The sequence below is a fragment of the Idiotropiscis lumnitzeri genome, chromosome 11, assembly GCF_059441095.1.
Source record: "Idiotropiscis lumnitzeri isolate Australia: NSW breed Sydney's pygmy pipehorse chromosome 11, RoL_Ilum_1.0, whole genome shotgun sequence".
Taxonomy (NCBI): Eukaryota; Metazoa; Chordata; class Actinopteri; order Syngnathiformes; family Syngnathidae; genus Idiotropiscis; species Idiotropiscis lumnitzeri.
The window spans coordinates 2056857-2108571 of record NC_142401.1 but is presented as its reverse complement, the minus strand read 5'-3'; the positions used below and the strand labels follow the sequence as shown (position 1 = coordinate 2108571).

Genomic DNA, 51715 nt, shown 5'->3' with positions numbered 1-51715 from the left:
ACACGATCTCACAAGGCTGGATAAACGTCTGCCACACACACTATTTTGTCCTTAGAGCAACCGGAAGTTTCTGGAAACCACGACACACTGCCGGGATTAAGTTACTCTTCTAGCCAGGGAATGCTTGGGGGGTCCCACAGGACGACTTTTGTATTGCCAACATCTGTGTTGGGTTATTTTCTCTGCTGCAACCACAACCCAATTCCGGAAGTAACGGCTCTGCTCATGTTAATTGCTGGAAAGTGTTTACTTGAGTATTTGCATACGCGGCAGATAAACAACGAGTATTCAAGTATAACAACATTTGTTTGGATAGTGATGAACAAATGAAGCTTCATGAAGGCACTTGTCATCATTTTTAACTCCTCCAGACGTCGCTCTTGTTTTAAAGATGCGGTGGATAAATTCAATACATTTCCGATGCACTTTATCTTTGAAGCAAGAGCGCCAACAAAATTAGTAAAAAAATATCACAAGTGCTTCATGAAGCTTCATTTTCCCATCACGATCTGTAACTCACACGTAACGTGATAAGAGGTAGGAAATGACTTAGATGGTAATATACCAAACAATCACCTCAGTATGAGTTCTATTTTATGCATTCATTATTCAGAAACGGTGTCAATTCCACTTTCATTATTTGAGAATGTTGCTCTTAGATCTTTATCAAACAAACAGCTGGATGCCGTAACGCCTACTTTAAGATTCAGGACTTTCTTTGTTGGGACGTTTTCCTGGCTCGCAGGTAATGTATGAATCACAAACACACACACACTCACACTAATTCCTACTTGTCAATCTGCAAGTCTTCACCTTCAGCTCCAACAGGATGAGACGAAGCTGCCGATAGATGGATGCCTCTGGGTTTTCCAGGTTTACTCACCAAGTCTTCAGCCAAGACCTGAACTATGTTATTACGGTGCTTTTCCACTTCTCAGCTCTGCATTAAAAGCTGAACAAAAACAAGTCATACTCACATATAGAAATGGCATTGTCCAAATTTCATTTCCCAAACAGTGTTAATTGTGTGGTAGTCCCACATTAAAATGTTATCATTGAAAATATATTTGTTACCTGCTTTGTGCAGACTTCAATGTGGTGTGTCATTGAAAAGAAAAGCTCCACCCCAAATGAGGCTTGCATGCACGGAGCCCTTCCCACTTTGACTTGGCCGTTCTGCACACTCGGGATCATTGCACTGTGCCTGGCCGAGCTGCAAGACTCACTCGCGACATTTCTTTCTGGTCAGACCTAAAGTGTCCTGCGCACAGAACAGGACGGATGATGTGTTTTGCGCTACAGCAACTCAATGAAAGCAGAGACGCACAAAAGGAGAGATGGACACCTTTTCTGGACCTCCATTTGCGTGGCCACGGGGAAAACGTGTATTCGCCGTGCTGCTAGTACCTGCTCTGGTTGTGGTTCTGAGCCACTTTTGCGACGCTTTTAATCTGGACACGGAGAAACGAGTCGTTTTCACCGGACCGCCGGGGAGTTATTTTGGATATTCGGTGGAGTTCTTCAGCAGCAACTCATCCAGGTTCGTCTCAACATTTCAGCACTTGGAGTTAAAGCGTTTGAAAAGTTAACAGCATTTATTCATGTTTCTTATGTTCCGATTGTGAATTATTATAATTATTATAATTTGGAGACAACATTGAGCATTCATATTCTTTACTCTTCTACACTTAGCAAGTAGATGGTAAGGTCAGTTGAAAGGAAACGTATATGTCCCCTGTGCGCACACGTGCGCACTTACGGGCACGCGCACTCACGCACACGCGCGCAACTCCAGATTCCAGTCCAAGAATGATTGGAAACAGACATGCACGCCAGTCTGTGAGTCGTGTCGTTCTAAGAGCACTGGTTGAAACTGCAGAGAAGAAAGTCATTATTATCCTCTCCGAACGAACGTTTTTTTACTCTTGAATCCGTTTTCGGGAAAAGGAAGAGCGAACGAGACAAAAAAAAGAAGAAAAAATAAATGCTTTAGTCGTACATCGTCAGGATTCTGAAATAGTTGTTCAGAAGTCACCTTGGATTTGTCTCAGCTTTGTCTGAAGGTGTTTGACACAGATGTGGTGCACATGTGTGTGAACATTTACAGAGATATTTTCATGTAAAGGCAATTTAGTGAATGTTAAATATCAACTCAAGCGTAAATTTTGTCATAATGAAGCTTCTTTTAGTGGAGTGAGCTAACTTGGATTTGTTTTTTAGACAGTGCAACTCATTGTGCTGAAGTGCGTGTGCGTGTGAGTGTGTGTGTGGGGGGGGGCGGGTAGATGCGTGTGTGTACGTGTGTGGACTGGACAGTGTCAACATGAACAGACAAATTATGCTATTGGCCAATGGGAACTGAAAAGAACAACAAATAAATGAAAAATATGGACAAACGGCTCATAATCTCAAAAGAGGAGCGATGAAAACACACATGAATTATAACAAAGTGAAAAGATGACCACAATAATAAAAAATAAAACAGTTACTTCACATTAATTAACAATCGATGATCATCATCAACTCATCACATGTAACCCAGGCAGCAAAGTGTATTATCTGCCTTGTCCCGAACAACTAAAACAACCTCAGCTGTTGCTTGGAATCTTTAGTTCTTGTTTACAATAACCCGAGGACTGGAGGATTTAAAAAAACATGAGCACAGCAATGTTGTAAGAGTTCAATTTCTCCATGATACTCGATAAGTATAACTTCTGTGCTATGACTCGTTCTGTTTTTATTCAGCATTATTTTTTGAAGCATTCATAGCTAGCATTTGAAATTGGTTTATTTGGATTCCCCCCCCCCCCTCTTCTGAACTGACGAGTATGCGGAGATTGGAAGGGCAGAGTGAGGACTCATTATGACAATGCTGAATTCGAAGCATTTGACATGGAATGATTTAGCTCGTGACGGAGCAATGTGAATCCAACCATTCTTGCCGTGTTGTAAGTAAACAAGACAACAGGAAGAGGCCGCTTTCCAGGCGGAGAATGTTTTCTTTCTGCTAAAGAGGTTAAGACATTGCTTCTGCTGCATTCATGCATTCTGACGATCACTAAACTATTTAGCTGGTTTTGTGTTCATCACTTCACCATCTTTGTATACACGTTTAACTCATGTTTACATTCAGTTCTACTTTTTTTTTTTGTAACTGAAATATATGAACATATTGAAGTCGTGACAAGGGAGAGAAAAACAGCTTGAATTTCAGTATAGTCACAAGACTGGAATTAGGTCAGGAAATAATGATTGTGGGAGGTAAGCAATATTCCGATAAAGTAGAATACCGCCATTTTTCTTTAGCTAAAAATGGGATGAATTATGTTTCAGAATATGACCTAATTCCCTGATAGAACAATTTTTGAGTGCACAATATAATGAACAATCATCCAATTCATGTCTCAACAACGCACCCTTTCAAAAATGTCACTTAATAAATTACCCTCAGAGCAGGTCATACAATCAGCATCACACAGCAAAATGAATTGAATTAATCAAAAGTGACCCCAAAAAAAAAATCAATGATGAATGAAAGAATGAATGAAATTTGTGTTTGTTTGTTTATCTTTCCATCAGTTAGCTTCTTGGTTCATGGAGGACTCTGTGTGTCTCCATTGTTGCGATAAAAGCTTGAACTCAATGACGATGTTTATCATTTACTTTCCCTATTTACTAATGTACCATGTTAAAAAGAATGCCATGAAAAAAACAATCGGAGCAAATCTTATTTAAATCAGGATTATAAATAATAATAATAAAAAAAATCCCATTCAAAATGACGGGCGGATGAGTCCAGCTAAAATATTTTTAAAAAAGGCGTTAAAAAATTATCTCGCAATGCAATAAAATTACGATCTACGATGATTAAAAAAAAAAAAAATGAAAAATGAAAATAAAGGTGTTGCATATGGTCTTCTTTTTGTGTCCTTGATAAATGAGAGGTTCTATCTTTGTTTTAGCGACACGTTCAAGCCACGGAGCCTAAAAAGTTATTTAAATTGACCGCATTAATATTCCTTCAACTTTGGAAAGATGGAGGTGGTGGGAGGACACACTCAGTCTGATCTCTGTTAATGTCATCAGCCACCATTATTGAAAGTTGCCTTATTCACTCTCAGTCCGAATTTAGGGAATTTCGTTCAAACATTTGCAACTCGTGCGCGCATTATGGGAATCCATTTGAAATATATTTCCATACGTGACCGAATGAACCGAGGTATTGGCCACGATAGGAGAAATCAGCACTAATATACTTCTTCAAACATCTGCGTCTTATACACTCGGCTATGTTTTTTTCATTATCGTGATGCGGTCCGAGACAATCCAAGAAAATTTCGGATTGATCGCCTGCCACATCGGCCACGCTAATGGCAAAATAATAGAAATGACTCTTCCTTCTGTGAGCGATGTGTCTTTTGTGACTCAGTTCCTCACCACAAGATGATTTTTTTTCTTCCTTTCTGCTGTGCAGCGTGAGCATTTTGATCGGCGCTCCAAAAGCCAACACCAGCCAAGCCGGCATCACCGAAGGAGGCGCCGTCTTCTTGTGCCACTGGAGCCAAACCAACTGCACCATTATCAACTTTGACCAGCAAGGTAAATCAAGTGGACTGTCCCCATGACTTCACCTGACAACGTGGAAAAATACTAACAGCGAGTATTTACAGGATAATATTTACTCAGCAAGCTAATCGCACCGGTAGGTTACGTTTTCAAGTACAGCTAATGCGACGATTAAAACGAACGGACACGTCTATGGAATAAACGCAGCTGTGTGCAACCATCCACGTTATAATTAGTTGCAAAAGTTATGGGGGCAACTTGAGTGAGCTGGCCCGGCGCTCGACCCGAAGGTCAGAAGTGTGGCTCCCTGCCGTTTGAAAGACCCGAATCCAGTCGTTCTGTTTGGATTGCAAGCAGCCTTTCATGTGTGTTTTGATAACGGCGGGATGCCAATGGATTATGCCGCCAGTGTGATTTTCCAATTGGACTCGGGCCGAGTGTGGCGCTCAAATTAGGGTCGAGCCGCCACTGGGCCGAGGGCCCCAGAGGATCTGTGGTGCCCCCAGCCCCGAAAGAGATAATCATCTCCGTCAGAGGGGCAGGAAGTGATAAAGAGGTCGGCATTTGAGGAGCACAGGAGCTCCTTTATTTGACGCACTCATGTAATGTTGTAAGTGTGTCACGTTTCCCCTCAGACATTTTGACAAGTTTTCCCCGAACTGTGATGGATCCTTTGACCCAAAAGAACCCAACAATTGATTTGCCAACATGAATTTATTCACTTTCAGTTTAATATGCAGTACCGATTTTCACCAGTAGTGGGATGAGAAAAAAAACCCTCACGTATACAACAATAAATACATCAAAAACAATAATAAACACGTCATGATTTATATTTTGTTCAATGTTACTCCATAACTATCGCCTGCAACTGGCCTCGAGCCCAAAGTCAGCCGGGAAAGGCTGCAAGTGGCTCGCGAACCTTATAAAGATAAGCGGGACCGGAAATGGACGGACGGACACATATTATTAGCAGAAGTGATGCTGTTGTTGTTGGCTGCTCCTCTCCAAACAGAAGCAACAATTACAAGAGGAAGAACACGTTGGGAACATGCACTCTCGGTCAACGTGACAACTGCTGCTATTACTCCCACTGCAGTTGTGTTTTTATCGACTACGCCGGGAGCAGGCTCACTTACCACACCGGAGAAAGAAAGAGAGAGAGAGTTTTTTACTTTGTGGTTGGGTCACTTTTGTTGCCGTCTGTTTTTGATGGCTGTTTGTTGAGTAAATGTTCTCCAAGCAACACTACTTAACACACGTTTTGTGAATGAATGACTTTGTTTTGTGCCTTTTTTTTATATATAGGTGATCAGTATTTCTATGTAAAAGATGTGAACACTCAAGTGGAGTTCAAGTCCCATCAGTGGTTTGGAGCAACTGTGCGTTCCCATGGCAACAATATTCTGGTAAGCATTGCACACGCACACAGGTGAATAAAATGTTACGCTCTGATGCTCCTGTTATTTGTTTGAATTTCTTTTTTTTTCTCCCGTGTGTGGCTTTCAGGCTTGTGCTCCCAGATATTATTGGAGGACCGAACATGACACGCCCTTTGCTGATATGACCGGAACGTGTTACCTCTCTGCGGACAGCCTCAAATCATTTGTGGAGTATGCCCCCTGTCGGACAGGTGAGGTATTACAATGTTACGAATTAGAATTCAATTGGATTGAAGTCATGAGTGTGTTACTGAGGTTTTTGTTACAATATAAAAAAAAAGTGTTGTTCTAAAAATGGTATTTTTGCATGTCTTCCAAGAATATCAACAAATGCTGAGAGGAGCAATAACGGCTCAGTCACGAGTATCTGTTGCTTATCTGAAGGCGTTATTACATTTACTCAAATGTGCATCGTTGTACTTTCTGCCCACATGATTACTGTTATTCCAATTAACTTCAATTTAGATGATGTGGTCTTTTAGTCAATTAATGCCGAAAAAAACATGTTTTCAAAATCTGTGTGGGGTTTTTCACTGCAGAAAGACATGGAGCTGCAGGACAGGGCTATTGTCAAGGAGGATTTAGTTCTGACTTCACCAAGGTAGGGGCAATATTTGTTATTCATCCCAAAAACCGTTGTTGCGTTTTGACCGAAATAGGCAGTGGAGATTAAAGTGTGCAGAACGGCCTACAAGAGTTTATTGTCGCTTTTGAAGAAGCTGCTTTCTCACAAATTCCTGCGCTTATGTGTATCAGGACGGAAGGGTTGTTCTTGGTGGACCAGGCAGCTTTTACTGGCAAGGTGAGCGCAAATGAACGTGGATAAAAAAAAAAGAACAAAAATGCCCATATTCTATGACCAATTGCCAGATACGCCATTTGACCCTAAAATCTTCTAGGTCAGCTGATATCAGCCACGCCAGACGAGATCGTCAAGGCTTACTACCCTTCATATTTTTTACTGTCGGTTGCTGGGCAGATTCAAACCGGCCAGGTGCAGGGAAGCTACGATGATAGTTACTTGGGTAATCAACTATTATTGTATTCAATGTACAACGGAGCTATTCACGCCACAAATTGCCACACGGTACACTCACAGGACATGTTAGGTACACGTACATCCTGAGTTCCAATGCAAGACCTGTTTTAAAAATTCTCTCTTTACAAAGATAATAATACACATGAAGTTACCAATGTAATGTAGTAGATCGTGATATTGTTATTTTGGTGGTAGTTTTGCATATTATTGAAAGGAGTTTCTATTTTTCTTTTTCACAACACTTGCCGTATTTTCTGGACTATAAGCTGCTACTTTTTTCCTCGATTTTGAACAATGCAGCTAATACAACGGTGCGGCTTTTCTGTGGATTTTTCTTTCACCAGTAGGGGGCGCTCAATAGTTCAGAAAATACACAAAATAAATCTAGATTTTTTTTTTCTCTTGGGTCTGTTCCGTTTTAATTTGCAAAGTTTTTGCCAATATATATATATATATATATATATATATATATATATATATAAATATAATTTCCGTTTTCCTTTCCATCAGGACACAGCATTTCTTCTTAATTGCAGTGAGTGCTGGATGTAAATGTAACAGTGCTGCATGTTTTCCAAACCGTCTCCAATGTGCCTCATCTCCCTACAGGTTATTCCGTGGCTGGCGGCGAGTTCAGTGGGGATGATGAGGAAGGTGAGGGTTATGTTGACAGTGTAGAGTCTGAAAACACACGAGCGTCGGGTTTGTTGACCCTCTCAACTCCAGAACCACTTAGTCTCCGCACACATGACTGAGTGTGTCTCCTGACGTTTTAGAAAAAAAAAAAGTGCGAACATTGTTTCAGTCTTTCGTTCTGACTTCTAACCTTTTGCTACTCGCTGTCTTTGTTGCAGATTTCATCACAGGAGTTCCGAAAGGACTCATGCTGTATGGTGTCGTAAGGAGTTCAACTCAATTGATTCATTTCCCGTATTCACGAATGAAGACGACAAGAACATCACAAAAGCTTCCCGAACAATGATTTGTGATCAAAAACTGTCTCGTAGGTGTCCATCTTCAATGCGAGGGATCTGAAATCACTGCTCAACGTGACAGGAGAGCAAGTATGAACAATTTTGTCTTTCACGTGGTGTGTCAAGGAAGGAATTTTGCCTGCGGAGAGTCGCCGATACCAGATCACAACCTGAGCTTACGTTTACCAACACTGACCCATTGTCTTCTTGGTCGAGCCGGGGTGGATTTTTCCACTTATAATGCGCATTTTGTCCCATATGGATCGGACTGTCCGGATGGACGGCCATTTTGGGAACGGAGGGCGGAGTTTGGGATGGGTGGAAGAGTAAGGACGGAAGCGCTTTAAAAGGACAAGGACGAAGGCCGATTATTTTTATGAATAAGGACTGAGGGACGTTGACGCAAGGTTGCCCAGGTTGCGGACGGAGGACGGCTCGGCAAAGTAGGGTAAAGTCTCATCTCTGCAAATAAGCATGTTTATTCAGTACAAGCCTTGTTATTGGCGTTCACGGTCATCGCGGTTGCTCGCTACCTCTTCACATAAATCAGCTCCCAGAAGTCTTGTGCTGCCGAACAAAATAAGCACTTTGGAAAACGGATGGATGACACTTACAAAGGGAAAGCATGTGAATCATTTTGGGCATTTCGGCATGCTTGTCATAAAAATTGGCTCTGATGTTCTGCGACAAAAAACAAACACAATCTGCTTTCATTTAATTTAATCACACAAACAAACAAAAAAACATTTTAATTTGGCACACGTCTCGGGTGGGAAAAGTACGAGAACCTTCGGCTAATGACTTCTGGAAGAACTAATTAAAGTCACCGAAAATTGGAGGTTGTTTCTGCTAATTTGAAGCTTAACACAAGATGGATGATGCAACAGGTCAACGACCTGAAGCACAGAAATAACGTAGGTACTTTTATTCCAAAATGTCCGTCTTGGGGTGGCGTGTACCGTATAAAATAATTTCCTGTGACGTCCGTTTTTGGTCCACTCCTGCAAGAATCAACAGAACCACGTTGGCTCGGAGGTCAACCAGGTCCACGTTTTGGGTATTTCCCGTGTGTGTGTGTGTTCGATATTACCGTCGCAATTCCTATTCAGCGTAATGCCAGCTAAAAACGTGCATTTGCTGCATGTGTGGGGGGGTCAAGAAGTGTCGGGCTCAGCATGAACGGTGCTGAGTAAACGGTCGTAATGAACGATGTGACGTTGGGGCCGAATTCTCGGCTCTGTTGGCTCTTGGACTGAACTCTTCAAGTCAGCTGCAAAAATACCTCGGGCAGGAGCCCCAGTCGGCGGATGAAACCTCAGATTGTGTCCGTTGTTATGAGTGGCTTTGAACGAAGAGCTGTGGAATTTCAAGTGCTTGGGTATTGCGTCGCGACGAACGGTTTGGTTTTCAGGCACGGTCGATAAGGTGAATATCCCGAGAAGGTGTGTGCTTTTGCGCTATTTTAAGAATGAGGAGTTTTTGGTGATGTGTTTTTTCTCCCCGGACTGGTTGCCAGCCAAGCACACAAAGACAGACAAACACTCACACCTCAGGCCAATTTAGCGAGTGCCGTTATGCATGTTTTGGCGCAATTAAAAAAAAAAAAAAATCATTTCAGAAAGTGTTGTCGTATTTCACAGACTGAGTATGAATCTGTAATATGACGTCAGAGTAGATTTGCCCTTTTTGCCCTTTTCCTTCTTTCATCTTCCTCATACGAGTGGCTAGAGTAAGACAATCTCTGGTGTTCAGGCTTGTCTTTCACGGGGGCCTCTAATCGGATTTGTGCGCGGAAATTCTACAAATCACCTCGCGTTGAATCACACAGAGACGTAATATGACGCCCATTCATCATGTGCCGTATGAAATTGAAACAGACGAGCGGACGAAAATGAGTTTGGCGTCGCAGGACACCGCCACCTTTGCGCCGCGTTACAGAAGCTCGAAGAGTTGAAACCCCCCCCACCCCCCTTGAAGACGGAGAAGTGGGCACCCGGGGGGATTGTAAAAAATGGAGAGATTTAAAGGGAAGCCTCTTGGGGTGAAGTTGGAGGGTACAAAAGAGAGAACATGGAAAGAAAATAAAGAGATCTATCCAGAGTGATGTAATTAGAGACTAACTGCGACTTGTTTTTAATGTCTTCCAGATGGGGTCCTACTTTGGCTACGCGGTGGCGGCCACCGACATCAACGATGACGGGTGAGTACATCAAGTGACTGCACGGATGACGGAAACAATCGAAAAGGAAGGAAGAAAAAAAAAAGAGGCAAAAATTTAAAGTGGGATTAAGTTAAACCGCGCCGTCCACGTACACTCTGGCACTTTGACATTCCCCCAGCAAATTACAAATAAATAAATAAATTCATTCATTAATTCATCACTTTGTTATTGCAAATTGCTTTTACGTTAATCTCATCCCTCACACCCATGACTAGCGTTTCTAAATGTTGGCTCCGACTTCGTGCCCAGACTCGATGACCTCGTGGTGGGCGCTCCGATGTTCATGGCGCGAGGGTCCAATGGGCGGATGGAGGAGTTGGGCAAAGTTTACGTTTACCTCCAGAAGGGACGGTTGCAGCTGGAGCCCAGTTTGCAGCATCTCCTCGGCCAGCAGCCGTTCGGCCGCTTTGGAACCTCACTGGCGCCGTTGGGTGACCTCGACCAGGATGGATTCAATGGTATGACCTTTAAATGATGGGATAGTTCTTCACATAGAAGTTTGACTTTCGCCGGTGAGTGGGATCTCATGTGCGGGTTTAAAAAAATAAAAGTGGGGTGTACTGAGTAAGCTGTTCTTGTTGTGACCTGCCCACTGGGCTCTTGCATGTGCTGCTTGGACGAGGGGCGGCGGCCGACAATTTTTATGAATAAGGCAGGCGGGTTGAGGCCGGAACTGTACAGAGGTGGGCGGGGGACTGACTGGCAAAAAAGGGTCAAGTGCCCAGCTCTGGATATCTCCTTTTTTTTTTTTTTTTTTTAATGGTGTTGCGTTAATAAAAGTGTTAAAACAATCACAAATAACTTTCTAACTTGATGAATGAACTCCATCTTGATAAATCAAGCGATGTTTCCGTCGATTGTCGCGTGTAAATGGCGGATCAGAAAATCGTCACATGTCAATAGGTGACCAGGGACCTACATTTGGGATACTTTTATCAGAATGACCCCAAAAAAATAAAATAAAAAAAGACAATGCAAACCCGGCTGTACAAAATAAATGTTGGCGAGAAATGCCATCTGATGGAGCTCTCTAAAGTTGCCGCTGGATTCTGATTCAGGACTTTGCATGTCATCGGCTCGTTGCGCTTATGACTCATGCAATAATTTGGATGCTGGTTTTAGAAAATCTTTATACGGCTTGTTCCATGACATGAGAGAAAAGCAAATAAAATCAATCACACGCACGCACGAAGCACAGCAAATGATGAAGACACTGTGACTTTTTAAAAAAAAAAATATTTGTAGCAAAACTTCAAACACATTGACAGTCAGACGTCCCGCACGACACGGCTTCTGCTCTTTCCTGGAAGCCGCTCTGCAAATTGCAGCTCTGTAGAGAATGCTCATTGCGTCAAACGAGCAAAAAAAAAACCCTCACAAGCTGCTTCATATTGTTCGCTGTTTGTGTTTGCAATCAGACATGGCCATCGGCTGTCCTTACGGAGGAGAAGACCAACACGGACTGGTTCTTATTTACAGTGGTTCTGCTCGGGGATTGAAGGACACGCCCACTCAGACTCTCTCTGCCCACTGGGCTTCCGGCTCCTTCCCTGCCAACTTTGGTTTTGCGCTACGAGGCAACACGGATCTCGATCGAAATGGCTACCCTGGTACCGCATTCCACTCTGGAGGCAAATATTAAACAAATTCCCTCTTTGAGAACTGAGTGTAATTCTCAAATTTCCTCTCTTGCAGACCTTATTGTTGGTGCTTTTGGGGCTGACAAATCTGTGCTGTACCGGTGAGTGTCAAGCATGGAAGTGTAAACGATTTGTTGAACAGCAGAAAACGCTTTTGTGATTCGTTGCCTTGTGAATCTTCAATCAGGTCTCGACCAATCGTGACCGCAAGTGCGTCGCTCACTGTCCAGCCAACGATGTTCAACCAGGAAGAGAAACTTTGTGAGCTTTCCACAACGAGTGGAACCGCTTCTGTGTCTTGGTAGGACCACCCACCGCTTTCCTCTAAAAACCTTGACTTGTTGCTAATATACTAATGGCATGATTACACGTCATCGTGTTTTTCCCCTGTTGCGGGAATTTTGTGACTTCACCGGTGTTTAAATAGAGGTCTGAAAAGAGCCAAACATGGAAAATGTGACAATTGTTATGTAACACCTGTCACAATTCTATTTCAGTTCTTTAAAGTTTTCCCTCATGAAAACGTCCAGTCTAAAATGAGTTCATGTTTGCCGATTTCCTGTCCAGGCTGTTCTTAACTGCAAATGCAGAAACGCAGCTTTCGGAGGCCGAGCAGGGGAAGAAAGGGAGAACTACGCCAAGCTTTCCATATAGTCACGTTTGGGCCTTACGAAGCTTAACGTCGTATTTTAGACTTTAGCATTCGTGGTTGCACACAGGTCGATTAAAGGGGAAATCAACAACAATAAAATATTTGTAATAATATTCTGTATGCATTCACTAGTCTAAATATGGCATTCTGATCAATATTGTATTTGTGCAATAGAAGTTAAGCAGCAAATTCCATCCATTTTTAGCAGAGGCAGCCATTTTGTCACTTTCTGTCCACTGAAAAAAATAAATGGATAAATAAATAAATAAATAAATAAAATGAAATAAATAAATAAATTAATTAATGATTGGCCACTATCTCAACTCTCAGCAACTGTGATGTGACTTTTTTTCTAGTGTTTGAAAAAAAAAAAAAGTACATAGATCAGATCAAATAAGAATATACACCATCTTGTAGCGACTTTCTGAAAACTGTTGCCGTTTGTAATTGTCGTTTTTCTTCATCTTTCAGCGTCAGCGTCAGCTTCTGCTTGCTGGCTCATGGAAAACACCTCCCATCTCATCTAGGTGAAACACATGCACACGCACGCAAAAGCAAGCGCACACATGGTCCCCATTACAGTACCTTGCTTTCTTTGTGTGCCCTCAAGTATGCGGGACTTAACCGAGGGTCAAATTGGCTGCTAACACCAAGATAAAAAGGCAATTGTGTAAACCAGTCGGGCTCCGACATTTAAGAAACATGTTTGTTGCCGCCGTGTATTATCTGTGTTCTCAGTGCCGTTGTCATCTTCGATGCATGACTTTTGACTTTACTGTAGCCACGCCCCCTCCCCCCAAAAGTTTTTACAATTACTGCAATGCCAATGTGTATGCTTTTATGCAAATTCACACTGTCATGCCTTGTTTGTATATGTGCACACTTTTAGACTTCCTGGTGGAAATTCAACTGGACAGTATGAAACAGAACCAGTTGGACTCCGTCAGGAGGACTTTGTTTCTGGATAGTCAGCTGCCCACTTTGGTTAAGTCTTTCAGTCTGGCCAACGGACATCGCCTGTGCCATGACAGCAAGATCTATCTACGGGTCAGTCAGTCATCGTCATGATTGATTTTTTTCTCACCTCGGGAACGTATTTAAGGTCCAATGTATTCCACCGATTTGCTTAGCTCGACTCCGTGGAAACATGCACTGGAAAAATCGGCCCTGAAGCAATGTTGCAAAGCAATAATCTGAAATTGATGTTCAGCGAACGCATACTCCGATCAACAAACAATCTTGACGGATGTTGTCGTTGGTGACACTCCAAGAAATGTGAACTCGGTCTGGTATAGGTCGGATAAAAGACTGCCAGCGACAGGCTGTCTCATAAAATGCAACTTGGACTCAGTAAAATGCAGACCTCCACCGATGCCAAACAATCTTTTCTTTTTTTTTTTTTGGATCAGCATTAAATTTGACTTGAGAGCCAGCTCTTGTCTGAATTTATTCACTGAGATGTTATAAATATTTAGGTGTATTGTTCCAGCAAAAGCGTTCTCAAGCATTTTTGATGATTTGAAGATACGTTCATTTTCTCTCAACTGGATTTTTTCAAATTATTTTGTGTAGTGGGGACTTTAAAGTTGCATATTTGTTGTGCTAAAATATTTTTTGGGTCAACGTATAGATACTGTAAGTAATGTGCAGCCCCCGCAGGCCTTTTAATCCCACGGCACCTGCAGCACCGGGTGCACGTAATTACCTTCCTGCTCTTGGACAAAGGTTAAAGTCATTTCCAAATGGAGACGTTTTGAACTTTGTTTGAAGTGTTGTTTTTAGAGGCACTTACGAGCGAATGCTGAGCTGAAACGACGACAGTCGCAATCATCTCATCACTCAGTGATGACTGATCAAACGACACCACTGACAAAAACGTCTTTTGCTCTTTGACAGGAAAAGAGCTGGTTTGACCCGGAACCGGCAACATGAATATTTTGGTGCAATTTAAATTTGTATTCCGTCTTTACGGACATTCCCGCCGATGGAAGAACCGAATGGCTCCGAAAAACAATTCACACAAAGCTTTCCTTTCTTGACTCCTCCGTTCCTCATGCAAGTGCATCTCTTCTGATTTCAGGCCGAAGAGGAGTTTCGCGATAAACTCTCCCCCATACTCATCAGTCTGACCTTTCGCCTGGATCCACAAGCCCCACTCGACCAATTTGGCCTCCGACCCATCTTGAATTATCACACCGAACAACTAATAGAGCAGAAGGTTGGTACGATTTACAGCATAATGAGGACAGAGGTCAAAGTTTGCTGGACAACATGGGTGTCAAACTCTGGCCCGCGGGCCAAATTTGGGCTGCGGTGTAATTCTATTTGGCCCGTGAGGCTATATCAAATGACGACGATATCATTTTACATTCAAAATGATAATTGTCATTTTAAAAACTAAACATTGTATTGCATCAATAAAATCACTTATAATGATAATAAAATTTTAGATTTAAAAAAAAAAATTCTGCAGTTATATTTTTAAAAAATTAAACACCGGTCCGCAGCTTTGTTCAAGTTTTAGTTTTCAACCCACCGTGTATTTGAGTTTGACACCCCTGCTGGACAAGATGCAAGGAAAAATCTCTCCAATCTGGTCCCACACACCTCGTGCTCTGTAATGTCAGCATTTAAGATTCTTTCCATTTGAGCGAACCTGTCGCTGATGACGTGATGGCTACCTGACTAAAACTGGCGCTCATCTTCCACCGTTTGCTTTTAGTATGATGTAAATTTCAAATTGCACTCACAGAGGTTACTGGCAACCATTTTGAGAGTCACATTAAACGCACCGTCCCCTTTTATTGTAGCGAAGCTCATCGGGTTGAAGGTTTCGGCGCAACCCCAATAGGCCAAGAGCCAATGGCTGGACTTTGGTCTCCATCTGCTCTCCGTATCGGACTGGTGAGCAAAAAGACACGAGGGCAAGTGACACTGGCGCTCACTTTTGAGACATCTGGACGCGGTTTGCTCGTACATGTTGGTGTCGCCCGTGCGGCATCTGCGAGCACGTGCACATGTCGTGCATGTGATATAAGTTGATCTGTGCTTGTGGGAACGTGTACATCGCATCATGGGCTCGTTACTTTACAGCCGGACACGCGAACGGCTGGCAACCTTCAAGGGAACACGATCATCCTCATCTGTTTTTGTTCTTGCATCGCTTCGCTTGCAACGGAAGGACAGCTTTCGGATTCATTTATCAGTGATCAGAAGCACACAAACCATCGATGGGCTCATGTTCTTAATCGAGAGTTGACACATTACAGTATTTTTTATTTATTTATTTATTTATTTTTAATGCTCTACAAGTTGGCATCGACTCAACATTATTAAGCCATGAAATGTCGCAGTCACAAATGAAGTCATGCTCCCCGGGACACATATGCAGATGTTTTTTTTTTAATGTAGACTATGGCGGTAGGCTTTGCATGGCATGCATCCATCCATCTAGTTCAGTGCTTCTCGATTATTTTCTGATACGCCCCCCCCAATGAGAAGAAAACAATCTGCCCCCCCAGCAAACTGTTTCTAATTGTGTCATTATTGTTGTTTTCTGTCTTATAACGTCCATCTGTTGAGAAGCGGGCGAACGCGGCTGGCAAACGTCAAGAAGAAAAAATAAATAAATAAAATTAAAATTGAGATGATGGAGAACATTTGTGTTTGGTGTTAAATGGCCAATATCCTTGAGTGCAAATAAAATCCGAAACTTGAAAGTGAATCTTCCTGGAGACGATTTTAACTATTGCCAGACTGATTCTTTGGCGTCGGCGGCATTCTTTTCCAATCTAATGTCTCCCATATGTTGCAGAGAAGCGGGTAACAATAACTGTCGAGTCCGGCACGGAGACGGACGGTTGGCAGAAAAAAAAAAGGAAAATAAATAATAAGGCATGAAAGACGCACTATAGAAACGAAACGACATTCCTCTTGGCTTCATCGCTCATGTACGACCTTCAAAAGAAATTCAGCTCGATGAAATGTGAATGTTGTGCTTACGATGAGCTCTCCCTCAAAAATGCAATCATTGCTTCGATTGCAATCATCTTTCATTCTGCTCGTATGGTCTCACTTGCTCCAATTGCGTTTCCCACAGAAGTCCGTTCCTCTTCTCGTGCCGACATAAAACGCGTACCTCCACCAGCTTTGTGGATCGCGGCTGACGGCGTGTCGACGTTATCCTCGCTTATCCTTTCATTAAATCACGATTCGACCGGTTGTGCTGTCTTTAAAATTCCACCTCCTTAAAATCTTTATCCATTTCTTTCAGGCCCAGATTCAACTGGATTGCGGAGACGACAACATCTGCGTCCCTGATCTCAAGTTGGCCGTTTATGGGTGAGAGAAACTCACCTTTCGATTTTTTTTTTTAAACTGATTCCACAAACTTAACGTGAGTCTGCGATCGAGCTCACTCATGAAGCAAATGGATGCAAATGTTCACGTCTCCTTATTTTTCTTGTGGAATCTACTTTTTGAAGGACACGTTGGCCATGTTCATTCCCACATGGACGAGTAAATTAATGGCTCGATGTCGCGACCCTTGCCCAAGGTAGCGACGAGCGAGGGAAGTGAAAGTAAAGTGGTGTGATGCAAAACACGAACTGGGAGAGAGACGACCGCGGAGGAAACGGGAACACACCAAACCAAAATGTGCACTACACGGAAAGACGGTGAAATGTCTGCAAAGTGTAGCATTTTTTAAGTATGGAAAGTGCCGTCCATAAATAAAATTTAGATTCGAACAAAGTCCCGGTTCACTTGGACTGGCCGTGCACCGCAGAGAATAATAATTCAAACATGGCTGAGCGGCCAAGAAAACACATTCAGCAAAGATTGTAAACTTGCACACGGTGCTTTGTGCTTGGATGTCAAAGGAAGATAAATAAGCGTCATGCGACTTGTTGCAAGGCTGGAAATAACATTTGCTCCTCTTCGGGTCTATTATGAGGTCGCATCAAGAAGAAAGCTAATCAGATCGCAAAACGTTGCCACGGTGACCGTTTGTCATCGGTCGTCGCCGTCGTGGGAGCGCCCTGACATGAATCGGCAGTTTGACGGAATAGAACCTCCCGAGATTTGCTCGGCATTTCGTACCCGCGTCACTTCCTCAGCGTGGCCCAATTCAATTCAGCTGCCGGTCCTACCTTGCAAGCGGCCGTCGTGTTCAGACCTTGTGCAAAGCGGGGGAAGGCGGGAGGAAATGGCAAGTCAAAGATCTTCAGACCTAACCAGACTTTTTTTTCTGTTCTGGTGACTTAAAAGAAAAAAAAAATGGTTGGAGCGTGCTATGGTATTCGTCACAATTTATTTTTTTTTGCACACAGCGGCGTCACTGTTCTCAAGCACAAGAAGGTGGAGCCCGTTTGCTGATGCGGGTCATTTCCTCGGTCGGTCGTGGACAGTTAAGCATAAAAGTGGTCTCGGGAGGCTCGTCCTCACAAAGACAGATTGTGAGGACTTTGGAAACGTGCTTCTCGTGACATTTTATAATCATTTTAAAAGACTGCACTGGCTTTTAGCAAGGTAGAAAAAAAATTATTGATCAAAACTTGAAACTATTAGCTTTTTTTTTTTAGAGCGACAACTAAATGATTACAATGCAAATGATTTTAATGATGCTGTTTTTTTCCTCCCGCAGTGACAGAAAAGAAGTTTACCTGGGTGATGAAAACTCCCTGAGCCTCGCCTTCAACGCCAGAAACGAGGGAGAAGGCGGAGCCTACGAGGCTGAGCTCTATGTTCGACTTCCTGAAGAGGCCGACTACAGCGGGATAACGCGAAACAATGCTGTGAGAATGACCAAAAAAAAAAGCATAAAAACACGGAAATAATTATATAGTGGTTCTTTGTTTTTCCCTTTCTCACCTAAAAATTAAATTTAGTTTCAGTGTTGAATTTTACTGCCAATTGAGTTCTGTTCATTCATTCACATTCAGAAATGCTTGACTCCCTGTATTTCTCTTGTCTTGTTTTCTATTTTGTTGTGTTCCAGAGTCTGACCCAGCTAACGTGCAGCTACGAGGCCGAAAACAACACCCGCTTCCTCATCTGCGATCTGGGGAATCCCATGAAACCCGGCACGAACGTAAGAACTCATCGACTTCTCACATGTTCTTGATTTATTTTCTTACACAACGATTAAGTCAAAGCAAGTTTGAGAAAGGAGACAAGATTTATTATTTTTTTTTAATCTTTCAAATTTGGCTAGGATGTTGACAACACTCTTCTCAGTGGTGTGTTGAATTTAGAAGACATATTTGTTTTTGACTTCACAGAGTTTTCAAGAGAGTTTCTGGTGCCTTGTTATGAGCTAATGTTGGATATCAAAATGTCTTTTTTTTTCGTGTCATTCCATCCCAATATTAATCCCACATTTTTCTTTCCTAGTTCTGGGCCGGTCTCCGCTTTACTGTTCCCAGACTCACAGACACTCATAAGACTGTCGAATTTGAGCTGCAATTAAGAAGGTAGGGGGTCGCGGGGGCAGTCATATTAAGCAACAAGAGAAAAGTCTTACATATTCAATTATGGAATTTGCGTCTTCAGAAAACATCTTGCACATCATGAAAGTTCAATTAGGACACAAAATTGAAGCTATTACAATTTGAATAACAGTAATTCAAAATCTCGAATCAGTGCAATGAATTGACTTTTGAAATGAAATTCATTGGGGTGTGTTTTTTAACCATTGACGTAAACGAAAGTGTCCACATCAACATTTCTTAAGATTCATCCAGATGACTTGTTTTTTTTTTTTTTCAGGCAACGAATATCTCTGAATTGTTCCTCTTCTGTGTGTGTCTTATAGTAAAAACGCAAATAACTCCGAGAGCGACTTAGTTGTGTTCCAGTTGGAGGTAGCCGCGGTGGCTGACGTTATTCTGCAGGGGTGAGACGTCTCGGATGATTTTGTGTTCATTCTTCTTTTGCGTTTGAAACATTGAAACGTGTTCAGGGTTTCCCGGCCAGACAAAGTCTTCCTCCCTCCCCCCAATTGGAGTATCCGTCAGAGTCTGACGGACGAGCAGGACATCGGCCCCGAGCTTCAACACGTCTATGAGGTGGCACACCATTTTCTCACGGAATTTATCCTTTCTAAAATACTTTGTTTTGTTTGAATTTTTTAATTATTTTTATTTTTATATGCCCTTCATACTCTATCAGTTCTAGATCTGGAGAAGCCTTCTAAAACCTGCCGCTTCTTGCGCCTGATGAACTTTATTTTTTTACGTTTATTTACGTTATTTTGGCCGTGTGAGTGGCTGCATCTTCTTTTTTTTTTCAAAATGATTTTCTTCTCCTCAGTTGGTCAACAATGGCCCCAGTCTTGTCAGTCAGTCCACATTGGAGGTGAGATGTCCTCTCAGGGCTCACGGCCACGACCTGCTCTACCCGGTGGAGGTGGTCACTGTCGGGCCCGTCAGCTGCACTTCCAAACGCACCCTGAATGCACTGAAACTCAAGGTGAAAAACGCTCGTACCAATGCAAAGCACACGCCACGGTCTCAAAGTGCACCGCAGCCTGTTTCGTCTGACTGCAAATGACTCTTCGTGTGTTTCTGCACAAAGCTTCAGCCTCCAGCTTCAAGGAGTCCCTCATCTCTGCAATCTAGCTCGGAACGTCATATCCAGAAGCGGGAGGTCAAAGGTCCCATGACTGGACAAGGAAACTTGGTGATTCGAAATTTTATTGTTTGCAATGTAATAGAAATTGCATCGTAGTTGTGATAGACCGATATGCTTTTTTCAGGACCGATACCAATAAGCCATGGAGGAAGAAAATAGACAACTTAGTTATAAAAGTTGTACAAAAAGTAAGCGGAGCTCCCAGGCTCAGCTGCAAGTTTTCTAGTTCAATAAAAAACAAACAGGCGGCTTTCTGCTGATTGGCTGCTACAAGGAACCAATCAGATGGTGCTGTGGGCGGGTCGACCTGCTTCTGCAGGCGGGGTCACCAGCACAGCAGAAAGAGAGAGAAGTGTGCTGCAGAGAACCAAAATTTACCAGTTTTTAATCTATCGGTCTTGAAAAAAATCAGCCCGGCCGATAATCGGCAACGTGCCAAATATCGGTGTTTGAGTAGACTTGACTAGCCTGTATTGCGTTTTGAATGTTTAAACTGTTTCATCAGCATGTGGCCTTTTTTCCTCTTGTCCCCCCCCCCATAAATACTGTACATGGCCGTTGATTGAGCGCCACGGAAGACAGAAGACCATTGCAAAGCTTCTGTGCTTGTAAAGCATTTCGATTCACATGCGATAGTTGCAATTAACACAGGAAATGGGAATCTAACGAGCCCTGGTCCGTATCGGCGGCTGTCTGCTGTGCTTAGGAGAGGAAGTTAATTATCTTTGTGGTGTACTGGGCTGCTTGTTGCGCAACTTATACAGTACATGACGTCTGTTTGTAGACTGCCCATCGTTTGTGCCGTTCAACCACATTCAAGATGTCCCCAAAGAGAAATAATAATTCAGTTATGTGGCAAGAAGCCACCAAAATAATTCAATTATGTGACAAAATAAATGCAGTACAGTGTTGTGAAATGCCACATGGATGATGTTCCCTGTGTTCCATCACAGACATGCTCGACTGTGGAGTGCTGGCGGCTTGAGTGTCACATTGGGCTGCTGGAGAGAGGAGCCAGCGTTATCCTGAGTGTTCACTCCAGACTTTGGGCAGAGACGTTCCTCGAGGTGAGTCCACAATTTCCCCAGCTGGCTCATCCAATGATTATTCCTGCATGTGAAGAGTCTACGACAGGCATTGTCCAGCTCCGGTCCTCAAGGGCCACTTTTGTGCCTGTTTTCCATCTCTCCCGATTCAAACGATGAGCTCATCAGCAAGCTCCGAAGAAGCATGATAACAATCCTGATCATTTGAGTCGGGAGAGTTGGAAAACAGGCACGACACTTGCCACAAGGGACTGCGTTGGGACACTCATGTTGCATGAGGAACACCCAAGGAGTAATTATACTGCCCTCTGGTGGCGAGTCGGAGCCCTCACCCCCAGTATGTAATGACTCGCTTACAGCAGGGGTCTTCAATCCTGTTCCTCAAGCGCAGGTGTTTACCATCTGTCAACACACCTGATTGAAATGATTGGATGCTTTCTTAAACTCGTTTATAGTTTTTTGTGTGGTGACATACAAGAATATAAAAACAAGAGTTGATATTTTTCCCCCAAAATGTATTTGTTCCGTCAGCAACAACAAGCAAAACCATAGAAGACAATTATTCTCGTCGCTAAACTAAGATCCCTGCCACAGACTGAGCTCAAATAATTTGTGCTTGCAGACCCCTCAAGAAAGCCCCGCCCCCTCCCAATTTCTGCAACGATATTTTACAATGACATCTTCACTTTTCCACTCCTGCAAAACTTTCAGCAGACTTTGCGTATCTCCTTCTCCCCAGTGAGCGCTTAAGTCTTCATGTGTATCTTTTTTCTGCTCATTGTCAGAGGGCCTTCAAGCAGTACGTTTTGGAGTGTTCTGTTAATTTCACCGTCGACAAGATGCCCTACTCCATTCTTCCAAAATCCAAACAATCTGGGTCGAAAAAGGTACGTCGTTTTGGCAGCTTCTCTTATTTACCGTTTTGTTGCGTCGACTCGACTGAGCGCGTGATGGCGTTCTCTTTCTCAGGTGGTGACGTCGGTGCTGTGGAACAAAGCGGACAGCCTGTTCTATGTTCCCGTGTGGATCATCATCCTCGCCGTTCTAGCGGGCCTGCTTTTACTCTCACTGCTCGTCTATCTGCTGTACAAGGTAACGATCGTACAAAATCCTGTCTGGGGGATAAATGTTTGTGTTTGCGCCCCAAAGTCGAGATTCTTCCCGGTGTGGTCTTTCTACTCAAGTTTCAAGACCACCTCATTTGCGCTCTTAGATGAGATTTGTGCTTCACCGACTCATTTAAAATATTTTTAAAGAGCTCCAATTCTAAAATATCATCAACATCATGTATCAGCAACCTGGACAAGACACCAAATGTTGGAGGGAGCTGATTGGCTAACACAAGGGATTGGATAAACGAGCACAGGTGGACACAATAAGCTAACGAGACCCATAAAGGAATACAAGGAAAAACTGAAACTAAATACGAAACCAAAATCAACACAAAAACATAAACGTGTTCTTTTGTTCTGTATTGCTCCAGATGGGCTTCTTCAAACGGTCCGATCCATACGGAACCACCATGGAGAAGGCCCAGCTCAGACCACAGGCCTCATCGGAAGCCTAAATCCAAAACGGAGCAACACAAGTGGAATATTATCGTCACATTCCGAAATTATTAACGATAATGATGAGCAGAAATTGCCCGTTGGACAATTCTGGCCGTTTGGATCACTGGACGACGCATTACCTGGTGCTGCACTAAAGTACAAACCACAAAGAGGAGGAGGAGGCCGCAACAAAGAATGGATGGATGGAGGTTGTCTTCCAAATCAAATTCCACTCCGCGCTACAGAAAAAGCCGAGGAACAAAATACGATCATCCTTAAAGTTGCATCAACAATTTCGTAACGTGGCTATCGTAAATGTTTGACACAAAAGTTTCTTTGTTTTCCCTGCTCACCAAATGATACACACTGGTCCTTTCAAGGCCCGTTTCAGTCCAGGAATCACAAACAAAAGGCACTAACGCGCTGGTATTTCTGGTCTCGAAAGTCCAGTTTGCAATTTACGCTTGAGTTGGGTGTTTTTTGATGTCACTGTTGTATTTTTTTTTTTTTTGGAAAGAACTTCCGACCCATAATACTGTTGTTATTTATGCCATGATTGAGTTGATTGTGAACTGTCGTACTGTACTGCCTGCGGGACAATCCTGATCAAACTGCAAATTTTGAACTTGAAACCTTTTTCTCCCATATTGGGAGGTACTTTGTGTTTATTGTATCATATGATGTTTATATCTTGACTCAGAATAAAGAATCATTTTTGGATATCCATCCGAATTTGACATCATGTCTTGGGTGGAGGGAAAAGCGGACATAAAGATCATAGAAATATCCACATGTAATAAGCATGTAATAAGTGTTTTAAATGTTTTTTTTTTTTTTTGCTGTGTAAATAGCTGCTTAGCGACACCGTTGACTGTGAACGTTTCCGCAGAACGCCACACGATATATACAAACCCCGATTCCAAGAAAGTTTCGTTGTTGTGTAAAAGGCGAATAAAAACAGATGTGATTTGCAAATCCTTTTCAGACGATTTTCAATCAAAGACTTAATGTGCACTATCGTGCCTTATAATCGGTGCGCCGTATAACCCGCACGCACCATATATGGAAATTAAAAAAAAAAAAAAAAGACGGGTTCATTGAGCCTGCGCTTATTAATATAATAAACATGTTGAAAGTCAAGCATGTCATGATTCATAATACCAAAATTATGTTTTCCTTTTTTCCGGTTTCCCCATTTCTGCTGATTGTGTGCACGTGTATTTGTGCTGAGATGCACTGCCAGCGTGCTCCCTCCCCACCATTGTGATAAAAGCCCAGCTGGCACAAGGACGCTTCACTGCAGAGGAGCTCAAGTGTCCTGAGAAATAAACGGAACACCAAACTTGTCCTTTGGAGCCGTGAGTAACATGCTCTCGTACATGTTAGGACAGAATTGCGATGGCTTGTGGAGTGTATGTTCGTATGCGCGCAAATAACGCTGTTTGAGCAAGCGAGGGTGGATGACTCAGCCGCTTATTTTCGGCCCGAGAGAACACAAGTAAAGGATTGACTTTGAGCAACAACGGAAAGAGGAAATGTGAACGTAAAGTTAAAAAGCAACCCATTTCCACTGATTGCCATGACTCATCCCTGGCGGTTTTCGACGGACTGATACGTTATTTCTTGTGTCAGCCTGATGACTGACTGATCCTCTGTGATGCTCCCATTGAGCACGGAATCAGGGCGGCTTTGCATTTGCTCAATGTGTCGTGCAGTGAGTCAGCAGGCCGGGTATTAGTGCTTTCATCAAGTGTATTCCAGACATCCCATGTCAACTTTTCAGCCTTCAGTAAACTCACCCATGAAGTCGTGGTGAAGTGTATTAACTCGTTCGCTGCCATTGACGGATATAGAAGCCCAAAAATTCATTTTACCTGGGCTGGCAGTGACCGAGAAACTTCAAGTAAACTCACTGTCAATCCAAATGTACTAAAATACATGAACGGGGGACATTTTGACTACAGTTAAAGAACTGTATTGTATGTATTGTAAATGTATTGAACAGAACATTCATTAAAAAACGCTTTGCCATGAAGTTGTTCATATTTTTGGTGATCAATTAGATTCTTTTTAGCATTTCACAAATGTTAGGTCTCAAGCCCAAATTTGGGAAAAACTGCTTGAAAATGCTCAAGATTGTTGGTGAAGTGATTAAAACGCAAATGAATCTTCCAGACTGCTTTTTCTTCTGTCCAGACGCTGCACGGTTGTTGTTTTGTAATCATGGCCAATAATCTGATCAAGAATCCCAATGGTGAAGGTACGTTGTATTTGGCTATCAAGTGGGGATGACATTTGAACAATGTGGAACAAAGAACAAAGAACGCCAGGTTTGATTCGATTTAATGGAACATTACCCCAAATTTGAATAAATTTCGATGAAGCGAACGGCTATTCTTTCTGAAAATGTCACAAAAAAAATTGAGCGAGCCTCCAATACGCTAACGTATATTGGCATGTTATTACAAGTTGAGAATAATATTGTCCGTCTTAAAACGTGTATTCATAATCGCTTCTTGTCAAAGTCTCTGACTGAATTCCACCCTAAATTTGACCTCTCACGGGCGTTACCTCGATAACCTCTTGAATTGATGACATCATATTGCAATGATTATTATACAACGGCGTGTTTGCCTTTCAGAGCAACTGGAATTCTGGGAGCTGACAGAGAATGGCGGGAGCGAGTGGAAGGTGGAGGACATGCCGGGGGACTGTGGTCATGACTTCAGCGATGGAGCTGTGATGAAATACTTTGCAACCTCCTTCGAGTGAGTGCGACTGACATATTTGTCTCGATATTCACGTCTGGTTGAGGTCATTTAGAGACACATTTACAGACAGACAACCATTGCCGTGCAGATTCACATCGTCGTCACTGAGTAGGAAATGAAACGAAGGACAAGGAAAGCCAATTTACGAAAGAGCGCAACCGAGATAATCAATAAACAAGAAAAACACAGAGACATAAATAACGGAAGGCAACAACGAGACGTCGAACAATTCACAGGTTGGGATCATGAGCAAGAGGAATCTTCCGACACTGAGTTGTCGGCGTGGAGTCCTTAAATAGTCCCGCAATCAAGAACGTGATGAGTGTCAGGTGCGTGGCTGGTGGGCGCGCCTCTCCAGACATGACGTCATGACCCGGAACGAAGCGCTGGAAGGAAACGCCCCCCCCACTCCAGCTGGGCAAAAACAAACACAAACATGACAGAACAAAAACAGACCATGACACAGGCAAGTTGTGGAATTTGCATGTTCTTCCAAAAACATGTATGGTAGGTTAACCGAGCTCTCCAAATTTACCCTCGGCGAGAATCTGAGCCGGGGATGGTTGATTGTCTCTGTGTGTCCGGCAATTGTCTGGAGTCTTTTTTTTTTTTTTTGCTAGGTTGTGTTTGAAGAGACAAGTGATTGACTTATTCGAGGAAGGTTTCACTAGTGAACAGCTGGACGCCCAACCGGTCGTGTCCGTTCAAGATCGGTGAGGAAAAAAACAAAAAGGTGGTCACACTCAACCTCGCACTAGCAGACTAATTTTGTACATAACCGGCAGGTACTGTGGGAGGCAAGACTGTGGCTGCACCTACCAAATAACAGTTTGTCTGCTCGATGAGAATCACGTGGTCCTGCAGGAATTCAGACCCGAAACCGTGACTCTCGACCCCGAGTGTGACGACTGCTCGTGGAAACAGGTGACGATGTCGTAATCCATCAGTATGCTAAACAGTTTGCACTTGACCCCAAAAATATTTCATAAAACAAATGAAGCTTCATGAAGCGCTTGTAATAATCAAATCCATTTCACAACTCTTTATCCTTAAATCAAGTGTACCATCTGGAGGAGTAAAAAAAATATCCCAAGTACTTCGCAAGGCTTCGTTTCCCATCCTCGACTTGTAATTCTCTCTCATTTCCAGGTCAGCCACACGTTTTCCGAGTATGGTCCCGGTCTACGTTTCATCTCCTTCGAACACGGCGGGCAAGACACAAAGTACTGGGAGGGCTGGTTTGGAGTGAGGGTCACTGGGAGCTCCGTTACTGTTCAGGTGTAAGCAAGAGCGGACAAAATGTTCCAGTACGTACATGTACGCTATCATGCAAATATTGCAGTTTGTGCACAGTGGCCATGCCGAGTTGTTTCAGATAATGCTAATCACCTTTAGGGACGATAAGTAGCAATTTGAGAATATAAAATATTATATAAAATCCAAGTCACCTAGTGAATTGAATACATTTCTGACATTAAAACATTTTCACAAGCAAGATGCGAGTGTCACGAGATTGCGCCAGTTACGGCCACTGAGCGTTACGTGGTGGACTCACTTGAAAACACCAATTCAATTAAAAGTGCAGAAAACAAAAATGTATTTTCAGTTCATTTTTTTATTTAACAAAACCAAAATAAAATGTTCAACACAAGCTTTACTCAGATACAGGTTAGGTGGCATTGAATACAGTGACATTCACAACAGTGTTTGCATAATCACTGTTTTGACCGACTTAAAACTTAAAATTAAAAGAACAAAATGGGCACACAAGAGTAAGAAAGGTTCAGTTTACAGTGTTAAAAAAAAGGAAAAAAAAAAAGCTACCTTCCGAGAATATAGAGCAACATATTTGGGACTAAAACAATACTGGGCACATTCAAATGCAGAGGATGGATTCATTAGGAAGACGTGTTTTGAGTTGAAGAGGTAAAAAATTCTCCTGCTCGAAGAATAATGACGTACTTCACATACCACAGAAACGAGTATACAAACTCGCCGTAATCAATTCATGACATAAATAAAGGCGAAATATTACAAAATATTCCACTTTGCTCACTGCTCTGACATCTGCTCCCTACTATGAATGCATCGTAAAATTTGGAGTAGAAATACTGCATGGCATACTCAAGACGACAAATTCAGAAGCATGATAACCTGATTCAATAATAAAAAAAATCTCACCAACTTGTATTACTTAGTCTTCCATCGTCCGTTTGTGTTTCAGCTGGAGGGAATGAGTCCATTTTCCCTTCATATAAATAGTGACGGGGTGCTGGTAAAATATGTTTCACTTGATTATTATTTGTTCAGTAAATTGATTTCCAGAATGATTCAGAGGGATTGTCCAACGCTGGCGTCGTATTTATGAATGAAATCACATCCACGGCGTGACGAATTTGTCTGCCTGCGTATGAAATCGCGTTACACCATCAGAGCCACAAGCTTGACCTGTTTTTTTTTTTTGCGTTTGCGAGTCTAAACTCTAATCTACTTTTCCTAACCAAATTTGCATGGCAGGAACGTCCAGTGAGGCGTAGCGCATCGACCAAATTCACAAACACGATCAACTCGACCACTGCTCGGCATGAAAATGCAGATGCGCCCGTCTCCATGCCGAGTGCAGACTATATTCCGTTAACAAATTGTCTGCTGAGTCAGAGGCAACACGGACCAAACGACTGTCGATTAGATTTGCGCCAGCATGAAAATTAACTTACACCCGTTTTTACTACAAGCGCCCGTCTACCAAAACAGGCCCCGTAGTCTTGCTTTGGTGCTTATTGAGTGTTTGAATAGAGAATCCATCTGAAATGTCAACAGAATAAATAAATAAATACTGATCACATGATCAAATACTATCTACTCCAGAATTATGCATGACAGTACCAGAAACAGTTGGAAATGGCTGACTTTATAAAATTAAAACTGTGGAATACTTCACAGAAAAAGTATTTGTTGGAGCCGTTGGGAGGTGTTGCATACCCATAATAAAAGTCAGCGCTCCAAATGATAGCACCACCACCACCTCAACTTGATTCAGGGTAACCAACCTCCCGATGAAGGCAGCACAGATGGCATATTTTATTCTCCTTGTGACTGCATCTGTTTACAAAAGGTCTCAAACTGCTGATGCTCAAGTTCAGTCATCACCTTGTTCAAAGCGTATATCTGAAGACAGGTGAGACAATGATTATTATGACTAATAATCACATGGAAAATAAATGCATTGATTTGATTCACCTCTGCTCTCTGTCGCTGCTTGAGTTCTTGCTGTGCAGATTTCTGTTTTGATCGGTCTCCTCTGGTCGGCGTCGAGTTCAGCTTCGGTTTGTCCTTACGGCAAGCAGGTTCCATTGTGATTGTTTGCTGCACAAGCAACATGAAGAGGGAATAATGTTATTTAGCATGGAAAAGACAAATGAAAACGACTAACCTGTGATTGGTCCAACACAATTATACAATTTATTGTGTGCCCCCAAAACACAGATCAAATTGACTGAAGACAAAATACAAATCTCACGCCACGCCCGTCATTCGCGCACTCACTATTTGTCAGGTAAAGTTCGCTAAAGTGAATGTTAGCAAGCTAGCAAAGAATTGCTAATGCAAGACAACGCGATAGCTGCTCTCGGTCACAGTTGACTAATAAACATTGACATGTATATGTGCATTTAGCGAGGGGTGGAAAAATAAACAAACGTACACAGAGAGTTGCTGAAACGATTCCAAAGAGTGACGTGACACCGATGAATGAGAAACAGCTGTTACGCTGGTGTTGCAAATAAACAAGTTCGTCTAGCTTGAGCACAACACAAAAGTTCCGCGCAACAAACAGCACAATGTCGACTTTAATTATCAGACTTTTGAACGCGGGTTACTTTAGACGAAAGAAAAACGAATACACGAAAATAAAAGCTAAACGAATATTTGTCACAAGGATTTAATCATCGGTAGTGGGGGATAGTAGAGAAGATAGAAAACTAATTTGTCAAGATCCACTGCACAGATCAGTGTTGTTTGTCTTCACTGATGATAAAGCACATAAAATTGAACTTAGATAAAATAATTTGAATATTAAATTATGAAATACAATATCGCCTTTACGTGTGCTCGTTTCATAATATCTGCCTACGATTGACCACAAGATGTCAGCCTCGTATAATAATCTGCGCAGAGCTAACTATGTGACGTCATCAGAACCCGATATCCCGTTGATTTAAATTTCACGTTTTACATAATATATAGGCGGCTAATTCCTTAATTTCCGAATTTATTGATATTAGTAATATTTGCTCTTTCTGTAGGAATGACGCTGAATGAATATCTAATTTATTCTTTGACTGTGTGACCACAAAACAATTTCGGTCTGATTTAATGCTTCATTTCTTTCAACCACCTGAAACCCTCTGTATTCTTAATCTGAAGGATGTTGTTTGCAATTATAGTAACCCAGGTGATAACAATTTTGCATATTTAATTATTTTCATCACCTTTTATGCAAACTGTTTTATTTACAAACATAGATTTTCAAAATCCGCTCCCAGATTTGTGCCTTTCCTGTTGGAGTGGAAATCAATATTAAACACTATCAAAGTAATTAACAATAAGAAAAATAAATAACATACTGACATTTTTGAATGCCTTTAAACCCTTAGTTACAAATATCCACATGCAGGCAATTTTCCTGTGCTATATATTTTTTTCTCAATTATTGTCTTTCTTTTTGTTGGCACAATTATATTTAATAATGATATTAAAAAATCGGATTAACATAATCTTCCACGATTGAAGGTTTAACTTTTTAACTGAATTTGTGATACTGTGATATTGTTTGTTAAAAGATTCAATAAAGTAAAAAAAAACACTTAAATTTCTCTGGTTTGAGCCCCTTCCCCCTCCTCCCCAGGCGGTTGTGTCCTTCCTTAATTTTGACGATTAAAGTGAGGATTGTTTTATTCCCCATAAGCGCTCACCTAAAGTACACATTCAGTTATATTCGCGTATATCATCACAATATTGAGTGGGTGTCATGCGAGAAACAGTGGTCCACAGCATAATTATCGCTAAACAGTCATTGCAGGGCAACAGAACAACCAACATGTCTTTTCAGAACTAACTTAGAAACTTTTTTCTGTTGCTGAAGTCTGAATGTGTGCGAAAGTGCCCTCTGGCAGTCGTGCACCACAATAGGATTTATGGCGCAGCATACCAATGGTTTACCTGGATTTATCCTCTGACTGCAGGAGAGTGCGCTGCCTTGGAATAATATCCTGCAAAATACATTGCCAGCAATCGACTGCGCCCGCAGCGTTCTGCAGCAACAAAAAGCAAAGCTTTCTTGAGCAGAAAATGCAGCGTGCAAGTAATCATGTACATTATATATTACACGTACGTCAAAGTCAATTTCCTGGAGGTCTTAATAATAGCAAGCGTTTTCTCGGTTGAACTTTGACGAAAATACTTGATCAAGTTAACATCTCGAGATCGCCTGAATGCATCCATTGAACCGAAAATGTGGCACGGCGCAGAGTTCAGTTGCAAACTAATTGGGTAATTGCCGGTTTTCATGGTCAGAAAAGCCAAAGTGAAAGACGTCACGGTGTCAACCACCGCATTTGAGTGACAAGCAGTTTCTTGGAAGACGAATGTCGAAATATAAAAGTGCCGTCCGATGAAACCGGTTACTGTCAATAATTGTAGTTGATGAAACTGTTTTTAAAGAAAGCGATAGGATACTAAGCCAAACAGTTCGTGTCACTTTCTTCGCTCTCACCAAATCAACACCCTCTTGTGTCAAATCGCATTCGATTCTGCCGATGAGTCGATCTACTGTTCGTTGTTCAGACTTGAGGGAAGGCGATGAGAAAGTCGAGTGATGATTTGATGGAAGGGGAAGTGGTCGAGACGTTTTAGCGAGGCGAGGGATGAGGTGTGTGAAGACGGGCGGCGGAGATGGCAGCGAGTGAGTTAGGAGCTTTATCCTTCTAAATTAAACTCTCGCTGCCGGGGGAAGCGAAGCTCTGACTGCTCTTTCACACCGGCGGCGCTGAACACACAACGTCACCACAATCTCCGACTGGGCTCGCCAATCCACCACCAAAACAGACACACGCGGCATTCATACTCCGATGCAAGCGTGGTGTGTACAAATCCCCATGGACATTTACGTGCATCCAAGTCGTTCAGGACTAAAAATAAATGAGCATGGTGACTGTGCCGAAAATAACTGGACCGACCCGCATGAATAAACATATGCTTACTGGGCGCTATGGCAACGACTGAGACGATATTCCCTTTAGATTATCCGTCCTTTGTCTTTGCTGCTCTTCCTCATGAGGCTCGCAGGTGAGCTTACGCTGGTGCCAGATGATATTGAATTTTTTGGGTTATGTAAAATGTGCGACAAAATATTCGAACGCCGCGGTGCAGACCAGTTCATTGCTTGCAGTTTGGATCGCCAAGACGTCCAAAATCATAAATCACGGACGCCTCCCTTATCACTATCCAGTTTCAAACCAAAAGGATAGGAATCCAGTTTTCATATCAAGACCGAAACCCGAACATCTACAACACATGAAAAAGAAAGTCCAATCCAATCGACAGCTGGCGGTGTTTTCAAGGATGACTTCAAGCAGATTTATGAAGATTCGTCTTTAGTGTGGTCGGGGTCGGACAAGATATTCTGCCCAAGAATATCATCACAGACCCCAGCCATGCTTTATACCGGGGGTCTTCAAGCCTGTTTCTCGAGGGTCCTGCGTGTTTTCCATCCCTCCCTCGTGCAACACACCTGATTCAAATGATCATCCTGAATATCCTGGTCATTTGAATCAGATGTGTTGCAGTAGGTGGAGATGGAAATGACGCAGGACAGCAGACGTCGAGGAACAGGATTGAGAACTTTGCCTCTTCCCATCTGACCACTGACAGTGTGTGCCACACTGTAACAACGTCTGGCTCAAACAGTCCTTTGTACATCAATCAATCAATCCATGAGACTGACTTTAATAGCTAGCAACTCTACAGTGTGGCTAAGGCTCAAGAATCCAATAATATAAGGAAAATAATTGGGGGTGTATAATCTGTTGAATCACCATACTAGTCTTTGATTAAAAAAAACTGAAAAAAAAACCCGTTTCCTATAATCTCTGAATGAAAAACTATAAAGCAGTGAGGAACCGCTCATGTGAATCGACTCTTCTTCTGGCTGGGTATTAGCCAAAAGATAAATCCTTGGCTGCTTCACGTTGTCTCTCATTTTCTCATCTGGAAATGAACGAACAATGTTTGCAATATAACAGCACCGCGTTACAAATCAACTTCTAATTGCTGTCAGTCACCTCGTTCAAGCCCTCACCCACCACTTGGACTCGTCGTGAATAGCGGAGTAAAAGTCTGCGACAGGAAGGAGTGCCGGCGGATGAAGGTGATGGCCGTGCTGTAGGACAGAGAGGAACAGAAGATCCTTTAAGCCCACGGGTGACAAACAGCCGGGTCAGTGTGTGGAGCTTGCTCCTTTTTGCCGCCATTTCTCTTTCTCACTCTCTGTCCCGAGTGTTGCTTCTCATTAGGCCTATTTGTTTTGGCCGTCACCGTGCAATAACACGGCTAATAACGAGTACACGCGTACACAAGCACACACAGTTTTTTTTTGTTTTGGCACTCATCAGGTCCCACAAAGAAGTGTGTCCAAATACCACGGTTCAAGGTTCGAGTTGCAGCGGATAGTGAACGGAGCTTAGGTGCCGTATGACAGTAATACGAAACATCCATTATTTGCATATAATTAATTGCATTACTTTGGAAATGAGATGAATGTTTATGTGCAAAAAAATGTTTTATCCCAATTTTAAGCTGATACTAGAATAACACATACAGCATCACATAAAAGTTATTAAACCCTGCGCATTTTTCTAAATATTTGATTGTGTTTTCTTCCAAAATAACAGATATCACCGGCAACAAAAGTGAGCACACCCCCCACGTGAAATTGTCTCGACTGATCCTAAAGTGTCAGTATTTTGTATTTTTTTTCCCCAAGAATCAATTATATTCTCCTACTAGCAGATGTTGCGCTTCTCCACCGTCCTCTCAAGAACACGCTCCAGATGCTCAATAGGGTTTCGGTCTGGAGACATGCTCCCGCCAATCCAACACTTTTATCCTCAGCTTCTTTTCAGCAAGGCAGCGGTCATCTTGGAAGTGTGTTTGGGGTTGTTCATGGTTCCCTCGGTGACTGGAGCTCCTCAGGGCAGTGCGCATCAATGCAGCCCCAGACCAAGGCTCTCCCACCACCATGCTTGACTGGAGGCAAGATATATACACACACACACACACACACACTCTAGCTCTCCGCAATAATTTTATTCGACTCAATTTTGAATGTTATGTAATACAAGAGGGTTTTCTCATTTTCATTCATTTCTATTATAAGTCAGAGCAACAAGTCTAACATTTTTGAAAGCGCACGGATGGTTGTAAACCATTTGAACTTATCCCTCTCTCCTCACCTGGAAGTGCAAATCTCAATGGGCACACAGGCACGCACTCTCGCGCTCACAAATGCACACAGAGCCAGTGTTTCTCGTGTTTATGTTCCACTGAACAGTGAAACCCGTTTAGTCTAGATAGAATCAATAATAACCCTTAAAGAGCTTGTCACCGTGAGGCTGCTCCAGCCCACAGTGGGCCAAGTCAGAGAAAAACATGTGCCACACAGCCCTTCCACTGCCCAACACACACTCCGTGACTGTACACATGCCCAACACACACTGCGGGAGACAAATGTGGCGTTCTCTTCTCTCAGCGAGTGCAATTTAGTCCCCTCCCCTCCCCAATTTTCTGTCTGGGACAGCCTGTGGAAAACAGCAAGCTTACAGCCGCACTAGGCTTAAGTTTCCCGGCTTGCTTCCCTACACTCACCAGGAATGCGATCAACAATACACGCATTCTCAGCACCTGGCACATGCACACTTTCACAGACGCAGGCAAGCCGGGAGAACGTCTGATACGGACGGAGCTGGCGCTTCAAAATAGAGCTCGCCGTGTATTGCTGAGTCAGCAGTTTTGCCACAAGCGCAGCATCACTGTGATTGGAAACCCATATTTATGGATCGGGCTCACTCGGCTCATGAAAGCAAACCGCACGGAAAGGAGAGAATAGAGTCGTTGAGTGGTGATGATTTTGATTCATTGTTCGATTTTTTTGGGGCCCTTTCCAGGCAATTTTGGCCACCACAAGCCAAACCAAAATGGGCGGATTTGCATTCCCGAAAACCGCACAAAGACTCTCGTGTGTGCACCTGCCTCAAGGCACATTTGGTTACGTCTGACCGTTGGAAAGGAATCGACCTCATTCTGATATTTCCTGTGCGACACTTTCTACACTAAAAAAAGACGAACGTCATCATAAAATGGAATATTTTCTTTATTTTCGGTCTTGCTTCCGCGTATTCCGGTTATCATAAAATAAACAAAATGAAATGCTTTTGTTGCATTGGGACGGCGTGGGTTCAGGTTCTGGACAATTCTGCGGTACTGAGCCAACTGCTGGTCCAATCACAGCTTTGTCTTCCGCCTTCCGCGTCGCAAGCTCCTTAAATGCAGCTGCGGTAAAATCGTCTTACCTTGGATCGGCGAAGTTGCGGCTGATTTGAGAGCAGTGTGTGGCTGCCGGTGTGTTGTGGAGATTGAAGTGTGAGGTCAAAAGGTCACGCTTTCTATGGGACGTCTGAGGACACGGTGCTGCCTGGTTCCACCCAGCTGTCAAAACATATACACACAGAGAATTATGCACTCCAAGACAACCACGTGTCTTTGTATAAATGACTGTAGCATAAACCAGCTGCACACACACACACGAATAAACACACAGTCGCTAATTTCATTTCATAATTCAAACAAGTCAAGTCAATAAGCTGAATTGAGGGCGAGGACGTCCCACAGAAAACTTTGTTTTGCCCCTAGGAGTTTCGCTTTTTTTTTTTTTTTTTTTTTTTGGGAGTCCCACTCTCATTATCTTGAGTAGACGGCGAATGCGTGCATGTCGACTCAGTCAGACTGGTCTCAAGGGAGGTGACGTCGACACTGTTGAAGCTAAGCACACTTAATTGACGACGGTGGTTAGAGGCCCCCGTGTGTGTGCGCCGCACGCGTGTGTGTTGGAGACGTTGAAGAGTGTGAGTTGGGAACTACATGATCAGTGAATCGAATGATTGAAGGACGTGAACATCAGCTCATCAGCAAGCTCTGGAGACGCATGATAACGATCCAGATGTGTGTTGGAGCAGGCACAGATGAAAACAGGCACGACAGCGGCCCTTGAGGACCCGAGCTGGACATGCTAACCCGAAACCCTAACCTTGACCCGAGTGTAGCCGATCCACGTCAGGCAACCTTACTTGCTGATCATTGCACAATGCAGGCGCTCCTGTGCCCCGTAAATGGCGGATTTTTGTGTATTCCGCAGCTCCTCCGGCTGCTGCTTCCAGTAGACGAGTACGCCGACCGGGTTTACTTAAGGATGGGAGCGTGACAGATCCTGGAATGTCTCTGCTCTGCCCTCAGAGAACAAGACACGGGTCACACAGATTATACAGCAACACAGGCCGAGGCACCACCAGGCAGCACAAATGGGCCGTGGATTAGACGGCCTCGCTTTCTACCTGACATAAAGTCTGTTCCTAACATTTGTGCGTGAAGGGCATGGTTTAATACGTGCACGTGCAAAATGTCCTAAACTGCCGAGTAGTTAGGAATCATGATGAATGAAATTCTTATTTAAAGTCACATACTGTAATAATTAAAGAACAAATAGCCATTGATGTATTCCATAAATTCAATTGTACACTTAACAAATATGCATTAATATTGTCAAATGTAATGATTTTTCATACTGCACGTAACCTACATTGTGGAAATGTGGCTATCAATGCGCAGAACGTATGGATTGAATTTTAAAATCATTATAAGTGACTGAGATTCTATGATTGACTTGATTTTAAATTACAATCAATGTACAGGGTTAGAAAATATATTTTAGATCAAATATATATATATATATATATATATATATATATACGTGCACTTAATGAAGACAAGCTGTATGGAAAACGGACGGACGTTTGCATAGACGTCTTCCCAGAAAAACTGCAAAGACGTGCAGCAGTCCCTCCCCCCCCCCCCCCCCCCCCTCACCTTCTGACGGTAGTGGAACGATCTTCCTTTCATCTCTCCACAGCGTGCCATTATTTATTTTCAAACAAATGCCAGATTTTCAAAACATTTGCCGTTGCAGTTGATGTGGGTCGAGCACAACCGTGCGTTCACACGTTCAGGACAAATGGAGCAAAAGGCATTTCTTTGCAAAAGTTTACATACAAACCGGTCGTTTTGATCACTTCATTGGATGCCACCGTGTGAAAAAGTGTAATGAGGTAGCTTGATGTCCCATTTAAAAAAAAGAAAAAAATTCCATTTGAATTTTTTTTCTTAAGATCAAAGTGTGTTCAATTCGTACGCGCGCACGTGTGGGTTGGCACACAAACCGTCACAGCTGCTTGTCATTTTGGCTTAAGTTCGAATGGCTACCTGTTCAGAACACAGTGATGCCCCTCTCACCCCCCCCCCCCTACCCTCCCTGCTTTCCTTTGCTTTCACCATGCAGTTTACAGTAAGCCAGAAGTCAACATGAGGGCTTGTGAGTCATTATAAATCATCGAGCACCTGATGCGAGTGATAACTTTGAGCGCTGTCTGAGCTTTCCAACTTTTTTTTTTTTCTTTTCTCAAGTCGTTTTAAATCCGGGCGGTGTTTCGCCGACGTTCCCAACATTCAACATATCATGTGGTCCATCTCATAAACTGGATTTTAACTATAAACATTCGAAAAAGGCATGCTTTAACTGGAAATGGCGCTCTCCTTCCAAAATGTGCAATAAGCGATTGGACGGACAAAACCTGCATGCACGACATTCCTCAAACATTCCGCTCTACGATTTCAGTTTGAATCCATTGGGCAATTCTCTGCAACAATCATTTTGGCAAGAAAATCTTTCTTTTTGGTCTCATTAGAATGTACAATAAAAAGAAGAAATGTTGAGGGAAATGCGTTATATTATACATATTATACAAAATCGTCAAATCATTCATTTATTTTTTAATCACCTAGCCCCTCATTCACTTTATAACACTTTATGCGGCTCCCTCATTTAGTAGCCAGCTCACTAGTTTCTCCTCGTCTCATACTACGTGATCGCCGCCGTACTTGTCATGACGCACCGGCGCGGCTCTCTGACTATTGATTGTGATTAAAAAAAATTACATTTTATTTTCTGTGTTCTACATATGCCATTATATAAAATTAATTATTTTGTCAGAAACTGGTTCTCACATCCGCCTCCCAGTTCAGATGTACAAGGGTTCGATTCCGGCGCCGGCCTTCCCGTGTGGAATTTGCATGTTCTCCAAGACGTATCGCAAATAGATGCGTGCTTATGTTGTAACATTTTTGTTTATTGCATTGACATATCGACTCTGAAATATCCCGTCTGTGTTCACGTCAGGCTAACTTGCTCATGAATCACGACAGAGAGTGATTCACGAGCGGTGCTTTACGAAGCAATAACTCTTGAGTAATTGCAGACGTTTGGCTGGAGAAAGATTGAGTCAATTAAAAAGTTGGCCAGATCTCTGCAAAGCTTTCAGTCTTGATTAGCAGAACGTACGGGCTGGACAAGACATGGATTGTGAATGTTTGCCAGATAATCATCTTGATAATAATAAAAATAATAATAATAATTTAGATTCATATAACATCTTTCAAGGGACTCGAGTGTACTCTATGCACTTATGTGACCCGTAAAGTATTTATTTTTTATTTGCTATTGATTTTGTCTGACTTTCTGGTATCTGGTTGGCACATTTTGGAACAGATGTAGTGTAGTTCTTTTCCCGGGTATTGCCTACAAGAGACGTCTTCGGCCAGCACACACCCACATACACGTGCATGCAAATTAGAAGAAGCTCGTTTTTCGTAAACAAACAAACCAAGGGACTCCAATCAATTTAGCGTCAGAACTCGTAGAAATGAAAAGGTTTATCATTTCCAAGTCTTATGTTGAGTGTTTCAAGTTGAGACAAAGACAGAAGTGTCAAGCAGGTCATAGAGTGTCCAAAGCGGAGACGTGATGGAGGTCAGGCTATCAATCGTCCTTTATGAGTAAGCCGAGCACAACTTATCTCCCAAAGGACGTCGTCATGAATGAACCACTCAGCTTTGACCTCGTCTGGTTTGCTGCGCGAATGTCCGTGTTGAGCAGAATGTATCGTTCCTATTTTCAGTATGTCCACCATTCTATTGGGATCAAGACAACATTTAACCCACATGATTTATGATTCGGGCAGCGCGGTTCAGAGGTGCAGGGTTCCATTCCGGGATTGTGACCGTTTTCAGCAAATTTAGGATGGCTCACATTTACTGCAGAAACACAGACGACAAACTTTCGTCAGAGGCAGAGAACGAGTCCATTTCCCCGTAACAGTACGTGCGGCTGTCCTTATCATGGTGATCACACGGTCTCATGTACGTCCGTGGCTGCCGGTTTGTTAGGCTCATTCATTTAAAAAAAAAAAAAAAAAAAAGTTCAGTAAAATCAAGCTTCATTTGATTCTCTGAGTTTAACCAGAGTGACCCAGCAAAAAAAAAAAAATCAATAAAAAAATCTCAGCCTTATGTTTGAATAAACTCCTTTCAAGTAGCCATAAAAAATATTATCAGAACAGTTTTTTTTAAATTTTTTTATTTCTGCGAATGAATGCCTGTTAAAGGCACGCAATCCGACTTTTACATTGTTGTCATCGTTGTTTCTCGCTCACAAATAGTTAGCATCTGATATATCCCTGAAAGTTCGCCCCTATTGGTAAACATTTTTACGCTGTCATCAATTTTGCTCTATTTTGTTGGAGACGGCCAGAAAGGCTAATACTGCCCCGGCCAATGAAAATATTGAATTTAATACAGTGCATAATTAGTTTTTGCAGATAATCTCTAAATTTGCGGGTATGAGTGTGGAGAGCCTAATAACAAACCAGCCTTTTTCTGTCCCTCTTTAAACAGCATTTTAAGGCCACCAATGTTACGTCACAGTTGCACCGCGCCCTTCTCTGTGAATGCACGGATGCAATTCAGAACCGTTCCATATCACTAATTGGCATGGATCCAACAACGGAGACCAAAAATATGAACTACAGCGACAGGTGAGCAGGATTAGTCATTGTCAAATGTGCAACGACACAAGCTTAATTTTGCTACACCGTCGCCGCTCCAACGTGTTCCTTATTACGAAACTGCCGAGCAGCACGTGCGTGTGCGTTCGTGTGTAACCTAGAGGTTAACAGCCTGTGGTTTCACTCGCACACAGGGCCAAATAATTTTGGTTTGGCTTTAATATTGTTAAACACAGGATACGCGCCGCTAGCGAAGCGGTCCGAGCTGCTGCCTTCCATGCCGTCGGCGCAGGTCCGATGCCACAACGCCCAGAAACTGGCTGTCCCCAGTGCCTGCCTCAAGAACCGGATCAAATGGGCAGCTTGCGTCAGGAAAACTGTGCCGAACAAATCCAGCAAGTGACGCCGATGTGACGTTGGAATCTGCATGGGGCAGATTTGATGTGAGCGTGGGTGCTCTCTTTCTGTATTAGTGCACAGCATAAACATCAGCTATGCTAATACGAACCATACAAGCTACATATGAGCACTGTTTTCTCAGCTGTTGTGGGCTGCTGGAGCTCCGTATGCTCGCCGCAACCCACCACGAAATCTGGGCCTGGTGTTGCCCCATACGACAAAGGGCTGCTTGAATACACACGTTCTCTGCCTAGCTGGTGCAGCTCGAAAACAGGTTTTTCATTCAATCTGGTCGAGAGAGTGCAAGGTAAAAGACATACATTCTGGAAAAAGAAGAATATAAATGTAGAAATGCATTGGAAAGTGCTTTCTACTTGTTTTGAAGTCAGTGTGATCTTCATTCTTATGTTCAGAATTCTAGAATTAGCCACCACACTGGTATGGTATTTAAGAAACTGAGCTAAACACAGAATACATTGATGTACCTCGCATAAGTGCATGATACCATATTGAGCAATACAACGAGTGCACATTTTCTGTCCGTTACTTTACTGATGAGTCCGGACAGAGTCCGGACAAGTGCTGCTGATAGCGAGCCTCGGCACGTTGGAACGGATACTTGGGCTTCATGTTTGCTCGTGCTTGTGGTGGTGGACGGCTCCTCCGTCCCGCGGGTAATTCTTCACTACCGGGGAAACTGTGAGCACATGCCATAGCCGCTAAAGTGCACTCCAGCCAGGGCGAGACACCCCGCCACGGAGAACACCGCAAAACAAAAGTGTGGAAAGGCTTAGCTTTCATGTTCCCGTATCGTTTTTATACCTTATTATTATGTTACAGTAGATGGAACAATTGCAAATGGCTAATTTTGCTAGTTAGCACCCTTATATGTACATGCCTTGCATCTTGGACTTCAGGGCTAATGGCCTTACCACGTATACGAAACAGCATCACGCTGTGCGCGGTTGTGGATTTCTTTGTGAGTATTCTTCACTTCACTGCGCAGAGGATCGAGTATGTAACAGCTCAGTGAATGTTGCCAACACATTTTCTGTACTATAAGACTTACCGTATATAAGCCAAAGCCACTCTTTTTCAGGGGACAAAACAAAAAAAAAAGATATACAAGCTGCACAAGGTTATAAGCCGCAGTTTTCCATGTTGAAAAAAAATTTGTTGTTTATGGCTTGTACAGAACGATTTTGTACCGCGAATGCACAAAAAAGTACATAAACAGATTCTTTAAACAGTGCCTTTTAACACGGCAACAACTTTGCTCCTTAAAACAGAACAGACCCAAGAGAAAAAAAATAGTGTATTTTCTGAACTATAGAGCGCCCCTAGTGGTGAAAGAAAAATCAACAGAAAAGTCACAGTGTATTGAACCCGTGGGTATGCCTTAGAGTTGATTCATTTATTATATATATTTTTTTTTTTTTCACCAACTATATGTATTCTAGTTCTGTTCTGGGTTGACAGGAGCACAAAAAAGCAAACATGCACCCTGATGAATCTTGTCTTCCTCAATTAAAAACAACGAAAATGGAAATACACCTCAAGTCTCATCAGTCCCACAAAATCACCTCTCAGCATGTCCGTTGCTTTGAGGCCGTTTGCACGTCGTGCATTTCGCGAAGATTCAGACTTGACTGCAGCTTCCCTCGGTAATTGAATTAGGAAGTGTTGGGAACTTAAAGAGCCACAGAGAGCCTTGTAAGTAAACAGACATGACCTTTTAATCGTTGCCCGTGTTTGAAGTGAGTAAAGCCCCGAGGGCTTTTATGAGGTGTGCTTCTCTCAGTGTTGTGCTATGGAGGATTGAGTTTCACAAGAAGGGTTAGTCAGTTTATTTGAGAGGAAGGCAATGGAGGTGGAGGTTGATGAGGAAAAAAAAAAGAGGAAAAAGTCATGACGGAGGGGGAAGTCGATAGGTAATAGTGCTGCCATGAGAAAAGAGGGACACGTCTCAATGGGTTTATTTCTAATTGGGTCTCAAGCGTTTATTTTGTTGGCCAAAAGTTCAGAGTTCGATCTAATGTTGGGAATCAGAGAAGTAATTGTGGGTGAACATTTTCATTCAATACCGCTTCCCCCACAATGTCTATTTATTCAGCAGTAGAAACCACCGAGCTCGTTTATGCAGTGCATGGACTGTCTGTCAGAATTAAAATGTTTTTTTTTTGTTTTTTTTAGTGTGCCAATAAGCAACCCGAGTAAAATATTTCGTCCAAGATGAATGCGGTTAGCATGGTTTAAAGTAATATTTATTTACCGGGGTCGGTCCAGGGTGTGCCTTGCTTCCCGCCCCCGAGTCCGACGCTAACGGAGCAAGTGTGGCACCAAAACATTTAGAAATTGTCCGACGCCTTCAAAATTAGGCATCGACATGTAGCCTGCGACTGGAGAAGCTTGCCAGTAAAAGCCGCAGGATTGGATGCTGTGATCCCTACCGAAAAATTATAGTGTTGGGAAGTTCAGAACAAGCAGCTGCCCATCTTGGCACTGGCGCTTTGTAGGCCAATTTTACTGAGGGAGCCCGACTTTTTTTTCCAGCCCAGTCCAAAATGGTGGCCCAGTCGTTGAGGACCACTGCGTTCGAGTAATTAAGGAGTGACCTGATCAGGACAGCCACTGTGCAAAGAGGAACCGATCGATAGATCGATAGATCCTTTATCCCCCTACAAAGGAAATATACCAGTACTTTATGATTTGCTGTTATGGGTATCTCCATTTCAATCCAAAGTTTCTCTTTTGTTCAAGTCATTTGCCTCAACCAGAGCGTTGCAAAATGTGTCGCGTCCCAAATGTATTTCTGGCGCCCGGCGTTCTTATGCCCTCCTTAGTGTGAGGTCCTAAAGCTTAAAAGCCACACCGAGAATTTATGACAGAGGACTTGAGCTGCATACCTTAGATTACTCTTCAAACAGATCCATCTCCACATGAGTACATGCGCGCTATAAATCAACCTGATTAGTCAATGGACTAATAAAATCAAAACAAAAATGCTGTTGGGTTGGGCTGCTTTTTAGCGTTTCGGGAGGAGTTGCCAGCACATTTTCTGCATGTACAGAATCTGCCCAATTTATTGCTTTGACAAGGCGCTCCGCTGCACGAGGCTACATGGCATATGGCTTTCAAAGGCTAATCCAAACCTAATGTTGCGTTGTGTCAAACTTTGCGGAGAACAGCGTCAGCATCCGTCTCAGCAAAAGCCAGCCAACGTATTTCAAGCAAACTAATAAAATTAGAAGGTGGCAGTAAAGCGACCACGTCAATTTTTGTTACAAAGGTTCAAGCGGTTACCACACGGCTGTACAATTACAGGGAAAACAATCAAATCAAGCAAGTTTTGAGGAAGCAAGCGTAACAACTCCGGGGAAGAGGGAAAATATTATGCAAGACAGGTGTTGCCGGGTCAGTATTCGGGCTGGGTGGAGTTTTTCGGGCCACTCAGCAGAAGGCCATTGAGAGGAAGCTGCCGCACCTTCAGCATGTGTGGGGTGAGCTCGCTCTCAATGTCTTTCTTGGCTGGCATGACGTACAAGACGCTGAGGCCAAGTTAAACAGCCGACACACACACACACACACACACCCACGGGTACTGAACACTATTTTCAGTCTCAGTTGTTTTCCGTGAGGATGACTTTAGGAAATTACTGCCTGTTACTGTGTTGAAAAATCCCCTGCATTGAACATTTTTATCTCTCAACAAAACGTACAAAGCTCAACGACACTCGCATAACCGCCGGCCGCCACAACTGCACTGACGCAACAATATTCCGTTTTAGAGTTGCAAGGTAAGTGATTGGCTGAGTACAACATCGTAGACAGCCGGGTGGATAAAATGCGAGCGTCACCGTGGTAACCGCACCCCACAATGCTCATGCGTGTCAAGCAAAACTTTCTCTCGCAGTTTGCGTGTAACTTTAGCGTCGGAACTTAAGGAGTGACTTGAGTGAAATCATTTATTATTCTGCTGATACGTGAAGACACAAACTCAAGGGAGAGAGACTCATTAGCGAGGCTGTAAATCAAACGAGTAGTGGACCATTACTCTCCCTCGGTTTAAACACTCCGACGTATTTGCAGAAGCCCACTTGAGCTTCGGCTAAAGCGACACCCATAAAGATTCCAGCTAAGATTGAATAACTCTTACCGCTCGTACCAGGCAAACTCTCGGTTTGATCTTATTTGAATATTACTTCATCTGCCCTGATGCTTTTTGTCTTGTGACCTTCGAGGGGGTTGCCTCTGTGTTTCATGACTTTCTAAACCTTTTCCCATTGTGGCGCTTTCAGTGTAAGTTTGGGCCTGGTTCCCAAAACTTGTGGGACATCCTTGAACAGCCATGTTTTGGAGTTTTCCAATAAATAGGCCTGTTCTGCCCTTGATACGAAGCGGGGGGAAATGAGAGGCAATTAAAAGTTTGAAGATCACATTAAATAAATGGAGAAAATAAAAGGGATGTTTGGATTTCGGGTTCGTACGAAAGAGGTAACTGCATTTGCTGCAAGGTATCTCATCTAACTCCTGATTTATGGGTCGCAGCAGATGGGCTTTGAAATGAACAGAAGTGTTTGTTGTTTACTCGGCCAACACAGGCAACAAAGTCGAGAAAGATGACGTGACAGAGACTTATGGCTCGGGAAACAGACAAACGCAAGTATACACATTTCCTCACAAGTGCTGAACGAGGACTCCCGGGAGATTTGCCAACTATTCCCAGGCCAGGAAGTCACAGCCGAGATTCTTCTGTTTGTCAAAGTCCTTTTAAACGGATCAATTAGGGTGAGGCATCAACATCGACCCTCGTGAGGATAAGCCAATCAGATAATGGATGGATTTTTTAATTTTTGAGTTTATTGAAAAACTGTCAAGGTGACTTGAAAGTTCCAACTCACATTTCTTAGGGAATCCCAGGGCTCCATTTTCCGAAACCGTTGCATGTCTGCGTTCTTACTCTCGTTTTGGTCCACCACTCTAAAAATACTGGACCTCGTTCACCAAAGGTTACGAACACAATTGCACTCCAATTTGTCCTGCAACGATGCAGTTTTCAGATTCCAAAAGAAAGCAAAACATTGCAGCCCACAGTATCAAAAGTGTGTTGGCGATCCGAGGCAGAAGGCGGTTGGGGCATGACATTTTGGTTCAGTGCCTCTGACACATACCCGGTTGCGGGTAAAACTGGCGCTCTCCCATTGAGACAGGTGGAGTTCTGAACGATGTACTGTATTTTCCAGACTATAAGGCGTACCGTATATAAGCCGCGGCAACTCTTCATTGGGGGAAAAAACAAACAAACAAAAAACAATATACAAGCCACACCAGGCTACAAGCCGCAGTTTCCTATACCAAATTTTAAGGTAAATAAAATACACATACTCCTTTGGAGCGACAATAATTAGGTCGGATATCCACGAGCAGGTCTGGATTCCTGCATGTGTAAAGGACACCACGGCCGTATGCTGATTGAGCTTAATATGACTCCGCGGACCCGCATGACAGAGAAAAGGATGTATTGTGCTCTTGTCTTGAACGAGTCGACTTCTTCCACACAAGCACACCTTTCTCCCAGAGTTTAGAAAGCCACCGAAATACGCACATGCTCACAGGCACACTCATGCTTCGGCTTTTCCCACAGTGCTCGCAACTCCACGGGGACTCAGTGGTGGTAATCCAGAGCAGCGGATTCAGATGCGGCAACTGCTTGGGAACTCAATGCGCTGCATTTACTCATCATAGAGGCACTTTTGATACTTTATTACAAAATGAAAATTTTCCTTTCTGCTCTCTTACCTTATCCGTCACATCATCGCGCTTGCAAGAAAATATGCATATACAAGCATACACCTGAATATCCATACATAAACGCATCATTCATTCTCTGCTAAGAAGCCGTCCACCTGTCAACACCACAGAATATGAACTGACATGAAATACTGGAGAATGCAGGTTTTAACATGCGAGGAAGGAGGAAGACGACATGGGGGTAAAGACACAGGGAGAGGGAGATTCATGAAAATAATAAATCAGAGAAGACAAACGGCAACGTAAAAGGGATATGTTGTGTTCTGAATTTGGACCAATCTCACCAACTGTTTCAAGAATGTGGAATGGGTGAAGTTGGTGGTTCGAAATGCAATGAAAATTACAATATGAGGTCCAGGTCATCACAGCTGATGAGATCTTTCCAAAAAAGACAAATCAACATGAAATAATTGTCTCTGGTCGCTTGCCTGCAAGACGCAATGATGAGAGGTTCAGCAGATCATTCTCACTTAATTGATGGAAGGACGTTTTGGAGTCAACAGTGACTGTGGTTTGAAGATCCTTCTGGAACCTGGTTGGGTTGTGCAGACAATGGATGGCTTTCACCCAAGATTATAGAAACTATAATTGCTACTAGTGGTAATAAGGCTCCAGCAACGGAGACCAGGACTCCGGTTGCCTCCAAGCCGAGGAGCAAGCACTCTCTCCCTTCCGGTGAAGGGTCAGTCCATGGTCAGCTCCCATTTATAGAGCCTGTATCCCCAACCAAATGTACCCCTGGGTTGGAACCACTAACCCCGGGGAGCTCCGCGGGGGGAACCAGTCTCGGAAATCCAGGGAGGGGACCGGAAATTCGGCTACATCCGAGCTGGGGAGCAACCACCACTGCCCGGCAACGGCTCGGCCAAAGGGTTGGTCCCCTGTTCCCATTCTGGAGTCCGTATCAGACAATAATTGATCACATTTGCTCGAACCACCTATTACATGAGCTGGCCAATAACAACGGGAATACTTGCGCTTTGGTACTAACCAGCGGCATCGCACTCTCCCGTGTACCTCTGCCACTTGGGACTGACATCATTCCCCATCACCTAAAAAGTACAAAAGTACAATGCAGGAACTGATCTGAAGGAGATTGTGACCTCAGTCACCAATAAAACCGTGGGTAAGACATCGAAATCTTGCAGTGTCTGTTAAGACCGTCTCAGGTTTGCCAATGAGCATCCGAGAAGGCTTGGTTGAAATGGCTGTGGGCAGAAGTAACCAAAGTTGAATTGCAACACTCTCACGGCCAAGTATGGTGGCGGGAATATTATTATTTTGGGACTTTTTAAATTTTTTATTTATTTTTTTGCTAAGGGTGCAGTGCGACTTAACTGCTTTGAGAGGCCAATGGACCGAGCCATGTACAGTAAAATCTTGGCCGAAAACCACCTTGCTTAGCAAAACACTGAAGATGGGCCGTGGATGGACCTTCCAGCATGGCAATGACCCAAAATATACCACGAAGCCGACTAAGGAGCGGCTAAAAAAGAAGCATATTAAGGTCATGAAGTGGCCTCGTTGGTGTCCAAACCTCAACCTGCGGAGGGAGGCGAAGCTTTGAGCGGAAGCCAAGAAACGTGAATGATTTAGAGAGTTTCTGGAAAGAGGAGTGAGCCAAATTTCTCCTGAGCTGTGTGCAAACGTGGTGAGCAACTGCAAGAATCGTTTCATTGCTGTGCTTGCCAACAAGGGGATCTCCACCAAGTACTAAACGGTGTTTTGCTTGGGGAGCAAATGATCATTTCACTGCCCACAACCCAAAAACAAATAAAGTAACATTTCAAAATATAAATGCTGATATATTAATTTAAAAAAAAAAAGTTGGGATAAATTAATAAATAAAATTACAAAAATAACCTTTCATGGTTATTTTCCTTATCTGCTATAGCTATATAAAGCCGTTGTATTTTTGATTTTTTTTTTGCCCTAATTCAAAGTTTAGCGTTTTCGGCATTGGCAGAGTCATTTTATAAGATGCAATTTTCATTCCCAGTATGCACAAAAGATTCCACGTGATTTATGGACACTGGATAATTCGTTTTTACAGTCTCATTTGTTAAAGATAACTTTCTTTGCCAAATCAATGAAAATCATGTTGGAACCGTTCATGTCTACATTCTTCCGGCCAGAATGTAAGCTTCTCTGAACCTCAGACTGCTTCATTCTTTCAGTTTTAACCAGATTATAAAAGACAATTGAGTCATGACCACAAAACACTGATATGAACCAAACCAAGAATTTTGTGAACCAGTCCACTCCAAATGTGTGTGAAATAAAAAATGATTTTGTACAAGCACTTTGTGCCTCGGAGCAGACAAAAAAACCTCATTAGCAGTTCCACACTGATAGTGTGAATCGCATCATCACCAATTTTCTGAACGATGATAAGATTTGACAAGGGAGCGAGTGAGAAAGAGAGATAGCGCAAGACTCAAAAATACGAAAGCGATACATGTGGCTGTGTGAAGAAGCAATTCAGAGCCCAAAATAATCATCTGAAATAAAGCAAAGGGATGAAGTGCAATAAAATCAGCCATCTCCATAGAGCGACCCGGATCCAAGCTGTTCTACGAATTTGCCTCGTGTGATAACAAGAGACTGAGAAAAGTTCCGGTCTTCTCTGTAACTACAGCTGCGCTGATTATTTTACGATGGAGGGACAATAACAAAAAGGGTGCCCAGGTTGCCGATGGAGAACAGAGGTCAAGAGCCCACTTCTGCATTTTCCAACCAGAGACTTTTTCCTGACCCCGTTTATGGGATGTTGATCTGATTTTGGCTGTATTAAGTTATACTACGTAAGATCAGGTGAACTGGCAACCCAAGTTCATCGTCTGGTGTGCTCGCTCCTCAGATGGCTTATTTGGAACTTTCTTCTTCCGTGATGGAGAAGGACACTCTGTGAATGTCAATGGTGATAATTACCTCCGTATGCGTCGGAATTCTTTGTCCCCGAACTGTCAGCTGAAGCTAACATGCAACAATTACATTTTTCCAACAAGATGGTGACCCCAGTGCATCATTTGTGTGAGGTTTGTGCATTCCTGGATGAGCAATTCCCGGATTGCAACGATTGGTTGCTGTGGTCCTGTGCAATGGGCTTCTCGCTCAGCAAAAATGTCATCATCAAATTTCATGTCTTCCAAATTATAACGAACATCACCATTGACTGTTATCTGGGAGCATTGAGCTGAACTGAAGTGTTTTTTTTTTCTGGTCAAGGTTACAGAAACAGAAAAAGAAATGTCTATAAAATGTTTTGGTGTAATTAGAATGTGAATAATTTATATCTTCCTGCATATATGTCCCTACGGTGTTATTATCATAAATTTAGGGGCACAGACGTAATCGTCATTATGCTTTGCAAAGTGATAAGACATTGATGGGTCAGACCTTGGGCTAAGTGGTCGGCTCCAGCTGGATCTTATCTCCCCTCCCCCCTCCCGTTTCATCCTTTACTGCACAGCTGGATCGCTTCATCGGGTGTCTGGATTTAAACAGAATATGGAGTGCGTCTACTGCCGACTGTGCGCATATCTGTACACGAAGTGTCTTTGTCAAACTTAATGAAGTTCAAGAAAAAAAAAATGCTTGAATTTAACATATCATTTATAAAGAGAAGGCATTTATATAGAATTTAATGTTGTGTTTAGTACGCATTTTTTGTTGGATTAACATCATTGATCATTTTTTTCGGCTATATTGGTTATATTGGGGGACGGCACGGTGGGCGGCTGGTTAGCACGTCGGCCTCACAGTTCAGAGGTTGTCAGTTCGACTCCAACTCTGGCTAATATTATAATATTTATATATATATTTTATATTTATATTTTATTATTTATGTTTGACAAGTGATATAGAATAACATTTTTTTGTCTGATTAATATCGTTTTTTTAATCAGCTGCTGGCTGATGTTGAGCTAACGAAGTGAAGCACCACAGCTTTCCATTTCCATCCACAGGTTGTTGAAAGTGAGACTGGAAATTGTGAAATGACTCCAAACTAATTGTCGAACTTCTTGACAGCGGCCCCAAAAGGCCCGTTCAAGATGGAACGGAAAAGCAGAAAGTTTTCCTCATCAGTAGCTGACCACAATCCAATTAGATTCCCCAGCTTGCTTAATTTGCCACAGATGTGATTTTGTTTACTGGACCTCATTGTCATTTTGGCACTTTGGAAAGACATGACAGAAATGAGTTACAGCTGCTCAACACCTTACATTTTTTTCTCACATCTAAAAAAAAATAATTAAAAAAAATAAATGCCTTCCGTCGTAGACATGTCACTGATTTTGATTACACTTTTGTTTGTTTATCATATGACGTATAATTATGCCCGCGTGTGCCAGTGATGGCATTTTAAAAACAAGTTCAAAAGAACGGAAGAAAAAAAAAAAAAAGCATCAAGAGCGGACGTTTTTTCATTGTCGGTCCAAATGGAACCAAATGGGATCGCGGTCCAAGCTTATTTCAGTTTTGCCTAAACAAAGTCGACAGACCTTTATGCAGACTGCCACAACATCCTTCATCATTAAGTGCAATTGCCAGAATAGACACACGACGACTAAACATTTCATTAGGAGTTCCGTAAAAAAAAAAAAAAAAGAAAGCTGACTCACGGGCGCATTTTTCCAACTTGAGCTAAGACATATAAAAGTGAGTCCCTTGATAGTGAGTGGGGATGAGCTAAACCAGATTGTCCAAGTTCCTACAAAGAGAAGACTTAAGTCACACCTGTTATTTATTAGAGGAACACCCTGTAAATACCACCTCTCAACGTGCTTCAATGCAGTAAAATGTCTACCTGGATAATATATATATATATATATATATATATCGTATTTTTTAAGATCATTTATGTTTTACTGTACCTGCGCCAAATAATACGGTGACTGAGGCAGTGCCGTTAAATACGGTGTGCCTTATGGTCGTGAAAATACGGTAATATGTTGGGTGAGATGATCAAATATGAAATTTCCGATAACACAGAGCAAAAAATATTTGTGTTGACTGGTGTGAGTGCACCGTCCCATTCCTGAGAGGCAGCTTGTCATATTGCATCTAAATCGACATTACTTGCCGAGACTTTAGCTTCTGCTTATCCACAGTAACCCCACAAGCTTCTTTCACAGGCAACATGAATTCACAGGCTTTTGTTTCCACAACTGAACTGGAAAATGTCAAATTAAACAAAAAACTTTATAAATGTTTCAAAGGTTGACCTGAAAAAAAGTGAGTTGCAAAGAGGAAAAATGTATGAACCAACAACGGAAGTAATGGTGTAGCATTGACCAAACCTTAATTTTCTAAGCTAAACCAAACCAGAAAGTGTATGCGTATGCGTGTGTGTGTGTGTGTCTGTGCGTGCACGGGTTCGTGCAAGAGCAGGAGGTGCTGAAGGGTGGGATTATGTTTTAACTTGAGGGCATTTCCCTGTAAATCTGCAGGGACCGCAGCGAGCATGAATAGCACAGGTCAAATCCGTCTCAGGTAGCCCGGCGGAGTCCTCATTAGCATAATACCGCAACTCATCAGTCGCGTCACTTGCCCGAGTCGGGGTGTGTGTTTGACCTCATCGAGAAATAACTTTCACGTGAGGGAAAGTTGTCAGCCACGGTTCCCACGGAATCCCGTTCAGACTCGCACATGATTGACAAGTACAGTGGCACACACACACAATTATATGCACACACACTGACACACATGCACACTGTTGTGGACCTTCTAACAATTCAAAGAGA

General features: G+C 42.8%; 3 protein-coding genes across 6 annotated transcripts; 2 read left to right on the top strand and 1 right to left on the bottom strand.

The window, feature by feature from the left end:
- The first annotated feature begins 1190 nt into the window (after window positions 1-1190).
- On the top strand, window positions 1191-23488 carry LOC148326712 (integrin alpha-5-like). Of its 2 annotated transcripts, none has more exons than XM_088308407.1 (30): window positions 1191-1540; window positions 4475-4599; window positions 5875-5975; window positions 6076-6199; window positions 6548-6609; window positions 6765-6810; window positions 6908-7033; window positions 7657-7701; window positions 7902-7945; window positions 8055-8111; window positions 10169-10221; window positions 10492-10700; window positions 11661-11852; window positions 11938-11983; window positions 12070-12183; window positions 13006-13061; window positions 13424-13581; window positions 14615-14752; window positions 16808-16875; window positions 18179-18329; window positions 18533-18625; window positions 18928-19007; window positions 19349-19429; window positions 19496-19601; window positions 19846-20004; window positions 20110-20214; window positions 21120-21233; window positions 21998-22099; window positions 22182-22304; window positions 22696-23488. In XM_088308407.1, the coding sequence occupies exons 1-30, from the start codon at window positions 1338-1340 to the stop codon at window positions 22777-22779; spliced, it is 3165 nt and encodes a 1054-aa protein (XP_088164533.1). In that variant the 5' UTR covers window positions 1191-1337; the 3' UTR covers window positions 22780-23488. The 2 variants fall into 2 exon arrangements, with proteins under 2 accessions (XP_088164533.1, XP_088164532.1); XM_088308406.1 differs by having other exon boundaries at window positions 11661-11873.
- A 481-nt stretch (window positions 23489-23969) lies between these two features.
- fbxo2 (F-box protein 2) lies at window positions 23970-27186 on the top strand. 2 transcript variants are annotated; one of them, XM_088308408.1, is made up of 6 exons: window positions 23970-24120; window positions 24959-25022; window positions 25404-25530; window positions 26154-26246; window positions 26319-26457; window positions 26683-27186. In XM_088308408.1, the coding sequence occupies exons 2-6, from the start codon at window positions 24986-24988 to the stop codon at window positions 26815-26817; spliced, it is 531 nt and encodes a 176-aa protein (XP_088164534.1). In that variant the 5' UTR covers window positions 23970-24120; window positions 24959-24985; the 3' UTR covers window positions 26818-27186. The 2 variants fall into 2 exon arrangements, with proteins under 2 accessions (XP_088164534.1, XP_088164535.1); XM_088308409.1 differs by lacking the exons at window positions 23970-24120; window positions 24959-25022; window positions 25404-25530 and adding an exon at window positions 25573-26040.
- A 1237-nt stretch (window positions 27187-28423) lies between these two features.
- On the bottom strand, window positions 28424-29345 carry svbp (small vasohibin binding protein). Of its 2 annotated transcripts, none has more exons than XM_088308404.1 (3): window positions 29237-29345; window positions 28774-28899; window positions 28424-28701 (listed from the first exon to the last, which is right to left on the bottom strand). In XM_088308404.1, exons 2-3 carry the CDS (start codon window positions 28885-28887, stop codon window positions 28615-28617), a joined length of 201 nt encoding a protein of 66 aa, XP_088164530.1. In that variant the 5' UTR covers window positions 28888-28899; window positions 29237-29345; the 3' UTR covers window positions 28424-28614. The 2 variants fall into 2 exon arrangements, with proteins under 2 accessions (XP_088164530.1, XP_088164531.1); XM_088308405.1 differs by lacking the exon at window positions 29237-29345 and adding an exon at window positions 28967-29221.
- Window positions 29346-51715: the final 22370 nt, after the last annotated feature.

What these genes read in the sequence shown, in the direction of transcription:
- LOC148326712 (XM_088308406.1), top strand. Translation starts at nt 1,338, where the DNA reads ATGGACACCTTTTCTGGACCTCCATTTGCGTGGCCACGGGGAAAACGT. An exon ending in ACACCTCCCATCTCATCTAG is followed by an intron (nt 13,062 to 13,423) that starts GTGAAACACATG and finishes GCACACTTTTAG; the next exon opens with ACTTCCTGGTGGAAATTCAA. An exon ending in TGAATGCACTGAAACTCAAG is followed by an intron (nt 20,005 to 20,109) that starts GTGAAAAACGCT and finishes TTCTGCACAAAG; the next exon opens with CTTCAGCCTCCAGCTTCAAG.
- fbxo2 (XM_088308408.1), top strand. Translation starts at nt 24,986, where the DNA reads ATGGCCAATAATCTGATCAAGAATCCCAATGGTGAAG. An exon ending in CAAGAATCCCAATGGTGAAG is followed by an intron (nt 25,023 to 25,403) that starts GTACGTTGTATT and finishes TTTGCCTTTCAG; the next exon opens with AGCAACTGGAATTCTGGGAG. An exon ending in GTCGTGTCCGTTCAAGATCG is followed by an intron (nt 26,247 to 26,318) that starts GTGAGGAAAAAA and finishes CATAACCGGCAG; the next exon opens with GTACTGTGGGAGGCAAGACT.
- svbp (XM_088308404.1), bottom strand. Translation starts at nt 28,887, where the DNA reads ATGGAACCTGCTTGCCGTAAGGACAAACCGAAGCTGAACTCGACGCCG. An exon ending in AGCAGCGACAGAGAGCAGAG is followed by an intron (nt 28,702 to 28,773) that starts GTGAATCAAATC and finishes ACCTGTCTTCAG; the next exon opens with ATATACGCTTTGAACAAGGT.